The 72,089-nt window shown below is 34.7% G+C and overlaps 4 protein-coding genes across 18 annotated transcripts; 3 read left to right on the forward strand and 1 right to left on the reverse strand.

Annotated features, from left to right (window-relative positions):
- Positions 1–7,314: 7,314 nt before the first annotated feature.
- Positions 7,315–40,365, forward strand: LOC113708630 (ABC transporter C family member 12-like). 3 transcript variants are annotated; one of them, XR_011821176.1, is made up of 28 exons: positions 7,315–7,731; positions 8,103–8,548; positions 9,229–9,407; positions 10,154–10,193; positions 10,825–10,978; positions 11,413–11,527; positions 11,602–11,682; positions 11,910–11,934; positions 12,885–12,941; positions 14,017–14,082; positions 20,446–20,520; positions 22,091–22,198; positions 23,175–23,309; positions 24,136–24,242; positions 24,328–24,421; positions 24,994–25,161; positions 26,499–26,639; positions 27,332–27,532; positions 27,671–27,769; positions 27,852–28,004; positions 28,582–28,961; positions 29,919–30,099; positions 30,591–30,914; positions 35,940–36,696; positions 37,665–37,746; positions 38,537–38,782; positions 38,901–39,324; positions 39,934–40,365. XR_011821176.1 is itself a non-coding variant. In XM_072065248.1 (28 exons), exons 2-28 carry the CDS (start codon positions 8,216–8,218, stop codon positions 40,029–40,031), a joined length of 4,863 nt encoding a protein of 1,620 aa, XP_071921349.1. In that variant the 5' UTR covers positions 7,331–7,731; positions 8,103–8,215; the 3' UTR covers positions 40,032–40,365. The 3 variants fall into 3 exon arrangements, 2 of the variants coding, with proteins under 2 accessions (XP_071921349.1, XP_071921350.1); XM_072065248.1 differs by having other exon boundaries at positions 7,331–7,731; positions 37,625–37,746; XM_072065249.1 differs by lacking the exons at positions 7,315–7,731; positions 8,103–8,548; positions 9,229–9,407; positions 10,154–10,193 and having other exon boundaries at positions 10,945–10,970; positions 37,625–37,746.
- On the reverse strand, positions 40,307–47,199 carry LOC113708632 (protein ALTERED PHOSPHATE STARVATION RESPONSE 1). 4 transcript variants are annotated; one of them, XM_072065250.1, is made up of 6 exons: positions 46,458–47,199; positions 45,253–46,145; positions 43,974–44,158; positions 43,137–43,234; positions 42,088–42,418; positions 40,307–41,021 (listed from the first exon to the last, which is right to left on the reverse strand). In XM_072065250.1, the coding sequence occupies exons 2-6, from the start codon at positions 46,043–46,045 to the stop codon at positions 40,572–40,574; spliced, it is 1,857 nt and encodes a 618-aa protein (XP_071921351.1). In that variant the 5' UTR covers positions 46,046–46,145; positions 46,458–47,199; the 3' UTR covers positions 40,307–40,571. The 4 variants fall into 4 exon arrangements, with proteins under 4 accessions (XP_071921351.1, XP_027086964.1, XP_027086963.1 ...); XM_027231163.2 differs by having other exon boundaries at positions 43,011–43,234; positions 46,597–47,195; XM_027231162.2 differs by having other exon boundaries at positions 43,011–43,234; positions 46,458–47,195.
- A 2,487-nt stretch (positions 47,200–49,686) lies between these two features.
- Positions 49,687–53,416, forward strand: LOC113708633 (uncharacterized). 10 transcript variants are annotated; one of them, XM_072065242.1, is made up of 5 exons: positions 49,687–49,989; positions 51,895–51,964; positions 52,042–52,122; positions 52,218–52,569; positions 52,676–53,416. In XM_072065242.1, the coding sequence occupies exons 4-5, from the start codon at positions 52,240–52,242 to the stop codon at positions 53,108–53,110; spliced, it is 765 nt and encodes a 254-aa protein (XP_071921343.1). In that variant the 5' UTR covers positions 49,687–49,989; positions 51,895–51,964; positions 52,042–52,122; positions 52,218–52,239; the 3' UTR covers positions 53,111–53,416. The 10 variants fall into 10 exon arrangements, with proteins under 10 accessions (XP_071921343.1, XP_027086967.1, XP_071921342.1 ...); XM_027231166.2 differs by having other exon boundaries at positions 52,054–52,122; XM_027231168.2 differs by having other exon boundaries at positions 49,690–49,989; positions 52,054–52,122; positions 52,491–52,569.
- Positions 53,417–54,983: 1,567 nt separating this feature from the next.
- On the forward strand, positions 54,984–60,197 carry LOC113708266 (uncharacterized). The gene is made up of 4 exons (XM_027230729.2): positions 54,984–55,204; positions 58,236–58,535; positions 58,655–58,857; positions 59,119–60,197. The coding sequence occupies exons 1-4, from the start codon at positions 54,984–54,986 to the stop codon at positions 60,195–60,197; spliced, it is 1,803 nt and encodes a 600-aa protein (XP_027086530.2).
- The last annotated feature ends 11,892 nt before the right edge of the window (positions 60,198–72,089 follow it).

The raw sequence follows: 72,089 nt of genomic DNA on the forward strand, positions 1-72,089 counted from the left end.
TCATAATCGCTTTCTGTAGCTGGTATTCTTAGGTTGCAACCTTTATTGTAATTGTATCCTTGTCGAAATATTTAGTTTGTTTCAGGTGCCAGTCTTGCTTCTTCAATGTACCATATTGTCTTTGGGGCATGAACGCATGATATTTTATAATTCTCAAAGGCTGTGCTTCGACTAAGCTTTAGTCTTTAGAATCAAGTTTTTAGGAATATGTAAATGGTGTATGTTAGTTGTCAGAGGCTGTGCTTCAACTAAGCTTGTAGTCTTTAGAGTCAGGTCTGAAGAACATGTAAACGGTGTTTGTTAGTTATCAAAGGCTGTGCGTCAAGCCATGCTTTAGTCTTTAGAGTCTGGCTTAGTAATACAAGTGTTTTTAATTAGTTAGTTTTATTCAGGAAAAGATATCAAGATTGTATGCTGTCCATTGCATATATTCAAAACTCTAGGATGAGTTTTGAGGGGCTTCTGAATGTAAGATTTTTGTGGCAGATGAGTTATTTTTTCAGTTCTGACCTCAAGAAGAGAGAATTGCTAGAGCAATGTTCTGTAACTCTTCAGTGAAGGTGGCTGCGGATTCCTCAGAGTGTTGGAGAAAGCTCTTACATCTTCGACCAATTACACATGAGTTGCTGATTAGTGTGGTCTATTGGAGACGGATGTAACACATATTTCCGATATGATAATTGGCATAAAGAGGGCCCTTTATAGTCGAAGTACCCTGAGTCTTCACTCAAGAGACTAGGACTTCATCCATTATCCAAAGTTGCTGACTTTATAAAAAATGGAAGCTGGGCTTGGCCAACAGGTCGGAGACTTAATTCTCAGGTCCATGCTTTCAGCAAATTACTCCGGTAAGCATGTTAAATTAGCTGCATAGATCAGATCACGTCAAGTGGATTGCCTCATCTTCTGGTGAATTCTTTGTACAGTATGCCATGCAGAAAATATATCACCAAGGAAACAGAGTAAATTGGTTTAAGCTTGTGTGGGGAGATGGGAATATACCAAAATATGCTTTTATATATCATGCGGCAAGTGCTGCAGAGGAAGCTGATGACTAAGGATAGGCTGCTGAAATGGGGCATGACAATATCTCTTCCAGTTGTGTCTTCGGTGGCTTAGTAGGTGAGAACTTGGAACATTTGTTTTTTTATTGCGCCTTTTCCAGGTGTGTGTGGGATAAGGTGCAGGTTATGCTTGTTATATAGAGGTTCTTTACGTTGGATTCAGGAAATGGAATGGTGGTGTAAGAATTCTTATGGGAAATCTTTTGGTGCAAAACTTAAAAAGGTATGTGCTAGCTGTAAACAGGAGACTGCTTCAGCATCTTGAAGCAAACACTGGTAGAGTACTTCGTGATATGACCAAGGTTATTCAGTTTTCTGTTATATCTTGGCCAAAAGCTCCACGGAATCAGGAAAATTGGCAGCTAATATTGGAGTGAGGATTGACTCCGGATTGCTTACATGATTGAGCTAATTAAAGAACTGTATAGGGGATTCTTTTGTATTATTATATTTCAGAAGGTTTTGTGCAGTGTTTTTGAACAATACTGTTGCTTGTTAATGTAATAGGGTGCTATTCCCTTTGTAAAGCTCACTTTCGTGTCTTCTTGCTCTTTTCCTTAGTTTTGTGCAGAGCTAAGAATTCCTTGAGCAAGTTTGCCTTTCCAATCTTGGCACTAGTTTAGGGCTATATTTTCCATGATTCTCCAGATCAATTGATTACCTTGACGCTTACCATTTCAATTTGAAGAGAGATTTCATTGGACTGTGACGCAGTGTATAAGACGAGTTTATTAATGTCCTACAATCATCTGGTATGAGTAGGCCAGATTTTTCGTCCCTGTTTACAATCTCGAGTTCAACCACTTTAACATCATTCTCCCAAAACCCAGGGCAGCTATCTAGATTTGATCTGTCCATTTGCCTATGGCGGAGGAACTTAATGAAATTCTCGTCACAATGAGTAGATGAATAAAGAACCAACTACTTTCTGAGTAGTTGACCGCCAAGAGAGCTTTAAGCTCTACTTGAGTATAGATCATGGGATCGAATCCCTTAACCTGCATTCCAAAAATCTAGAGTTTTTAAAAAATTTCGCCAATGAGTGCGTAGCCATCCGCATAGACCGATAGTGGTTCAGTCCTCCGAGTTTTCCTTCTGGTCCCTTTGGGTCACCTCCTTCCCCTAGTATAGAGTAGGAGTAGGTGTAAATTAGAATCTATCGTGTCTGATTAAAAAAAAAAAAAAGAGTAGATGAATAAAGGCAGCTGGTCTCAGGTCGGCAAGTCCAAAAGAAATTATGGACAAGAGCTAATAATGATGGTTCTGATGAGGATACTCTTACAATGTTTACATTGAGATCCTCCACTTGAACTTGAATTTCAGGCTCAGTACCCAAGTCTAGACCACGGATATGTCTTAAATTTTTGCATCTCATGATGTATAGTGTAAAAGCTAACAGTATGTGAAATTTTGAACTTTTTGTCTAATTTCTTCAACATTTCCCTCAGCTGGATAAACAATGAACTTCTTACAGCAGGAACCCTGCTCCAGTTGATTTTGCTAATGTTCCAGTTGCCCAACTCACCACTTGAAGAATCAGTCTAAATAGATAAAGGAAAACCAGAAATTCCTACACAATTAGAACAAGAAAATAAGGGAAAACCAGAGCAACTCGATCTTGAGGCATGAAAGATCACTACACTAAAGTATTTACATTTGCTGAAAGGATTAGGCAATTTATTTCTAGGATACAACCAGATGAGAGAAAGTGGATAGCAAATGTCATATATATATATGTGTGTGTGTGTGTGTGTGTGAAAGTTGCTATTTCAATCAAATGTTTTCTTTTTCCTATTTGAAAGGGCAAATTGAAGAGAGTTATATATATATATATATGTGTGCGCGCGCGCGTGTGAAAGTTGCTGTTCTAGATTGAATCCTACTTGGATTATATTATATATCTAAAAATTATATCTAATTTTAAAATAATTTTCAAGAGCAACTAATATTATTTTAATGATATAGGTTTTCTATCAAATTATTACATAGAAATGCGGTAAAATCTTTTTCAATTCATAATTATTGAAATCTTACATATCCCATAAATTACTTTCTTTCACCACCATATTTTTTATTAGTATTTCAAACTTTTCATCATCTATTCCCTTATTGTTGTTATCTTATAAAACACAAAATTTTAAATTTCATCTCCATCAACTAAAATTTCTCATTGTTCCCTTTAAATATACTCAACAACAGGCCCTTTTCAGTTGAAATTTGACCCTAGTGAGAAGATATCAGCTTTCCTTCTTTGTATTATACGTTAACTCTAGAATTTGTACATGTACATATCATTGATGATTTGGTATTTCGTAATTATTACAAATTTGATTAAATAGCTATCATGGTGTACTTTAGAATTTATTTGTCATGACTCCACATATCTTGTGAAATTTTGAGATTGTTACATTGTCTTAACGCATCTAAATTTTTCCTTATTTTAGCACAAATGTTGGGGAACATAAAAAGAGGAAGTTTGAAGGAGGTTGAATTAGATCAAAAGTTTTCTATTGCATTTGATGACTTTGTTTGTTTTAATATTTTTTGGTGTTATGCTGGCAAATTTTCATTTGGTCGAGTGGTCATTTCCTAGATGGACCTTTTACAATTTAAGTTCATGTTCACGTAAGGAAACTAAAATTTGTATTCTTATAAATTTGTCTCATATTATTCTATGATGTAAAAAGTTGATCTTTGATTTTTTTTTCTTATATTCCTCTAATTTGCAGGAGCAGGAGTAGTTTATTGGAATCGTGAACTGTAGAGGACATAAAATTCCAAGATCATGAAGAGAGGTAGAGGTGGTTTATCGGAATCATGAATTGCAGAGGACATAAAATTCTAAAATCACGAAGTTCATCTTTGGCAGAGGAAATACAATTCCAACGATTCAAAGGACATGATCTTGCCATCTGCCAAATCTTCAACTAAACATCGATTCAAGAAGGGCCTCATCAAATATCATTTGCACCTTCATTTAGCGTTTTTTGGATCATAAGAACGATGTTGTTTGTTTTTATGCTCGTTCTCTCTTTTATTAACATCATTGTTATCCATATGAATTAACTTAATGTAAAAAAGAAAATTAATTGTCGTACCGATAGATTTACTATTATTGTTGGAAACTGAATATTTGTTGACGAAGAAAATGGATTGTGGGATCTTTTCCAATTAATTAAATATGAATATTTAGTTATAGGTTTACGGTCATTATAAAAATTTTAATTATCTAAAAGAATGTTCATAAAAAAAAGGAATATCTACCAAGTTTTTAATATGGGGTATATTATTTGATATATATTATCATATTATAGTGAAAGTCTGTAAGAAATTTTTAAAAATTAGTAAATAATTGAACATTTAAAATACATTAATTCTCTAGAGTTAATATGACTGAGCATATAGGATCGTTGTTAATTTTTATATTTAAATTATTCATATTTATATAAATTTACAATAAATTAAAAAAAAACTGTGCTAAGACACGGACAAATTTCTAGTTCTATAGTAAAAGACACAACAACTCAAAGGTCACAAGTTGATCAGCCACTTTCTCTTATTATTTTAACATTAAGAGTCCACTGGGCTTGCTAATCTTCACAGAATTTGCGGACAGATTCATTACTACCTAGAAACGGAGTCGTTTCACAGATTGTGACCAGAGAGTCGCAAACTCTCGAAACTCAATCCATCGCTAGAATCCGGCTCACCAAGCCACGATCCGTCGCTAGATCTGGATTTACGAACGGATCCACTCAGAATCTTTTGTCTAGCTTCATCTAGAAATTTCGAGTTTCTTTACCCTAACAGGTCACATTTTTATTTCATTTCACAAACTGTTCCAACAGATAAAACGTATTGCATAAAACAAGTGACATAATACTGTCATTAAATTTTATAATGAGAGTATTCTCTCCGTATTACTCAATTTATACTTTCTCGGAAGAATGCACTAGGAAAGCAAAATTCAGTAAAATGGCTTTTCTACTTGAATAATTTTTCAATAATCTGAGAACGATGTCTCTGCTCGTTATGCTTGCTTTAAAATTGAGATTTTGGGTGTTCAAGTAATGACTAAATAAACTAAAAATAGGATGATACAAAACGTTGAGCTATCTATTGGCATCAAATTTCGGGAAATGTCAATGGCATTTTTCTTGTATATATTAATGGCAATGTCTTGATCTTTTGTTCATGCAAATTAAGCAAAACTACCTCTACCATCCTTGCACTCATAACCATCTCCTTATTTTCAAGATGTAATCAAACATGGGAATACCAAGAAGAAATCATTTAATGTTACGAAACAACTAAAGATGTGGATGTCCATTTTGTATTCTCAAGAAAGTTGATTCATAATCATTCACTAGATTCATTGGTACATTGAATGAAGGAGATGCATCGGATGAATCCATCAATTCATTTATGGAACTATTTAATTGATGTATTTGAAGTACTAAATTCATATATGAGTGTTTAATAAGGTTCATATACTTTTGATCTTATATTACCTATATATAGACGTGTCCTGACCTCTTTTTGTAACAGATGAACACCTTTCATTAGTTGAAATAATAACAAGAATAGTTTTCTATTCTCTCTCTCTACTTCTTATTCTATCATTTCAATCTCTATTTTAGTAGTTTATTTTATTAGTTTCACAACATTTTTAAGTATTTGAGGTTGATAACTCATCTATTGCCCTTGCTTCTTGCCATTAATCAAATTGTATTCTCTTGAGGTGATAATTGTGTCTATTGGTAGGCATTAGTTTAGCTTTACTTTAAGGAGGCGATGCTTACAAATTGACCTTTTGTAGGGTACATTATTGATCCTCTTATAAAATTTAAAAAAAAAAAAGAGAAAAAAAGTAGTGAAGCAACTTTGGCTCCAAATAGACATCATCTATACACAAAGCACAAGCCTCATACTGAAAAATGGATTGTCACTTAATGTGTTACTATTAATTTTACATTACCACATTAGTGGCAGAGCCGAGATGTTTCTCCATTAAAGGCATAAAACAAAATGAATTTTTTCTATTTTTTACCAATAAAACAAGACAATAACATCCACATACCAAGCAATAGCAAGTACATATTTATGTACTTATTAAATAACATGAGATGATATAGAACTTTCACTAATATATTACACGTCCTCAAAGTTCGAATCATTGCCTCCTCAACCAAAAAAAAAAAATCGAAACATTACATAGTGGGAAACTCGATGGTGGACTAAACTCCTAATAAGTGCACACACAGTTTATGTACAAAGAGTTATCCACATATGTATATATGTAGTCATGGTAAAAGGATATTTTATACTTGTTTCTTTAAAAAGAGTTGCTACCAAAATCACTTATGGGTACATTCATATTCTTTAAAAAGAGTTGCTACCAATTTGAACCATACTCCAGGAATTAAAATAATTTCTTCTTTTTTAATTTTTCTTTCAATTTATCTAATTTTTAATATTCATTTTTAAGATTTAAAATAATTTTTGATTCAAAACTATTTATGGAAGCAAAGATATGATTTTTATAAAATAATAAGTAAAAATTTTTTTCTATTTTTTTGGATTGCTTCAGGGTTAATAAAATAAAAATATGTTCTTTTTTTAATGCAACATGGCCTCAATAAGGGTATTTTCGGCATTAAGGGGGTTTTTGTTAAATGTTTGATCATTCAAAGGATGAGACCGTTATTTGGACAAATTATAGGGATTGATTGGTAATATGGTCAAACCTTAGGGAAGGTAAATGTAATTAACCCTTATTAAAACCTTATTGAACCGTAATAAGAAAAAAAGGCTTCATAAAATAGCAAAAAACAAAAACAAGAACGTTGAACAAGTCGTTTCTAGGAAATAATCGCACACAATAAATAGTTTGAATTACAATAAAGACTAGGATTGCCTAAAGGATATGCTTTCCCTGATTCAATTTTACTTCTCTTACAAAATTAACATCTGCTACCCCTCTTCAATGATACCCTTTGGAAACTATTACATGAACCAAAAGAATGAAGAATACTAAATACTAAATAACAAAAACAAAAAAAAAAAATCAAACACACCCCAGTTGGCAACCATGATAGTTAAAGACCAAAACTATCTTTTTTACCTCAATTATTTCTTGATCTACCTATTCCTCGAGTTATTTTTTAATCTGTCTAAGTTATCTTGTAAACCAAAGAATTTATGGGACGTGATATGTCAATAATACAACCCAAGGAAACCAGAAGTCTTACATATCCATTCAATCAAGTCAACACAATCATTGGAGCCATTCTTCCCCTGAATAACTCCATCCCACAAAAAGCCAAATGTTCTATAGCTTAGAGCAGAATGATTTCCCCTTTTTTAACAAAACATCGATTGGTTCTTCGTAAGCCATGACGCTTGCAATCTCAGCAGTCTTATTCTTTTGTTTGGACCCTTTTTGTACTATCCCTTTTCAGTTCTTATAAATAAGGGACCTCCTATATTTACACGGCATAGGAGTAGTTACTTTAGATGCCCACTTCATCAGTCACTGTCTGTTTTTTGTATTTGTGGCTATAGTTCTAAATGTCTACTACTTGTGACCACTGGCCAGTTGTACTTGTAGTAGTGCTTTAGTCTTCAACATTTCATGCAAACACTTTTACGTGCAAAGAAACAAAGGGTAGCATTCTGGTCTAACTTTCAGTTTCTTGAAGTACTTGTAACTGCTGAACCAACCTTTGTCTATGAAGTGGCATTGATTGATGTTCATTTTGTTCTATATAGGGGAAATGGATTCATGGGGAATGGGGCTATATAACAATTGAACTCGTTTTAAGATGAGTAACAAAAGCCTGGCATTTCTTTCTAACCTGCTAAATTTGGATTCTCTTAAAGAAGTAGTGACATAGGGACTTCTTAGGCTGGTGATTAGTAAGAAAAGGAAAGGTTTCTTGAATAATTAGTTGTCTCATTTGGTTTATTGTGGTTATAACAAGCACTGAGTTTAATTGGCTTTCAATTGAAGCTAACTTAGTCTTGTTTGTGTTACAGGAATGCATTGATTAGGGAATCAAGCAGTTTCAGAAAACAGACAAGTTTGTAGTGAAATCCCAGTAATTTCTGCTGGAAATAGAGGCAGTGTGATCCAATCAGAGAATCCAAAAATGGGTTTCAAGCCATGGATTTGGTATTGCAGGCCAGTGGAGAATGGAGTTTGGGCAAATCAAACAGAGAGTGCTTTTGGATCATACACGCCCTGTGCCTTAGATTCTGTAGTGGGGTGTGTGTCCCATTTGGTTCTTCTGGGATTGTGTTTATATAGAATATGGTTGACTAAGATGGATTACAGGATCCAGAGATATCGATTGAGGTCAAATTTGTACAATTATTTTTTGGCATTGCTTGCTGGGTTTTGCGCTGCTGAGCCCATGTTCAGACTGATTATGGGCATTTCACTTTTCAATCTGGATGAACAGAGTGGTCTGGCTCCATTTGAGGTGTGCATTTCCACATTCGAGGTTTTGAACTTCCTCTATTTTAACTGTTTGATAGTCGTCCTTCTACTCTGTCCAGCTATTTGTGACAAATATGTGATATTACGGGAGTAGTTGCATACCAAGTCTGATTCATTAAGCGTTTGCAGTGTTTTAGCTTGGAATTGTTTCAAGTATTTGATTAATCGTTAAAGATATACCTATTTCAGTTTTCAAGTTAGCAGGATCACCTTGTAAACAAGGATATGATTTTGAGATCAGTACTTTTGTTGTTGTTAAGCCACTCGTTTATTACTCGACTAGAAAATCAGTTTGATATGCTGCCCAATGGACATGGTTCTTTACATGCAACTATCATTTTCACTACTGTTTGATGCTCAGGAGGAGGTTGAAGTTCCTTACAAAACAAAGACATGTAACTCTCTCTCAGAACTATGAGTAAAGAAACTTTGGTTTCTTTGTTTCTTGTCGACTTTGGCTAACTATCGATATACTGATATGGAAAAGAACTTGAAATCTCTTGCAGAAGAAATTATAAGTTTTGGGCTTGAGAAGATATCTAGTGTGTACGTTTGGTGGTGAAGAAGTGCTGATTTGAAGCCTTAATTAGTGGACCATATTTTCCTAAACTTACAGTGCTTCACTAGGTGTTTACAACTTTTAAGCACTTGTTTTCTGTGCAGATGCTATCATTGGGCATTGAGGCACTTGCTTGGTTCTCATTAGTGTTTATGCTGGGCTTGGAGACAAAAATTTACATTAGAGAGTTCCGGTGGTATGTCCGATTTGGACTAGTTTATGTTTTGGTAGCAGATGCTGTAATGTTCAATTTGATATTTTCACTGAGGGATTTTTATACAAGGTAAGTTGTTTATTGTCCACGATATTCCTATTCTTTATCTAAATTCTATATTTAGTGCAATCACAAGGTCTGGTCCAGTTTGCTATGCTAAATTCATACTGATAGCTCAATCTGCTAGCAGTTTGGATAAATTGAAGAATTAGGTTTCTGGTCTCCACATTATTAGAATTTGTATTTAAGTGCTAGAAGCTCTTCGACTTTAAAGATGAACGTTTATAGTTCATGCCATAAAAACAAGAAGTGCTGCAGGATGTATATATAAAGTAAAAACGTCAGTAGGAAAGTTACTGGGTTTCACACTTGGATCATCAGGGCGGGTGCCGGAAATCTATCTTATCAACATATGTAATCTCCAATGCTGTATGTCACAGATAGATAGAATGACTCCCTCTATGAGAAGAACCAGAGATGTGTCTTAATATTGAGAAGTTTTTAGAGCATACATAGAGATAATGAAAATGGAGAACAAGACATTGTTCAAAGGACTAGAACTGTTGTAGGTCAGTGGCAGATATTTCAAAATGGTGAATGTAACTTCACTAAAGAGTTGCAAATAGGTAGCAAAAGATGATAAAGTATACAGGTCAGTGGAACACATAAATTTGATTGCTAGGTAATGCCTAAAATCTTTAACAAAATAATTGGATGAATCTTTCTGACATAATTTTACCATTTTTGTAAGCCACAAGATGTCTCTACTGGATGATGTTTGGCAGCAGATTTTTACCAGTTCTGTAATTTTGCAGGTCGATACTGTATCTATATTGCTCTACACTCGTGTTCCAGGTACATTAGTTTTCTTTTATGATTTGGCAAATGAGAGTTCATTGTTTTGGCCACCAATACACAACTATAATCTGCAATTAAACACATTTATCCATTAAGATTTGGGGCAATGTAGGAAGTCTATAGTGCAACCATGCTCCATTTTCAAAAATTCTGGAAGGCATCTAATGTAGACTTGCTTTCTGTATGGAGTTACCAACTGTGTTTGCTTGGTTAGTTTTAAAATTTTATTGAAAGATAATTAAGTGATAAAGGCTGCAAAACTTCTTCCATTATTGCTGTTATTCTTGGTTTCTGGACACATGTTTCACATGCACATAGATGTAGATGAGCATTGCTAGATCTACAAGTCATCTCTCTTGTGGTGGTCAACTAATTCCTCTGTGTATAACTTTTGAGGTTCAACACATGAAGCTTTCAATTGCCAAATGCTTAATGTAAACTATCAAATCCAAAGCCAGCACATTTACACCAAGCAGTACGGGAGAACTTAATAGTACAACCAACAAATGCCAAGCTAGATGTCTGTGTCTAATATTAGAGCATGACTGTCAAGAAATATTGAGATTTGAACTTTCTGCCACAGAGTTCATCCAAAGTATAATGTGCTGCCTTAAATATTCTGCTGTAGGTTTTGTTAGGAGGGCTGCTTCTTGTTTATGTCCCTCATCTGGAATCCTACCCTGGCTACATCCCATTATCTGGTGAATCTGCTGATGAAAATAAACATGAAACTTTTCTTGGAGGAGATATTTGTCCAGAGAGACATGCCAAATGGTTAGACAGTAAGTAGCTTTATGTTAAAGTCCTTCATGTCAGGTATTTAAATTCCTAAGAATGTGAAAAACAGGGGAGGATCTTAGTTAGTATGGACATGAATCTGTAATAGCTTCGCATCAGTGCTCTTTATGCTTCCTTAATGAACTCTGATCATGGCTCTAATCAGATTTTACATCCTCTACATGGTTAAATTATTGATTCTGCTTAATTGACAATCAACCCATTTCTACTTTCCAGACCAAAACATCAATTTAAGTGGTATACAAGATATAGCAACGCAGGCAGTTTAATATAAGAGATCCATAAATGTGATAAATAGATTACTCTCATCTCTAGTGGCTGATGGTGGCCAAAGATTAAGTTCATGTCTTGATAGTGTCTGTTATACTTTTATGTTTACCCACAACACTAATTATAATTGAGTACTATCTTGTGATAGGAATATATTTTGGATGGATGACCCCCCTCATGCAGCAAGGTTACAAAAGACCAATAACTGATAAGGATGTTTGGAAGCTGGATTCCTGGGATCAGACTGAGACACTGATTAAAAAGTTAGTTTGCAGTTTTCTCCTGCCACTAGTATTAAACAGTTGCAGAACTAAATTTCATTTCTGTTATGACTTAGGTTCCACAAATGTTGGGCTGAAGAATCTCAAAGACCAAAACCATTGCTTCTACGTGCATTGAATTGTAGCCTTGGAGGCAGGTAGCTATTTGGTTGTTACGTTTATGAAAGACTTGTTTTATCCGGCTACAATAGCAAAGGATCCTATTCTTTTTTCTTTTCTTTTTGGGAGGGTGGGTTGGGGCTTGGGGGAGGAAGGGGACAAAGTACTTGTCTTGGTTTATGTTGTTGATATATCTTTAGCTGTATCTTCAAGAGATGGTGTTCTACCTTTTCACCCCCCTATGTAATTGTTTTTGTTTTTGCAGGTTTTGGTATGGTGGCTTCTTCAGGGTTAGACCATTAATTTTTCTTATAAATGTTACTCATTCTGTAGTTCATAAATGTATTTAGTTTTTGATACCATAATACAAGATAGAGCCATCTAGGCAGGTGCTTGCATGACTAGATTTTATGCTTTTTGGGAACTAATTATGCTTCACTTCTTTCAAGAAAAATTTTATACTGGACATTTTCTTAGATTTTGTTGCAAGAGGAGAGAATTTAAATCAAAGGTTCAGAAATGACACATCATTTGATGGTTTGTCTTGACTAACTTTTAGTTTTCAGTCAGTAACAAATTATAAGAGCCATGTACTGTCTCATCTTAAATAATGACATAAGCTACTTTGTAAAGTCATTTTGGCCATAAGTTCATGTTAGCTGAGAACTTGTTTTTTATTCCATCAATTCAATTGTCATTATCATTTAATATTTGTTCATATATACTGAAAAAAAAGTATATGTGGACTAGTATTTATCAGGCCTAATGTAGAATAAAGACTCAATTCAAGTTGATTAGTGCGAGGAGCATCACCAGAGTATTTGTTCTTTGTATATTCATTTTAGATATTTCAAATTTTACACTGCATCTAGGGCGAGAGAAATTGAAGTTGAAAGTATCTTATTCATGTGAATTTTTAAGTTAAAGAATCTTTCTGTCAAAGCAGCAGAATTATTGGAGTCCAGCTTCAGAATGAGCATCTCTTTGCAATCCAATATGTCTTTTTTCAGATTATTTTCTCTTAAGTTCATTTGAATGAGCTAGTATTACTTCCAACTGTAGTTAATATCATCCAAACGAGATAGTACTGCCTCCAACTCTAGTTCCTTTTGAAGTTAACAGGAGATCATATTTGCTCATGAAAGCATAATTCTGCATGTACACATACAGTGAAACATATAGAGCTATTGTTTCTGAATAATTTGACAGTTTCTTAAACTCAATTTTGACGGTCTTGCAGATTGGAAATGATATTTCCCAGTTCATAGGGCCCATGATACTAAATCATCTCTTAACGGTAATTTTGTTTTTTCTTTATATCCATAACGATGTTGAATGATGCAGATTGTTTCTTTTCCTTTTTATTACTGTATGTGAAGCGAAAAATGTTGTGATGCATGATACTTACATCCTACAAATCCAGTGTTCTAATAAGTGAATATTTTCCTGATCTAAGCTGAAATGAAGATGGCATTGGGATAATATTAACACTCAAGTCAATTTTCAGATATGACAAATATTCATGTTCTAGAAATACTTGTACATCCTATCAAGAAAAGTGACTTGGTTATGGATTCTGCCTCTATGCTGTGCAAAAGTTATCTTTCTTTGTCATTTTGACTATTGTTGACCATTGATTGTCTAATGACTGCATAATGTGAAAATTCAGTTGATATCATCTTATGTTAGTCTTTCTAAACCCATGAGGTTAATAATAAAGTTCTGGCTTCATAATTTTTTTTTTAACTTAATCCTAGCGTACACAATGTAACCCAATATCTTCATCCGCCTTTTAATCTTTTGAACAACTTTACCTTGTATGCTTTTGTTAACAGGTATTTTGGGAGGAAAACATCTAGTCACAGTATTATGAGTGACCAACTAGTATTTATAGGAGTACAAACCTAACAAACTATTTACAAGAATACCCCTACTAATTTATTATCTACAAGAATACTTATATACCATGTTAACAGCTTTCTGTTTTGGACCATAATTTTTTTAAAATTTAAAACATGGGCTCTAAATGTAGTCAAAAGCTTCAACAAAATACAATTGTAGAAATTAGGTTTTGGAAAATAGTAAGAAAATAACATAAAAGAAATGGTCAAATTAAGAAATGAAAGTCCAACTCACTTAGATGTTGAAGCTCTGGAGTTCTCAAGCTTAGTGCTATAGGTGAGCCAGTACAAGCTTTAAGCCGTATGAATGTGACAGGAAGTGATTTTTCTTGGGGCTTGGAGAATTGTCTTAATATTGTCTAATGCTTCTTTTTTTTTTTTCAGTTTGACTGCAAAATAATTTACTGTTTCATGAGTACGTTTTCCATTTGCAGTAGTCAGTTCTCTTCATTAATTTGATACATTTTGCAGTCATTGGAACGAGGAGATCCTGCTTGGGTTGGTTATGCCTATGCCTTTTCAATTTTTGTCGGAGTGGTACGATTCATACTTAGTATACTAAATGTTTCTTCTTTAAGTAGAGGACTGAATTAGATTTTACCTGCTTTTGATGAAGACTACTACTTAGAAAGAAGAGAGTACACTTGTGCAGTATAGTGGCTGTACTAGTTTTTTTATGCAAGGCAGCAAACATCTCTAACTATCTTTTGAAAAATAGTGGGTTTGACATTCATTCTAAATTTTAAGGGAGTTATCTGTGGAATGGACATGTCTACAATGCTAATATCTCCTATTCATTTTCTTCTGTTATTATGATTTGGGTATCTGTTTATCTTTACAACATATTTTGTGCTTACTTTATTTATCTTAATGCAGTCTATCATAATTTAAGTTTTTGGCTGTGTGTTTATGCTAGGGATTAAGTAACTGTAATTTGAAGATGCAAAATAGAATCAAAATCTCAATACATGTAGAGAGACTAAAATTGGGTAGTCTTGTCGAATTCAAGACCAGTAACCTTTCACCTCATTGCATGACTGCAATCAATTTGTTCTACTCGGATTAAATAAGTGTAATGTGAACATGCAAATCATAATCAAATCTCAATACATGGAGAGACTATAATTGGATATTCTTGTAGAATTCAAGTAAGCCATGTAACCTTTCATGTAGGTGTTGTGACTACAATTGGTTGTTTTCTAGTGGGGGCTTAAGTGCAGTTTAATTATATGAATTAGAGTCAAATCTCAATACATGGAGGCACTACAATTGGGCAGTCTTGTCAAATTCAAGTAAGCCAATTAACCTTTTTTGTAGGTGGTGTGACTACAATAAATATTGTCTCACTGGGATTAAGTAAGTGTAATTTGAAGATGCAAATTAGGATCATATCTGAATACATGGGGAGACTAGAGTTGGATAGTCTTATCTAATTCATGTAAGCCAAGTAATCTGTCATGTAGATATTGTGAATACATTCAATTGTTTTAATTCAAGCTTATAAATTTATTAACTATACATGGCATGTATGTGTTTGGATATATTGACGTTCATTCTGACCTCTTTCTCTTTCTTTCTCCTTTTCTAAGTAAAAGTGTGCATATGTTTGTGCAAATGTCCTCTCTTTCTTTCTTCATGTTGGAGGTAAATGCCTTAATCAATTGATAAAAGTTTTGTACTACCATTGGTTGTTTTGTTCATCATCTTTGAGATACAGAAACTTGCACCCGGTGATGAGACACAGTTATTGTATTTAGTCAATTTGACTCTATCTGCTCGTCCTTTTAGTTATTAATTATGCTAAAAGTATATTTTTCATATATTTCATTGATCTATTTATACAAGTAACTAGGTTAAATGGTCAGCCATGTACAGCTGTATATAGTCTGTAATTACAGACCTATCTTAGACTAATTGCTGTATTCTTAGACTAATTACAGCAGCTATCTTAGACTAATTACATAGCTGTATTCTTAGACTAATTACAGCTAATTCCTACCAACTCTCCCCCTCAAGTTGGGGCATAGATATCACAAATGCCCAACTTGGATAGAGATGCATTGAATAAGCTACTAGTAACAGCATGAGTCATAATATCAGCCAACTGATCTGAACTTCTAGTATAGGGAATTTCAATTGTCCCGGAATCAAGATTATCTTTGATGTAGTTCCTATCAATTTCAACATGCTTTGTCCGATCATGTTGAACAGGATTATTTGCAATCTTAATGGCTGCCATATTATCACAAAATAATACCATAGAACCTTTTGGACCAAACCCAATCTCCTTTAAGAGAATTTTCAGCCAAGAGAGTTCTGTGATAGCGATGCATAGCTCGATATTCAGCCGCTGCACTAGATAATGAAACCACGTTCTGTTTTTTACTTTTCCAAGACACCAAGTTGCCTCCAACAAAAGCCAAATATCCAGAAGTTGATTTTCTATCCAACTTGCTACCAGCAAAATCAGAGTCTGTATTTCCAACCACATCAAAATGTTCGTGTTTGGAGAATAAGACACCTTTTCCTGGAGCTGATTTCAAGTAAGCCAAGATTCGATTAACAGCATTCATGTGTTGATCACTTGGATTGTGCATAAACTGGCTAACAACACTGACTGCATATGCTAAATCTGGCCTGGTATGAGTTAAATAGATTAGTCTACCCACGATCCTTTGATATCTTTCCATGTTTGTTGGAATTTGATCAGAAAAGAAGGCTAGGCCATGATTCACTTCAATCGGAGTATCTATCGGCTCACAAGCAGACATACCAGTTTCAGCTAGGAGTTCCAATGTATACTTCCTTTGGGAAAGGAAGAGTCCTTGCTTGGACCGTGATACTTCAATGCCAAGAAAATATTTAAGAGTCCCAAAATCTTTAATCTCAAATTCTTTGGCCAAGTAGCTTCGAAGGTTCTCAATTTCTTCTTTGTTATTACCTGTTACAATCATATCATCAACATAGACAAGAAGCACGGTAATATCATTGTAGTTACGTTTATAGAACAGCGTGTGATCTGCTGAAGCTTGCTTGAATCCATACTCCTCCATGGCATGACTCAATCTTCCAAACCATGCCCTTGGTGATTGTTTTAATCCATACAATGCCTTTTTCAGTCTGCACACCTTTCCTTCTTCTAGTGTAAACCCCTGAGGAGGATCCATGAAAACTTCCTCAGTCAACTCACCATGAAGAAAGGCATTCTTCACATCAAATTGTCGTAGAGGCTAGTCTAAATTAACTGCAAGTGACAATATGACACGAACAGTGTTCATCTTGGCAACCGGTGCAAATGTCTCTTGATAGTCAATACCATAGGTTTGAGTGTAGCCTTTTGCAACCAGTCTAACTTTGTATCTTTCAACTGTCCCATCAGACTTGTATTTGACATTGAATACCCATTTACACCCTACGGTCTTCTTTCCCATTGGTAACTCAACCATTTCCCAAGTAGAATTCTTTTGGACAGCCATCATTTCTTCTACCATTGCATCTTTCCACTTAGGATCATCAAGGGTTTCCTGAAAATGACTAGGAACATATACAGAAGACAACTGAAGAGCAAATGTCAAGTTAGCCTTAGACAAACAGTGATAGGATATAAAATCAGAAATTGGATAAGAAACATTGGAAGCTTTTGAAAAACCAAGTCTATCAGGTTCTTTTCGTTCACGAAGAGGATATCTTCTATTCTGATCAATATTAGGATATGAGTCAAGACTTTCAGAAGAAGTACATACCTTAGTGTCAATCTTGGAAGATTCATTCGATAGCATGGTAGTATCATCAAGGGAGGTACAAGAATCAGGAGGCATAACAGTGGTATCTTTTGTTCTCCTAGAATATCCTTTCTCAAAGAGATGAGCTGGTCTCTCACTATTAGTTTCAATTTTATTTTCCTGACCATCATCTAAAACTAAGGATTCCCCATTTTCCTTTGCATTCTCTATACTTGAGATCCATATCCTTTTTTCTCCTAGCCATTGTTCTTCCTCTTCTCTACTTTTAATCTCCCCCTGAAGAGGAACCGCAGACATATGCCCAGAAAAATAAGACTCATTTTCACAAAATTGAACATCCATAGACATATAGTAGGTTCTTGTAGGAGGTTGAAAACATTTATATCCCTTTTGTCAATTAGAATAGCCATGGAAAACACATTTGATAGCACGAGGATCAAGTTTATCTCTATGATGAGAATGAACATGAATATAACATACACAACCAAAAACCTTTGGACAAATATTAAGAGCAGCAGGAATAGAATGAAATTTAGATAACATTCTCAAAAGGGTTTGGAAATCAATAACCTTAGCAAGCATTCGATTAATGAGGAAAACAGCAGCCATAATAGCTTGTCCAAAAATGTTTTGGAACATGCATAGTAAAACATAAGGCTCGTGCTACTTCAAGAAAGTGACGATTTTTCCATTCTGCTGTGCCATTCTGCTGGGGTGTGTAAACACAAGTGGTTTGATGAAGAATGCCATGTTGCATCGTAAAATCAGCAAGAGATCGATTCACAAATTCACGACCATTATCAGAATGAAAAACCTTAATTCTAGTGTTGAATTGAGTAAGAATCATGTTATAAAACTGAGGAATAATATGACAAATATCACTCCTAGATTTCATCAAATATACCCAACTGACTCTAGTACAGTCATCAATAAAAGATACAAAATTTTTATGTGCTGAAGTAGAAGTAGTTGAGAAAGGACCCCACACATCAGTATAAACACATGAAAAAGGAGTGACACTTTTATTAAAACTAACTTTGAAAGGAACACGATGGTTTTTTGCATAAACACATTGTTCACATCTTAAGCTAAGAACATAAACACATTGTTCATATTGTTCACACGAGGCCTTTTGGTGAGGTAGCCTGCGGGTGCCTGTTGTGTTGTCCAGCACCGCCAAGAACAAAATTCATGGCCCCACGGGGTGTCAAACTGTGGGATAATATCGCCGAGGGGCTGTTAGAGTTGGTATCAGAGTCGACTCCCGACCGCAGTGTGCCAGCGATGACGCTGGGTCCCCTAAGGGGGGTGGATTGTAACAATCCCACATCGGTTAGGGAGAGAGCCTGGGCTGCTTTGATAAGCCAGTTGTGGTATCACCCACCTCGACGAGGCCTTTTGGCAAGGTAACCTGTGGATGCCTGTTGTGTTGTCCAGCACCGCCAAAAACAAAACCCACGGCCCCACGGGGTGTCAAACTGTGGGACAATATCGCCAAGAGGCTGTTAGAGTTGAAATATTGGAAAATAACTTAGGAAACATATGCTCTAAATAAGAAAAAGATGGATGTCCTAGTCGACGATGCCAAAGGATTATTCTTTCCATGTCTGATGTCCCACTTTTTGTTTGAAAACCTCGACTAGATATTGTTATCCCTCAATTGTCTTCCCAGTAATATAAACCATCCCTCTCCTTACCAATGCCAATCGTCATCTTCGTAAGATTGTCCTAAAAAACACAATGAGTAGAGTGAAAAATGACAGAACAGTTAAGATGCTTTGTTATTTTACTAATGGAGTGGAGATTATTTGAGAGTTTAGGTGCAAGTAAAACAGAGGACATAGAAAATTTTGGGGAAAGAGACACATTTCCAGCGCCTATGATTGGCGTAAAATTTCCATTAGCAACCTGTACAGACTTCACAGGTGGAGATGTAAGAGAGTCAATGATAGAAGAGTTACTAGTCATGTGATCAGTAGCCCCTGAATCAATAATCCAAGTGCTAGGATGAGCAGAAATAACGGACAAACCAAAAATACCTTCTTGAGAAGATCCCCGAGACACATGAGAATGCAAAGGAAAATGGGGAATCCTTAGTTTTAGATGATGGTCAGGAAAATAAAATTGAAACTAATAGTGAGAGACCAGCTCATCTCTTTGAGAAAGGATATTCTAGGAGAACAAAAGATATCACTGCTATGCCTCCTGATTCTTGTACCTCCCTTAATGATAATACCTCCATTGATAATACTACCATGCTATCGAATGAATCTTCCAAGATTGACACTAAGGTATGTACTTCTTCTGAAAGTTCATAAACTTCAGAGGAATCTGATACATCAAGGTAACTTCTTTTTACAGCATCCCAAACTTCCTTTGCTGTGCCGCATTGTACAAAGTGAGATACCAGATTATCACTCATTGAATTAATAAGCCGAGATTTGACAAGAGAATCTTCAGCTTCCCATTCATCATAACTTGAATTATCTACTGCTGGTGCAGCCTTCTTTCCATTAATATAGCCCATTTTTTTTCTTCCAGCAATATGCATCTCCAAAATCTTGGACCAAACTCGATAATTAGTGCCATCCAATTTTATATGGATGGAAGAAGAAGCATCTTGTATGGTTAGAGTGGAGAGATTCTTGCTGTTAGGAGATTCAACATCAGGTTTGGTTGACATATTGTGATGTGATTAGTGTTTTAGAGAAGAAATTTTAGCAGTGTGGGCTATTGAAAGAATGGCTGGAATTTTCAGAGAAGAGGAGAGCAAGAAAAAACCCCAATGCTCTGATACCAAGTTATTAATTATGCTAAAAGTATATTTTTTCATATATTTCATTGATCTATTTATACAAGTAACTAGGTTAAATGGTCAGCCATGTACAGCTGTATATAGTCTGTAATTACAGACTATATACAGTTGTATTCTTAGACTAATTACAGCAGCTATCTTAGACTAATTACATAGCTGTATTCTTAGACTAATTACAGCTAATTCCTACCAACTCTTTTAATAACATAATTTCAATTTAAATTTCTTTCAACAATCATTCTGTATTTGCATTTTCCTTTTCTTCAAGATACAGTATGAATCCATGCTGCTCATTTTATATTTTTAGGTCCATAATAAACTAACTCTTTTCTATTTCTTCAGTCATTTGGAGTTCTTTGTGAAGCTCAGTACTATCAGAACGTCATGCGTGTTGGTTTCAGGCTAAGATCAACTTTGGTAATTGTGCTTCCTTCTCTAAATTGCGAGCACCAAATATTGCCTCTTCTGTATATTGATTTGTTCATTGTTCTTGTGATTACATGTTTTGTGCTTTGGATGTTGTGAAAATACATTTGTATGTGGATCTATCCAATCACAGGCTGAATGACTAAAAATGGCAGGAATGGTTGGACTCCAAAACTAGCTGCAACCCAGCCACAGGTTTCAAGAAAAGGAAAGACTGCATGAATTAGCAAGCCAGAATCACTAGCCTACTAGATAAAATGTATATCATAGTGTAATTGGCCTTCTAAGATACACAATCATGACTTTGTGATATGTCCAGTGGATATTTAGGAAATTGTTGAAATGGATTATAAGGCTTAAAATGTGCAATAGTTATAGCAAGTTGGGCATAATATTGGGTGGCCAATAATGTGCTGGGCTGATAAGCCACCTAGGTCATTAACAATTGATGTCAAAAGGCATGAGCATATTGTGAGAATGTCAGAGGGATTTCATGGAGAGATGGTGACTGGAATCTTTCATATTACCTGATTGGGATGAATTTGGATACTAAGAGGACTGGGCTGGCTACTTCTGATAAGATGTCAAGCTAGTGTGAGACTCCAGTAAGTTATCAGGCCGGTATTCCAGAGAAATTGATCCTTTAACAAGTAATGACTTTGAAGCTTGATTAGTGCAGCTCAGTAGAAACACTTCTGAGTCTTTATTTCATCGGCGCCGAGTTCCACTTCTATTCTAATTTAGTTTTCATCTACCAATGTTTAACAAGTACTTCATTTATTAATTGCCCCACTGTACATCTGCAAAAAAATTCTTTTAAACTTCAACACATTAATAGGAAAATACACAAACTAGTCCAACCCTGATGTTCATTGAATCTTTAGCTTTTCTGGGGTGTTTAGGTATTATATGGCTGTTATTTCTATTGACGTTGACATGGAAGTATTGAGAATATAGGATCATATTCCCAAATCCTTTATCCAATTTTCCCAAATGGTTTTTATGGCAAATAAATTGTCTGAAAGCATAGTGTCTTACAATTGGAACAGTTTTTTCTTTCCGCTGCAAAAGAAATTAGAAGACTTCAATTCTCTTCCTCTTCATGTCTAGGTTAATGACATGAATGTCAAGCTGAAAGAAATAATCTTGTGATTTGTGTAAGTTAATCAAGAAACAAGTTTCATTATTGTATGCAAATTCCTTAACATCCTTGTCAAACAAAGTATCAGTTTTTGTTCCATCCTCGACCATAGGTTCAAATTCTTCCCTTTTAGCTTAGCAGTTCATGTTAGTCTTTTCATGTTGTTCTTTCTTCTCTTGGTCTTTGATGCAAGGGCAGTTCCATCCCCATCTTATTTTTCTGTTTTTACGTAGTGATAGAAAGAGAATCTACGATTCTGCCTGGTATCAAAGAAGGCCACAAGCTCAGTTCACATATGATATCAGTTTCCACTGCCATTATCTTAGTTATTAGTTCTTTCAACTATTATTATTTAGTCACGTTTTCTGATGCTGAAGCAGTTTTCATCTGAGTTGGAATATATACTGTTGGCATTTGTAGGTAGCTGCTATTTTTCGGAAAACTTTGAGGCTAACACATGAGAGTCGCAAGAGCTTCCCATCCGGAAGAATAACAAATATGATAACAACTGATGCTAATGGACTTCAGGTACTGACCTGTGGATTTTTTGTTTTAATTATAACCGTATTTAAAGAACAAGAAGCTTGGTGCCAGAATCTGGTCTTCTTTTAGTTGGTTTTTTTTGTTCATTCTTTATGTTAGAGCTGTTATACTAAGTACTGCACCCAAACAACTGAGTTAAATTCCAGTAGGTTTTTGAACATTTGATCAACCTCTGTATCCGCTGAACAATAAATTAAGGAGAAATTTTTTCCATGAGATTGATCCGTATTTCCTAAACTATCATTATCTTCTACCTAGAATACACATCAACCTTTTCATATTACCTTCCATTGGCTTCAGAAATTTCTGGAATGGTCCTCCAGAGTAGCAGTAATATCTCATTCAATAGTGTTCGATACTCTATTTGGCTAATGATTGCAGCTATGGGCTAAAACATCAAAGTCTATATTAAGCTGGACTATGGAATGATTTTTTTTTTAAAAAGAATATATCTCAGTTGAATCTAACACCATTTCTGGTTGATTAGCACCCAAAAGAGCAGCGAGAGTTTTTCATATTTTCTTAGTGGCCGGAATAATTATTAAAACCAGTATACATAAGAAGAAAATGCTTTAGAATTACACCATTGGATATGCAAAGTTGTAAAACATCAAATCTTTGTTGATGTTAGAGTTGTATGATTGGGCTTAATGGGTGAAACCATTATCACTGGCTTAGAAACATATACCTTTCTATTGTGAATCTTGTAGCAAGGAAATCTAATCAGAATATCAGTCTCAAAACATCACTGGAACCAACATTATTGATTTGGTGAAGATGGGTTAAGCTAATCTTGAATGAGATGAATTACCAATAATTAAGGATTTTTATGGAATCATGCCTTTCAGCAAAGTCTCAAATTTCCATCATGTTTATACTTGTGTTTGTCTACATTCTGTGCAAGAATTCTCATATTTGTTATATCTGTGATGTTACCAACTGATTTCTGATTGATTTTTAGCAAATATGCCAACAACTTCATGGCTTATGGTCAGCTCCATTTCGAATTACGATAGCCATGGTTCTTCTATACCAGCAATTAGGGGTGGCATCACTTCTTGGTTCTCTTATGTTGGTTCTAATGTTTCCCATTCAGGTAAAAAGATTTTTGAGCCACAATTTACTTCTTGCAATAACTTTTGTGCATCAATGTATCTCTTGGGATCAGTAGAATATGGAGTACATTCCAAACCAAGTGTTTCAGTGGGTTAATTTGCAACTGCTCCTTTTTGAATTTAGAATAAGATTTCTAGTATGCACTATGTAAATGGAATTTAGGTTGCATTGTCCTGCAACTGGTTTACTGCTTTCATTTTGATTAGTGCATGCTTTCTGAACTTTTAGTAAGCAACGCATAATCAAGAACTATAACCCAAGCTATTATAATGTTTAGGAATATAAATCTAATCCAATATGATCTCTTCAAAGTTGTACTATACATGTTAACAAACAGAGTCTGTAATTTATACACTTGAAGTAAACATTCAGGAGCCTGGAAGGATATTACATGCTTGGGCAAGAGTGTGTGTAAATTTGGTTTGGTTAAAAGAAGATAATACTCGAAGTTTTCTTGTCTTGAGAAAATATCAGGAAAAATTCGAATTGCAAAATACAGAAAACATGTATTTTTTTTTAAGAATATTGAGTTTTTTACATCCGAGCACAGTCATTACCACCCATTATGTCAATATATTTGGTTAGCTTTACATACGTCTACCCTGAAGGTGTTCAACATTTTGGGCTGGTGAGCTCTCTTCACTTTTATTTTTCCTCTTTTTATACTCATGCACATGTTGCCATCCTGCACCATGTTTGGCATGTTGGCTTTTATTCGTGTACTGTGCATTATCCCTTGTTTCCTGTAGGATATAATCATTCTACCTTGTAAAAAGCTTGATGTTCTAATCTGGTTTTTGATACAGACTTTTATTATAATCAAGATGCGAAAACTATCCAAAGAAGGACTTCAGCGTACTGACAAAAGAGTTGGTCTAACCAATGAAATTTTAATGGCCATGGATGCGATTAAGTAAGTTGCAAAATGGATAAGGTTGTTTATAATTTTAATTAGTTCTGTTAAACAATTTTGACCATGTTGTGGTTATTTATATCAGATGTTATGCATGGGAGAAGAGTTTTCAGTCTAAGATCCTGAGCATGAGGAATGATGAACTGTCATGGTTCAAGAAAGCACAGTTTCTAGCAGCGGTAATTCATAATCTATACTCTATATAAAAGTGTGTTAAATGATTTACATTTGGGTATTTCTTACTTTTTTGAACTACATATATTACCCTTAACTTAAACACTGGTTTAAAGGCAACGTATTGATACACTAATCTATTAGTATGATCGGATATATAAAAGATTAGCTGAATCAGGAAATCTCAGTTAGCCTATTGAAGCATTTTGACACTGAAAAACTTTGGTCTGTTTCTGACTACTAGAATATTGTTCAGTTGTTAGTTTATAAGTTGCTCTTACATATGTAGCTTATGTTTTCTGATGATTGTAATTGCATCTAAGTAATTAGACCTAAAATTGTCTGATCACGGTTTCTAAATACTGACTGGGTAAGCTAAGTTTGGCTGAATAGTGCTTTTCTTTGAATTTGGACCCTTTTGATGTGTGAACTAGATCATCTTACATGCTCCAGATATTTAGTAGGAGTGGGATCTATTAGGCAGTTATTTGATTTCTTAAAGCATCATGTTTTACAAATTTTTGAGTGCTTAATTGTTGTCCACACCCTCATTATCTCTATGTTCCGTTATTTGCAGTGTAACACTTTCATACTAAACAGCATCCCGGTTCTTGTAACTGTGGTTTCGTTTGGAATGTTTACTTTTCTTGGTGGAGATTTGACACCTGCCCGGGCATTTACCTCTCTTTCTCTGTTTTCGGTTCTGCGTTTTCCCTTGAACATGCTTCCCAACTTGATAACTCAGGTATCTCTTCATTGGCATGTTGCTAACTCATCTGTTCACATTTTATTAGCACCTTGTGCTGCAATTCATTACTTTGGCTAAAATGGTATAAGCATAGATTTGCGGAGTTGGAGTTTCTTTTCTTTTTGTGTTCATAACGTATTGGAGTTACACATATCAAATTTTCATTTACAGACAGGCATGCAGGCAAGTCAATATTGGCCTAACGTTTTAGTTCTTTGAAATTCAAGCATCCATATTATTATGAAAAAGTGTGCTTGGAGCAGTAAATTATTATGTGGAAAACATTGAGACTTGAGCATGACCAGTTATGTACAGAGAATAATCATGGAGATTCAAGTTAATGCTAAATGCTTGAATACCATCCGCGATGGTTTCTAGTCGCATGAATTTTGAAGAAAGGTGCAACCAGAAACACCCAGCAAAGAACTTATGACATCATGAAGTTGAGTTTCCAGAAGGATGAGAGCTGATACTAGTTGTCAGGAATTTACTGATGGAGATATCCCAATCTGAATTACCAGACTTTGTCTTACAGTTTTACTAGGAAAATACATGCCATAGACATCCTAAAACAGAATGCTTCCAGGAAAAGACAAATGAAACTTAAAGTAGCTAAATTTTCAAATCTCAAGGATATGGCTATTTTTCGGAAGGTATTCCAGCCATGAGAATCAAATCATTAGAAAGCACTGAAGCTTTTGTCCATGACTGGTTTACAATCTTAGTCACCCACATGAAAAACAAGTAGCTTGTGCTTGAGTGCTTGAAAGGAAATTCACAAGGTTTGTGTTCCACATATAAATATAACCAAGTGTACTGAAATTACTGTATGCTTAAACATGGGCATATTATTCTTTGCACATTGCATAGGCAAAGAGGCGAATTATGTTCAAGATATGAAAAAAATAAAAATAATGGCTGGTCATTTTGGATAATAAACTTTCTCCTTATTAAATCTTGAATTAAGTAGACTGATATCTGAGGTTTCCTTGGTAAAAGTAAAACATGGTTTTACATTACATGTTTCCTGGAGGCCATAAAATACCTGACAATCTGTTTCAATTTTGAATCTGCTTTTCCCCTCTTATGTTTTTCTGTGCATTATGATGCTTCCAGACGCCATTTTGACATTTTTCCAAGGGATATTTCCCCTTTTCTTGCTATTTGCTCGCTTCTTTTCTCTTTGTTATAGTTTTCTGTAGCTACTTTTGCAGACTGCCATTTTGAGCCAACTTATTATAATCTGTTGAATAATCAAAGCTCCTTAAATAATATAAGAACATTATTTATTGCATCATCTATTCAAATTTAATTTTCTTACCCTACTTTGGAAGGTGGTAAATGTAAATGTATCACTACAACGGCTGGAGGAATTGTTCCTAGCTGAAGAAAGAATCCTTTCATCAAATCCACCTGGTGAACCAGGGCTTCCTGCCATTTCAATCAAGGATGGATACTTTTCATGGGATTCTAAGGTCGTGCTTTCCTCCTTATATCTCTGTGCACTGTCCATATCTCTAATGTGTTTGATTTTTAAACTGTTAATACACATGGAGAAATCAGATTTTTATGAAACTTTTATAGTGTTCATAATTGAAATTCTTATTTGATCCTTTACTCTTGATTTAACAATCAGAGGATCAATAATGCAGCGTAAAAGAATTTGAATGCATGAAACAACCTTCTTTGTGTTTGTGGAGTTTCTATAGCATACATCAATTAACTTGCATCACAAATCTTTCACTCTGAAGAAAAATCTCTGGTTAAAATTTAATTGACGAGCAAATCTTTATAGTTGGTAGTCTCAAAAGCTTAGTGACTATTACTTATGTGTTGCTCTTAGTCTTTCTTCTAGTGCATTATCAATTATTTTGAATGCCAAATACTCTTCCTAAGTTACTGCATTTAGTTTTTAGAGGACAAGGGAAGCGAATGAGCTGCTCTGCAAATGTCATGTTTATATCATGCAAATTCAAAAGTTACTGATTTTTCAATTTTACTTTAGGCAAACGAATGTGCTGGCAATGTACTTTAAAAATCCAACTAAAATACTGTCTGCTTGAACTTTTATTTGAGATAGAATATTATAAATTTAGACTTTGAATATGTTATTGAACTAAAAAAAATTGCTTCTATTAAATTTCATGTTTCATTACTCCCTGTACAGGCTGAAAGGCCCACCTTGTCAAATATAAATCTGGATATACCAGTGGGCAGCCTTGTAGCAGTTGTTGGCAGCACTGGAGAAGGAAAGACATCTCTAATATCAGCAATGCTTGGGGAACTTCCTGCTTCAGGAGATACAAATGTTGTCATTAGAGGAACTGTTGCTTATGTTCCTCAAATTTCTTGGATATTCAATGCCACAGTAAGACTCAGGATGCCCATATTAGACTTATTTATCAATTTCTACCAAAAATATTAAGTAAAACAACTATTAAGAAGCTTAACATTCTACTAGTTTGTTGTAGAGATTCAAATTATTCATCTTCAAATCATTTTGCAGGTGCGAGAAAACATACTGTTTGGGTCTAGCTTTCAACCTTCCCAATATTGGAAAGCTATAGATGTTACAGCATTGCAGCATGATCTTGATTCACTTCCAGTTAAGCCTCCCAGTTCATGTAGCTGACTTAGTTTCATCATTGACCTTGCATTTAGAGCATGATAATTAATTGCCTTCTCAGGGTCATGACCTTACAGAGATAGGTGAAAGAGGAGTTAATATCAGTGGAGGACAAAAGCAGAGAGTCTCTATGGCAAGGGCTGTGTACTCTAACTCTGATGTATACATATTTGATGACCCCTTGAGTGCTCTAGATGCACATGTTGGACGACAGGTGATTCTTATTTTCTGCAAGTATATTCTGCTAGAAGAGAAAATAGAAAAAAGGCGAAATGGTGTGACTGCTTCAGTATAAGAAATGTCTACAGTCATTCTTGTTCTCCATTCTTATCCAACTACATTTAGCTAGAAACTTATATTGTATTTAATGCCTATACTTTACTCCTTGAACCTGACTTATCCAATAGCAAGGTTCTTTAGCTGCAATTTCTTGCTTAAAATCTGGGTCTTATGAGGATTGGAAACTCTTTTATTTAATCAGTTTCCTTTCACATCAATTGAGTTCTCCATAAATTAGATCATTATTGCATTACTAGTTGATCCATAAACTATATATATCTATGCAGAACAGACAACTTCCTAAATTTTGGTTCAAATGTTCACAGAATCTGAAATTATGCACGCATTATATCTATGGCATTTTGCAGCTCAAGTAAATTTGGACGTGACAACATGATAGTTATCTTTTGGATTTACAACCATCAGTATACTACCCTGTTATCTTCCATCAAAAACTTGTGTTTGCAGCAAGACATTTTCCTGATCTGATCGACTAGATTGCCTATTTCCAGGTTTTCAACAAATGTATTAAGGAGCAATTGCAAGGAAAAACAAGGGTGCTTGTGACAAACCAGCTACATTTTCTTCCACAGGTGGATAGAATTATTTTGATATCTGAAGGTACAGTGAAAGAGCAGGGCACCTTTGAGGAGCTTTCCAGAGATGGGACGCTTTTCCAAAAGCTAATGGAGAATGCAGGAAAAATGGAAGAACACATTGAAGAAAATGGAGATGTGACAATTACTAGCTGTGAATCTTCACAATCTTTTGGCATACTGCATGAGCAGCAAAAGGACACAGACTCAATGAGTAAAAGGAAAGAAGGTAAATCCGTTCTAATCAAGCAAGAAGAGCGAGAGACAGGTATTGTCAGCTGGAAAGTCATAACAAGGTACCTTACAACTCTTAGGTTAAAGTCCATGGTTTCCAGTATCTCAAATTGCACTTTCTCGTTTCTTTCAACACTTTATCATCTCAAACTAATTCATTAATGACATTGGATTTCTTTGAAAATTTTAATTAAAATAGCTCCAAAGAAAATGTAAAATGTCTATGAATGTGCAGTGCTCACATTTTGAGAGGTCAAGCAACTGCCTAGTTTAAGCCAAGTTATATATACAATATACATCTGCCCTCATATAATATGCTAATTTTCTTAGAAAAGATTAGAAAGTACATCCTATATTGAAACAAAAGTAACGACCTCAACAACAATGAGAAAAGAACGGAAAGCAACTAAACATGGTGGGCATAACTTCAACACCAAAGATGCATAATGTCCTTATCCTGTAAGCAACACCCGCAAATCTATGGGAATTATATTTTCTTACATTAGCTCTGGCAAGAAAGAAGTTGAGTGAGAAAGGAAGATTAAGCACACATTCCTGTGCAATTTCAGTGAGTTCTCTACCAGTCTTCTAGGTCAAGACTAAAAGGGTAGTTTCTGTTGTTTTTGCATGAACGTTTTATGTGTTTGATATACTCGTACTACTAAAAGACATGTATGTACATGCTATACACGGTTCACCATCAATGAATTAGATGTTTTTTACTGTAAAAGGACTGCAAACAATACTCATACGTGTGTCTTGTTAGAAAGATCCGAACCAAATTAAGACATAAATTTAGAACTGTTAGGAAGAAATCTTACTTTAAGGTGTGGATACCAGTTCACAGAATAAACACAGCCATTTGTCCTTAATTGGTTCCCCTGTTGCAGTGGCATTTATGCCATTTGAATAGGTCCACTCAGCTTCCTTTATTTCAATTCTGCACAGAGATCTAGTGATGCTTTAGGAATCATGATCATTTCGGTGAATTTTATGTTGGCATTTTATTTAATAAACAGGTATGAAAAAGCTTTAGGTGGCATATGGGTTGTCATGGTGCTGTTCATGTGCTATACGCTGACTGAAGTTCTTCGAGTTCTAGGTAGCACATGGTTAAGCAAGTGGACAAAGGAAAGTGCTGCAAAGAACTATGGAGTGGGTTTCTATGTTCTGGTTTATGCATTTTTATCTTCTGGTCAGGTATGTATGGAGTAGATTAGTTAATTAATGCATACCACATTTTTGAATTAGAGTATCAGCCTTCAGATGTTCTTTCTGCTTTTCTTTATGATATTAACACCCATGTGTTTCTTTTGTTTCTCTTACATGGTAGAGAAGTGTTCTTTCAACCATCCAAAAGGTTTTTTAATTGTTTTGGTCATCTTTTCTGGTAGTGATTTGAATGCAATAATCTCTACTAGCTAAAGGGGCTACTGATGTATAGTTTTATATCTCTGTGTCAAATCTGTAACTTCCTATCTACATGAAGTGCCTTTTACTCTCCTTTCCAAGAAAGATGGAATGGAATATTTTAAAGTTGCAATGTTGTTCCTTATTTTTCCCCTTGATCACTCTTTTTATCATTTGTCTGTTTGGTTTGTTTGTGGCTTCAGAGTCTTTGGGATGCATCAAAGGCTTTGAAACATCACAGAAATTACAACAGAGGCTTATTCTGTTATTACTAAATGCAGGTGCTGGTGGCATTGGCAAACTCATTTTGGTTGATAAAATCAAGTCTCAATGCAGCTAAAAGACTCCATGATTCTATGTTACATTCAATACTTAAGGCTCCAATGGTTTTCTTCCACACTAATCCAACCGGACGAATTATAAACAGATTCTCGAAGGACATTGGCGATATCGATCGTAATGTTGCCAATTTTGTAAATATGTTTCTTAATCAACTATGGCAGCTTCTGTCAACGTTTGTGCTCATTGGTGTTGTAAGCACTGTATCCCTCTGGGCCATCATGCCACTTCTGATTGTATTTTATGCAGCCTACTTGTATTATCAGGTTGGTGTTTCTCTATCCCTTTGTATGTATGCTATTTTCTCATAGGTCTATATGCTTTCTTCCGTGCTGTGTTCTTGTTGACCTAGGTCAATTGTCTTGCTGCATAGAACATCTCGATCTTCCGAACAACATTTTCAGGAGTCAACTAAAGATAGACTATCCAAAACTTTTAATAACAAGTTATCAATGGTATTCAGAATCTCATACACTATATTGGCCCTAGCCAAATTTAATGTGGAATGTCCAGGGACCATTAAAAACTTATGATAACAATTAAGAAAAACTTCAAACTAAATTTGCAATATCGTTAAGGATAAACAAGTTGAGAAGGTTCATAAGAATTTATGATATTAATATACTTGGAGTTAAAGTTAGTTTAGAGGCTATGATATATTCGGAGAGTATCTCAAACTAGGTTCAACTAATTTTCAGATTTTCAAGAATTAGTTTAAGAAATAGCTCTTGAAACTGTCATTAATATGAACTGCTGGCAGCAAGAATCCTATATATGCCAGACAAAGAAAACCACTACATCTTATTGAGAAAGTTATGTGGTAAAGAGGATATTTAATGTCACAGGGTATACTCACCAGATTATAGAACTTGCACCAACATTTGGAAAATTGTGAGCAAACAAAACATTTACTCAGTCAAACCTTCCTGTAATTCAAGCTCCTCTGTCACACTAAGCAGTTACTAGAACTGTCAGATTCATTTTGAAACCTTTGATGTGCAAGCATTTTGAGGTATACTTTGCTAAGAAATGTTCAGAATTGGCAGATATAAAGGCATAAGATACATCATAATAATAATAATAATAATGAATTAAAGAAGCTGTTGAATGATATATCTTGCCGAAGCCTCATGTTGTGAATATGGTTTTGCTTCTTCTATTTATCCATTTTCAAATATCAAAGTACTTAATTTTATAGATATTGGAAACTTAAGGATGCTGAACAAGGTATATCAGGGACCTCAACTTCATTGAGGCTGAAACCAGATCTTAGTATTATATGGTGTCCCATTGCCATTTCTTAACCAGATAAAAGACATAATTGCTTGATCCCTACAACTATCTGGCCGATAATATCTTAGGAAACAAAAGGACATGTTCAGTTGCATTCTTGAAATGGCAAAGAGGAATTCCAGAAGCTACAGGGAACTGAATAAAAGGCCGTTGAGCTTATACATCCAGTGCTGAAAAGTTGCCTTGAGATTTGGGATAACTATATTTTTCTGAGATGCTTTGGTGATAAAAATTGACAAGTATTTCTGTGTCTCCTTAAGAAATGTGTTCCTTCATATAAGTTTAATTTTGTATACTTTGTCACTCCTGTCCAACTGCATCGCACAGATGATAGAATTTGACTACACTTCTGTGATTTATTGCATTTTGAATCTGGTTATTCATCCATTTTTATCAATTTTATTGTCCATTTTAGTCTTGCTAGTAATAGATCACGTGCTTTGCACGTGAAAGCACGTAATTGTACTATCTTAAAATATATTATTTTTCAGATACTAAAAATTTTTTATGAAATTTTGATTGTCAATATCATAATATAGTATTTTTATGTTATTTATTTTTTTAAGCTAGTTACTTTTAAAAATTTTATTAAATAAAAAGAGACACAAAACATTCTAATGTAGTTGACATATTCCTTAGGATTGAATTTGAAATCATGAATGAAACACTTTTTGATTTATAGCTTGAACTCTAATATATCAAATATTGATAATATCATGTGTTACCAAAATTATTGTATATTCATGACTCTATTACATATAAACAACAATCATCACAATTTTTTATAAACGAAGAATATAATTAAGATAGAAAAATAAACACACATGTAATTTAAATTCTTTGTATTATGTTAATTCTATTTTGTCAATAATGGAGTATAAATGATCCACCACGTAAAGTTTTTCTGGCTTATATATTCTAACAATTGAAATTTTATAGATAGAGATAGTTGGAGTTTTTCTATTTTCCTTTTCTTTTATTCATGTTTTTTGCACAATCCAATGCGAAGCAAGAGCAACAAGTCTACATTTTTAATATGAGGACAATATTTTTGGTTTTAATATTGATTTTTTTGATGATCATGAAATTGGAATGAGAATTGTGGCTAATTAATAATTTTAATATTAATTTTTTGTATATTGCAGTGTTTTAGTTTTTAATTGCCAACTTTTAATCCATAACCGCTACCATTATTATCAATTATTGGAATGCATTAAGGTGGCGTTTGGTTCATACATCGGAATCGGATTTGGATTCGGAATCGAATATCCTGGGTTTGGAATGAGGTCATTCATTCCAATATATTTGTTTGGTTCAAGTACCTGGAATGTGTATCATTACTATAGTTGATGTTTGGTTCGTCGACTCTTTCGGAATGGAATATAATAAATATATTATAAACCACATCGTAAATGATAGTTATTGGCTCTTTGTAAATGAGATATAAGAAATTTTCACTAATTAAATATATTAGTATAAATATATTAGTAAATTTAGTCTAACTAATTAATAATTTCTATTAGTAAACATGTATAATTATTAGTATAATTGATAATATTAATTATATTACATAAATTAATGTACATTATATAATACATATAACTAATAATATCATTATTATAAGTTTGTAACTAATTAAATTAAATATTATATATAATTAAATATAAATATACAAATGTCATAATATAAATATAATTATATAATATATATACAAATATTAATTATACAAATATTTTATATAAATATAATATATATTACATATTAAATATAGTTATTATTATATATTATTATATTTAAAATAATAATTATAATTATATAACTTATTAATATTACATACATGTGTATATTATAATTATATGCACATATAATATACATTTATAAATATACATATATATTATAAATAGAATATTATATAATATTAATAAACTTATAATATATATTATATAAGTATAATTATATTTAACTAAATAATTATAATCTATAATTATATAATATAATAATATCATCATTATTAGTTTGTAACTAATTAAATTAAATATTATATATAATTAATTATAATTATACAAATGTTATAATATAAATATATAATTATAAATATATAATATATAAATATTAATTGTACTAATATTTTATATAAATATAATGCATATTAATATTAGATATAGTAATTATTATATATTATTATATTTAAAATAATAAATATAATTATCATTATATAATTTATTAATATTATATACATGTTTATATTATAATTATATGCACATATAATATGCATTTATAAATATACATATATATTATAGATATATTATTATATAATATTAATAAATTTATAATATATATTATATAAATATAATTATATTTAACTAAATAATTATAATATATATTTATATAATATACTAATATTATAATAATATATTATAATTATTTATATATTATAATATTTCTAATATATATAATATGTATAAATATTAATTATACTAAATATTATGTAATCGGTAAAGATTTTGGAATCACACTTGGGTTTTGGACAAAACCCACCCTTTTACTAAGGAATGGGGGGATGCCAAGTTTTTAGAAATCATTCCAAGATTTCAATTCCCATTCCAGTAAACCAAACACCAACTATGAAGTTTATTCCATTCATTCATTCCGATACCCTTTTACCAAACGCCCCCTAAATGTGTCTAATTACAATTGTCACCATAAATGGAATTTACTTCATTTTAAAGGTTTTCATTTGATAATCGCTTCCATTATTCACTAATATTGCAATACAATAAATATATGTAATCATTAGAAAAATAAGGGTATTTTGGATATCACCAAAAACAATTTGGATATCATTTTCATTTTATCATTCTTCATTTTATATCTACTCTTATTATAATCCTTATTTTATCATTGGAGATGGTTTCTGACTTGATGGATGGATTTGGTTTGCTCAAACCAAAACAAATGAAGCATTACTATATTATTGTTAATAACAATAATGTTTGTCTTCCCCTGGATATCAGTGATTTGGATGTTGTCTTTGGTATTATTTGAATTGTATTCTAGCTTTTTAATTCATTTGCTATTTACTTTATGTCATTTTATAAATAGTTTTCAATTTTATTTCAGTTTTTCTTGTTTTGATCAGTTGCTATTAATGATAATAGTAGTTTGTATGGTGCTATTTTAGATTTCTTTTTTCTAGTTTAATATTGCTATTTCAGTTATAAAGGTGTCATTATTTTTTATATATTGAAATTTCATTGGGTGCAACATGAAAAATTCTTCATATTGGTAAAAGTGCATAATTGTAAAATTTACTTGTGATATTTGTGTGAAGATATACAGATGAATAAGGGTTTTCTTGTCATTGTATGTTTCTCCATTTCTAGAGAGTATCTATTTTTTGAATTTGATTTTTTTAATAATCTCAACTAATGACTAATGAGAAATTTTTCATGCTTCAATTAAGAAATTTTGATACGTACAATAATAGGAGATGGAGTCCAAGGGTAAGTAAATAGTTTTTAATGAGGAATTTTTAATTATAATTACCAATACCATTAAAATGTAATCAATTGGAGTGTTTTATTTCTTTTAATTAATATCACATTAAAATGCAATAATTCTAATTAAAAGACATGAGGGTAATTTAGGAATAACAAAAACTAAAATAAAAAAGTGCTTACACTTGCACTACCCAATACCAACATTCATACTTTTTATATAGTAATGATAATTGTCTGCACCACTTTTATTGCATTTGCACATGAGGACTATGTTCAGAACTGAAGTCCTCATAAAATTTAGTATTTCACTTTTGTTTTATGGTATCTATGATTTTGCAAATGTGTAAAACCAATCCACATGTCCACAATCTGGCAAGTAGTTATATCATTCTTCGCTCAAAAACATGTATCACCTTGTATCTCTACTATTTTCTGCTATTACCTTCTCCCAGTACTATGTTTTTAGAACCTTTACAAATGATGTCTGATGTTCCACAGAGTACGTCTCGGGAAGTGAAACGTCTAGATTCCATTACCAGGTCTCCTGTGTATGCACAGTTTGGAGAAGCTTTAAATGGTTTATCAACCATTCGTGCATATAAAGCATATGACCGGTTGGCAAACATCAGTGGAAAAATTATGGACAATAATCTCAGGTTCACTCTTGTGAATATAAGTTCCAATCGCTGGCTCACCATAAGGCTGGAAAGCCTTGGAGGTATTATGATCTGGTTGACAGCAACCTTTGCAGTATTGCAGAACGGAAGAGCAGAAAACCAGCTTGCATTTGCATCTACAATGGGTCTGCTGCTTAGTTATTCTTTAAACATTACAAATTTGTTGGGTACTGTTTTAAGACAAGCAAGTAGGGCTGAAAATAGTTTGAATGCTGTTGAGCGTGTGGGAACATATATTGATTTACCAGCTGAGGCTCCGGATATTATCGAAAGCAATCGGCCTCCACCTGGATGGCCTTCAGCAGGACTAATCAAATTTGAAGATGTTGTCCTCCGCTACAGGCCTGGGCTCCCTGCTGTCCTACGTGGCTTGTCTTTCACAATCTCCCCAACTCAGAAGGTCGGCATAGTTGGAAGAACTGGTGCAGGAAAATCCAGCATGCTCAATGCTTTATTCCGGATTGTAGAACTTGAAAGAGGGAGAATCTTGATTGATGGTTGTGACATTTTGAAGTTTGGATTGACCGACCTACGTAGAGTTCTTAGCATTATACCACAATCACCAGTTCTTTTCTCTGGTAAAACCTACTACGTTACCTAGTCTCTTGCTTTCTTTTGAGATCTTGTGTTTCTTCTATTCTGTCAAATGATTTTAGTTAATTCAATAGTCTTCGCAATTGAAGGTCTCTCTGTAAATAAAAGGTTATATTTTTTTGAAGCTCTGGTAAAAAGAAGGATTGTGATTGTTCATTTATTCTTATTGACTGGGGACTGGGGACTGGGATGTGGATTGTTGGTATTAGAATGTTAGATTGGGGTGAGAGCTATGCAGAGATTTTCATAATGTGTTCTCATTATTTTATTCTTGATGATACTTTTCCATCCCAAGAACATGTTTATGCATCATAAGAAAATAAGATTCTGCATATCTCTGCTTATGGTAGTAAAGTTCACATGCATAACTGCAATCTATGCAGCCAAGCACAACTGAATACTCTTGCCCTGCTTGTGTAGATGTTGCTTTAGGTTAGTGGGGTTTCAAAAAACAGCCATTTTGATTTCAAATGATGCCTTGATTAGGCCAAGCCTATTAAACCTGAAATTCTTCTTACTTCAACATATAAATATGAGAAACTGATTTTCCACTTAGATGTATACATGTCCTATGAGGTCTGTCTCATACTCAGTTTTATTTACATATGCCTTCTTCAAAGATTCCCTTCTTTGAAGATTCTCTTAAATGCCTGCTGCTGAGTTCTCACTCAAAAAACATTGCATTAACTTTGGCCCACTGCTGCAATGAAGTTTGGCTAAAATGCATGCATGCGTATGAGAACATATATACGTAAATCCTTGACAGTGAAGTTATGTTTAGCTCTTTCTTCAGTTTTAGTAAATCTAAAATCTTTGGACTTAGATTCCACTTTTGCATTCAAGTATTCTTTAGACTATTTAATTTCAGTCAAGTTTTTAAAGATTTTGAATCACAGTTCATTGTTTGTCCAGGAACTGTGCGATTTAATCTTGATCCCTTCAATGAACACAGTGATCTTGATCTCTGGGAGGCATTAGAGCGGGCACACCTAAAGGATGTCATTCGGAAAAGTGTGTTTGGTCTGGATGCTGAGGTACACATTGAATACTGTTATTCCAATATCATACATGTTACTGGAGATAATAACTATTTTGGTCTTCCCATGCATTGATAAACAGAATGGTAATGGTCCTCATCTTCCTTTCTTCAATCATTGGCTTAGTATCCAGTTTTTGATCAGTACAAGCTCTATGGTTGATGTAGTTGACCACTAATTTCGCTTCAACTTCAAAGACTGCATCTTCCATTGGCATTGTCTTGCCCTTTTATGCTTTCAACTTAAACTTTGTCACAGAAGTACCATTTGTTCCTCATTTGCCCATGTATGCTATAACACGTACATAGTGAATTCAGTACTTCTTTAAACAATTTGATTCAGAAGCTAAAGATCTGTTTTCACTAGTCCCCAGAATTGAACTGCTGCTTAAATTTTATCTCTACTTGCACTCGAGAGATCCAGATTCTTGGATACTCCTGCGTTAGAATAACCAATACTCTAATGATTCAACTTCCTGACAGGAGAGAGAGAGAGAGAGAGAGAGAGAGAGAGAGAGAGGGAAAAAGAAAAAGAAAAAGAAATGAGTTCAATGTCCTTTAAAGTATGCTGGAATTTTTTCTTTAACAGGTAGAATCTAATCAAATAGTTTTCGGGGAAAAAAAATCAGCTTTTGTTTCACGTTGATACCCGACAAGATTTTCGGGTAATTTGCATGCAAGGGAGCCAATAGATAACACATTGTGTATGCAGACTTCCAAGTTCTTCTACATAGTTCATGCTGCATGCAAGTTAAATGGAAACTTATATGTATTGGGGTTGAATTTAGGTTTCAGAAGGAGGCGAGAACTTCAGTGTTGGACAGAGGCAGTTACTCAGTCTTGCTCGATCACTACTTCGGAGATCAAAGATTCTCGTCCTTGATGAAGCAACTGCAGCTGTTGATGTTAGAACTGATGCGATAATCCAGAAAACTATTCGAGAAGAATTTAAGTCATGCACAATGCTCATTATTGCTCACAGGCTAAATACTATCATTGACAGTGACGGGATCCTGGTGCTTGATGCTGGTCAGGTATACCAAGGATCAGATATATTCCAACTGATTTTGTATGGTTTAAATACAACCAACTTCAGTCAAGGGTGCATACTTTCTGTAGTTGCCATGAGGGACTTAAAGAATCCATTTGCAGGTAGTGGAATATGATGCACCTGAGAAGCTGCTTCTCAATGAAGGAAGTGCTTTCTCAAAGATGGTTCAAAGCACTGGAGCTGCAAATGCTGAGTACTTACGCAGCTTAGTACTGAGAGATGAACAAGAGAACAAATTGAAAAGAGAGTCCAGGCACATTATCGGACAGGGGAATTGGCTGGTATCTTCCCACTGGACAGCTGCAGCCAAACATGCTGTTGCTATTAATCTTGTTTCCGCTTTGAAGGATCTCCGGGTAGCAGAATTTGATGAGTCAAACAACATTGTACATGAAACTAGGGATGCAATTGTAACTCTGCAAGGAGTCTTGGAAGGGAAGCATGACGAACAAATTGAAGAGACACTAAATAATTATGCAGTTCCTAGAGATAGATGGTGGTCTGCCCTCTACAGAGTTATAGAAGGTAATGTCTCAATTTTCCTGTCTCCTCTACTTCAATAGCTCAAATCGTCCATACCCACAAATTTTGGGCTATGCGCGAGGAAAAACTGATGTCCTTGATGTGTTGTCAAAGCACATGCTTGCAGAAGAAGTGTTTCTTTTTAGTTTTTTCCTCCATTACGAGACATTCTAATCTTCACTTACTATTCAGTACGCTAAATTTGCCTGAACTTCAGAGGCCAACCTCATTAGTTATGGCAGCTTACGGAGTTGGATTATTATGTTTTAACCATTTCTAGGTCATAGATTGCTTTTTCAACCATTGAATATTTTTCTGCCTCTTGATTTTGGCTACTCAAAAAATGTTCTGTACAGCTGAATAATCTTCATACAGAAAATAGTGACCTTATGATTCCATTCATCACATGCACATCTGTGGTTACAAATCTTTAGGCCTGATTCTCCTATCTGTGTTAATTACTAATATCCAATCACCTTTAATGCTGCACATGATATCCTCTCGGTGGAGAGGAAAAGCGATCTATTTATACTATCTCAAAAAGAACAAAAGAGAACTTGATTATGTATGCTACTGCTAATTATTTCTGTGGTTTTTTTTTTTTTGGTCTAGCACTTGCTGTAATGAGCAGGTTGGCACGTAATGGAATTCAGCATTTTGAGAATGCTTTTGAAGCCACATCTGCAAATTGGGACCAAGTTGAAATGTAGAGACCATAGTTCTGGAATTTGCATATTGAGATGGGATTGGCACAAAAGAGGTGCCAAAATTGCATAGTCAAGAAAAGGGTAAACAGTTCTGGTGAATACTGAATATTTAACCACTTACTAAGCAGTTTCCTTATGCAATTGCTACCTGTGTGTTTGTCATAGTTGAGAATAGAGATCAAACACCAGCACCCATCTAGCTTTAGAAGCCAACCATCAAGAGCTCTGCTCTTTCTTTCTTTTTTCTTTTTTTTGTTTTGGGGTAAATTCAGGAGCTCTGTATCAAATAGAACCCACATTTTGTCTACATTGAGAAAAAACTGTTCATTTTGCTCTACTGGTTTCTACATGGAATTGTTGAATAATTCTGGAGCTTCGCAACCAAGCTTGTCTAACCAGAGACGATGTTCCTTGTGTTGCATTTCTCCATGTTTATAGTCCCATAGAGCTTTCTTTGAAACTGAATTTACATATAAATACTCTTCCATCCTGAAGCACTCTCAATCTGAAACACTGCCAAGAACTTTACAATTTCACTAAGTTTTAACATGCAGGATTTGGAAAAGCTTCGTCATTTTCTGCTTGTCTTCCATAGCTAAGCACCATGTCAAAGCTTTCAGTGTATGAATTTGAGAATGCCATTAACGCTTGAAACACATTAGGGAGGCTTGTTTGTAAGTTGTTCAATATCATGGCTCGCGTGTTTTGAATAGAGTTTATATACTTAGACTTCTCATCATCCACACGTTTCTTCAATACCTCAATTTTAGCTCGCTTGACTGAAAAAGGATGCTTTGGGCCCAGAACAGTCTGCATCTCTTCATTCGTGAAGCTACCCTCAAACTTCATCTCCATTTCAGATAGCAAGTTCAGCTCACGTTCTAGCCTCCTCTCAAGCTTATCAGATCTCTTATACAGGTTCACTTCTTCTTCCTGTTGCAAAACTATGGAGCGGACAGCTGATAAAAGGCTGTTAATGGCCTCCAGAGCCCTCTGCATCAAAAAACCAGTGTCCATTTATCTAGTGTTAAAAACATCCACAAGATAATTCAATATGTTGAATCTCCAAGACTATGTTTTTATGATGACAAAACCATGTACAATGGAAAGCATTATCTGTTTGCTAAATGGAATATGAAGCAAAAATCATTAAAACAGAAGACGCTGATAAACCAAACAAATTATTGTTACTCCCGTCTCCTTTCCAAAAATAATTGCAGAAGGCAATCATCATGAAAATCATGGAAAAGTTGAAATTATCATATAATTCAAAGTGACAGCACCAATCTTTATAACCAAATGGAAACAAATTTGTCACCAAAAAAAACACAGCTTTACTTTAGGTTGACAATCGCAAAATTCTACCAGACAATCAACACATTGCTGTCACTATTTTCTTGAACACTGTCAACCTCTATGTTACCAATTTCCTACTCTGCTAATCCACAGATAAATTGACATCCACAAACTTAAGGATATTATGCCTAGCAAATTTCTCCCAATTTCAACTGTATTTCTCACAAAAGCAAATGAAATCAGTTATGAAGGCTATGGACCAGAAAAAGGCATCTTTTAATATGCTAATGTGATCACAAAATTACATTCGCATGTGGTAAGTTAACCTATAAGTCAAGCAAAATGGATAATACAAGCCTAGAACCATCCTCCATCCTCCAGTCTATTTTCTTTTTTTTCTTTTTTTTTTTTTACACATTATAGAAAGTTTTCAATAAATTTGTCTCGAGCCCTTTTTCCAGCAGGAACTTTCAAGTATAAATACCTCACAAGAATTAAAAGAAGATCCAATTATTCTAATCATGCATTCTAAATATTTTCTCTGTACTTCTTGCAAGAAAAAGTTAATTGATGCACTGCATACAGAGAATCACAGCATCAATTCATCACACTACATTGAGCCCTCATCTATTTAGGCAGAAGGAATTATGAAGACCCCTCCAACCAACACCAAAGTGATAAAGAAAGAAAAAGAAAGATGGGCAAAGGGTAAAAAAGTAAAATGACTTTCTAAGCCGAACCAAAAGTAGAAATAAAAGGCAACCTTATCCGGTAGCTTGTCAAGTGCAACGAGCCATTGCTTAGAAAGTGTACACACTGCAGATGAGCTAACACTACCCTGACCATTGTCTACAAGGCAGTTGGTGAGTTGAACCCACCTGCAGAGGGCACTCACATATTCTCTCTGAGATTTGACAAGTTTGCACAAGCTGTTATACCAGGAATTAACTTCAGTTTTAAGCTGGGCTGCAGCCTGCCGATCGTATTCACTAGTAGGTTCCATATTCTGCTGATTCACAAGATGATTCAGCTGCTGAGCGATATGGTTCTGCACTTGATGACACTCGTACATCCTTCGCCACATGCACATCAGCCTGAGAGAGAAAGATCTCAAGCAAATTAGATTTAGAAAGATTCGAATGAGCAATCATAAGTGAACATGAATAGTAATCTGTTGGGCCAATGGCCTTTTGATGTGACTTGCTAAGGTAGCTTCCACTCATTGCCCAACTTGAGGCAAGTTTCCCTTGACAAGGACTACATTATTCCTAAAGCATTATAGTTCTCATGACAATGGGAAGCAGTTTTAATAAGCAAGATGATCCAGTACTTCATTGAGATATAATAATGTATTCCAAAAGAATTTTTTTCCTACTTTCTCCCAAACAATGGCTTAAGAATTCCTCTCTACCAGGAAACTGGTATGCTCTTATCAGCTCTCTGAAGAATTTAACTAATCTATATAAATCTGACTAAGAACACAATCCTGGAAATGTTTTCCGCTACCACTAAACGGGAAAGAATTCTTTACTTAAGCAGTCTCAACTTCAAGGTATGGCACAATTAATCATGGAATGAAGATAATTTTCCATCTTACCCTAGAGTTTAGAAATGTCTGGATTCCTGGAAGATTATATAAAACCAAAAATCTCTAAAGTAGAAAGCACTTGGTTGCTTGAGCTTTACCCAGAAATTAATACAATCAGCTGAGGATGCAGCTCCTCATCTATGAGCTTTAATATGGTTGAGCAAGTCGAACTATTTGATTGTTGCAGAGATAAAATATCAGACTGCAAACTTTCAACCACTGACCGAGCTTTGTCTGTCTTTGACCAGTCATGATCTTCTTCCTCTAGCTTTTGCAGCATCAATGATTTCCTTTCATGTTCCAACTTGGTAAGCTCTTCTTCCTACAATGTTTGTGTGATAAAGGTAGCACCAAGACCTTCCCAAAAAGCACAGAAGTATATAGCAAAATAATGTCCATACAGAAAGCAAAGTACAATGTTTAATCTTTATAACAATTCCAGCTTATTCCTTAACAACGTAGTTAATAGGTATCAGAGTAAAGTTGCATTCTAACAATAACATCCTGCCATTTAAGTACTAAACCATGTTCAACCAAATAACAATCTTCAAACTAAATGAGCAACTTCAACAGTCTGTGCATTACAGATTGCAAAAATACTTCCAGACAAGTTTCAAAACTAAAAAGAAAAGTCTATAGGAAAGCACAAGATTCACATTTAGCTAAATAGAGAAAACAAATATGTGGCCCTTATTATTTTTCTTTTTCACAATAAAAGCATTACATGCAAATATTTTCTTAGGCTCTATATCATACAAAAGTACCAGAAGCCACATGTGAGTATTCTGATAATATCACCAAGCCTCCAAAACAATATGCCTAATTCTGCTCATAGCAACATCAAGTATCACTGTCAAGCTGTTAAAGTGCAACATTTCCCCCACCACTTAACAGTCAACAGAGGAAAATCCAAAATGAAAATCAGTACAAGGAAACAAAAGATTAACAGGAAAACAAACTTGCATTTCCATGTAGAACCCATGAAACAAAGCTCAAACAATCAGTGTTTTTTGTAGTTGACGCAGAGATGCTGTTCAGTTTAATTAAAACATAGGAATTACCTTTACTTCCCGGTGGAGCTTCCGTTCTGCATCATAAAGTTTGGCAAGAGTAACACAATGAGCTCCAGGCTTGCAGGGGTCACTAGGGCCGCAGGTATCTCCAGCATCCCTAGTAGACTGAAGTGACTTTGAGGACCAACTCCATGTCAATGCATTAAAGACCTTTGCGGAGTTGCTTCTCTTCCCTGTACATAATAAAGCAGCAATTACTCAGAAGAAGTCTACATTGAAAGAAACTCCCTCAATCACAAGTCTAACAAGAATAGTCAGATCAGGACTTAACTACAGGGATGTGACTTTAAGTGTGTGAATAAAGAACTTAACTCTGATCAGCAACAATTTTCGCCATGAAGAAAATGTTGAGAGAGATCAAGATGGATAACCTAGTGTCCTGATGTGACAGGAGGCAACCAGCCTATCTTCAACCACTTTTATATCGTCTCTGAATTTATTTTTAGTTACTCTTCCAGACTTCCAATGGTGCTTTGATTTCCAATGTAATTTCATTATCAAATGATAAAAAAATTTCTTCCAGATAAAGACCAGATTATGATGTTACATCTAAAACCTCTGCCAGAGTTTCCCCTAATGTGAAAATTAAAATACAGAGAAACAACTACTACATACATACATACATATATATATATATATATATACTATATATATATATACATGTGTGTGTATACCCACTTGTAACAAAAATTTAGAGATAAATAATATAAGCTCAGAAGGGAGATGTATGTCTATAATTTTATATTCACTAGTAATAAGGACTAACTCTCAAAGAATTTCAGAAAGAAATCAACCAATTTTTTAAGCATTTAAGATTTGGTATTACTTAGAGAACTTTTTTAAGATTTACGATGCACTCTGAGTGTCCCCGAAAGTTCCTTCTCAAAATAAGATGCAAAAAGGACGAAAATAAGTCCATTATATTAGGTGAATCATCAACAGTGCAATATATATGAGAGACTACATAATGTGTCAAAGAAGTACAATAGATGCTATGTTTCAGAGAAAGCGAATCGAACAATACCCATTTATTTCACTTCAGAAGGCCAAGTAAAGGCTCCAAAGCATATGTACCAAAAGACGTAATAAACACTATATGTCAGAGTTTGTATTTGCTTAGATGATAGGCAATTGCAAGCACAAGACCAATGAGCAGCGAAGACCCACAGGGATTACTCTGACACAGTTTAATCTTCGAAAATTTAGTATCAGTACAAAGGGACAAAAACAAATGTATGTATGATGGTCACTAAAGGAGAGGAATTACTCTTGTTTTCATTAATACTCTGGTAGAGAGGAGAGTCAGCCACGTTGAAGTCCAGGAAAACAGCTACATCCTTCCCACCAGCCGATGCTTTCACAAAATAATCATCTATATCCCTAATAATACCACTCAAAGTCTTTTTTCTTCTCCAGATTACCATGGACAAGTCTGCAGTATCCTTGGTGTGCCAGCTCATCACTGAAGAATTTTCGTCAACAACACTGGCAGTTTGTTTCTTGACAGGAGTAATATCAACAGTATTATTTACAGCAACTACATCCACCTGATCTTCTTCCTCAAACTCAGTATTCGCCTCTGCCCAGTTCTCCTCCTCAATTTGCTCCTCCTCTATCTTACTCTTCTGTTGACAGTTTGGTGATGTTGAACCAAAAGGGTCCCAGTATTCCCACGACGTACTCAGAACTGGAGGTGGTGGAGTGTGACTATTGTCCTCATCAATGTCTATGATTTCCTCTTCAGAAGTCTTCATGTGGTGATTGTTATGAGAGTTTCTCAAATCAGGGCTAAAAGACGGTGGGGGAGGAGGGGAAGGCGGCAAAGGGGGGGGAGGTGAGGGTGGCAGTGCATGACCCAAAGCACCATCCTCAATTTCCAATGACTCTGACTCAGTGAATTGGCGAAGGGTCACTCCAGTATTTCTCAATGCCCTTAAATATTCTAATTGGGAATCAGCATACTGTTTCCTCAATACCAACAACCGTTTCAATATTCTCTTCCTCTCCTTGCAAATTCTCACCCTTTCTTCTTTATCAATGCTTGATACAACACAACCCATTCCTTCAACGTTGACAAGTCCAAGTTTACCCAGCTATAACTCAAACCAGTACCCTATAAAGCCCCCAAATTACCAAATGCTGGTCAAAATTTTTAGGAATCTGCAGAGAAAATGAAGCGGAAACTTTTAGTATCAAGCTGAAAATCGTAATCATTCTACAGAATTAACCTTGCCAATGCAGTTTTGCCTCAATGTTATACATTGAACTCCTTAACAAGTTTCAATTGAAGAATGAAATGATTAGAAGCATGTCATCTGCAAACCAAATAAAGCTGCAGGAAACATGTTTCGAAGCTGTTTGTGCATTTTGTTACCTCAATTTCTAAGAATTTCAGAGCACCAAAAGAAGTGATAATTCAAATCAATTGTAACAAATTAAAGTCATGGAAGACTCGCCCTAAACTACACTTACAGCTTTCTAAAACACTTTGATAGATGATCAAGATTCTGCAACCAGGAAGAAGACAAAACAGATTGCATGTATTCTTTCCATCATGTACCCTGTAAAACTATGTCAGCTCACAAACCAAAGATAAAGCTGTCAAAGTTACCTTAAAAAAGGGTGTCAGTTAGCTAACAAAATAAAAATCGTGGCAATGCCTCCAACCCAGAAACTCCTATTTCTTGAAATCCCTTTACACTCCAGATCCACAGCATATATGAACCTGCATTGCCATTTCTACTTTAAAAAAAATTTACTTGGAAAATAAAAGAACAGTTCAAAGGGAGTCCTAAATTCCCTGTATTTCTTGAAAATGAAACAACAAATCAACAAAAAAAAAAGTGACTTTTTTTAATATATTTTTGCAGGCCTGATAGAAGACAAGAAAACAACGGGGAGTACTGACAGAAAAGTTGTCAGAGGTATGGAGAACAGCAGCAAAGTGCTACAAGTAAAATGACTAACTAGTCAAGGATTTGAAAACGTTAAAATAAAAAGGCGAAAGAGAAATGAAAAGGTATAAAAGCAGAGAAAGAAGATTCTTTTTTTTCTTTGTCGAAAGAGAAAGAAGATTCTGGCTGAAGAGATTTTAGAGACAGTCTAGTCTTCATAGTTCACATGAAGGAGAGAGAGCATTCATTGGAGGAGAACAACGCAGAGGAAAAAAGGCTTCCGAAAAGTGGAAAGCGAGCACGAAACTCGAGATCATGAGAAGCATCCAAGGCTCCAAGATGGGCAGGGTGCGTGCTAACTAGGGGTGGCAATTTCTGACACAATTCAAAAATATGACACGAACCTAATACGAAATTAATAGATTTGGGTTGAGGTTTCGAGAGTTCGGGTCAGAATCGGGTCGAATCCGATGAATCCGAAAAGAAAACATGTCACTTTCGGGTCAACCTGTGGTGACCTGATATGACCTGATGTGACCCGTTTATAAATTAAAACTAATTTAATAAACATAAAAATTATTTTATCTAACTAAACTAAATCATTTTTTTCCAAAGGCATTAATTACTTAATTCTAAATGAATTTATTTAACTTGTGTGAAGTTAAAATTATTATATTTGGACAAATAATATATTATGTTATTTTTTACTTTTATACTGTTTTAATTTATTTTATATTTGGTTTGAGATAAAACACTTTTATGGTGTTTAATTTATTTTAGATTTGGTTTGAAATTATTTATTTAAAAATTTATTACTTGATGATGTAATTAATTTTGTGAAAAATTGATTTTATTAGAAATTACAGTGATAAATTAATAAATTAAAATTAAGTTTCGGGTCATTTCGGGTCGACCCGCCAACCCGAAATTTTCGGGTTCGTGTTAGGTACCCTGACCCGTTTCAGGGTTGGGGGGTCGGGTTCGGGTCAACAGGTTCTTTGTTATACTTAAGTCTCAACCCGACCCGACAACCCGAACCCGACCCGATTGCCACCCATAATGCTAACCTGGCACAACAAAGTAGCAGTACACTAGTACTAGCGTACTAGAATGGGATAATCTGAGATATTAGCTCGTAGTCTCACCTCAAGAGTTGCCGGCTTTTGAGGTTTCCTGTGGATTTAGGTTTGTCAAATGCAAAAGTCTTCAACGGCTTTGAAAAAAAGACAACTGGCTGTCCGGGTTGAGTGAGCCCTCTTTAGGACTTAGTAGCAGCTCGCCTGGTTAGGTTAGTTATCCCACATCGATGAGTTGGGGGAGGGGTTTGAGTAGTTGATAAGTCTCCTCAGAAACCTCAAGAGTTGCCGACTTTTGAGGTTTCCTGTGGATTTAGGTTTGTCAAATGCAAAAGTCTTCAACGGCTTTGAAAAAAAGACAACTGGCTGTCCGGATTGAGTGAGCCCTCTTTAGGACTTAGTAGCAGCTCGCTTGCTTAGGCTAGTTATCCCACATCGATGAGTTGGGGGGGTTTGGGTAGTTGATAAGTCTCCTCAGGAACCTCAAGAGTTGCCGGCTTTTGAGGTTTCCTGTGGATTTAAGTTTGTCAAATGCAAAAGTCTTGAACGGCTTTGAAAAAAAAAGTCTCACTTCCGTCCTCTTCTGAAGTTTTCAAAATATCATAGGCTCCGTTTGAATTTGCAATTGTTTTCAAAAACTGTTTTTGTCAATGTTTTGAAAACCGGACCGGACTGGCCGATTTGACCGGTTGAACCGCCAACCGGCGATGACACCGATCCGGTTCAATGCCATAGTTGACTTTGTCAGAAAACCGGTCAAGAACCGATCGAACCGTAAAAACCGCGGTCGAACCACTATTGAACTGGTTTTCAACCTTCCTCTTTTTTTTTTTTTTTTCCTTTTTGCAAAATGTAGCTATCAAAATTCAAACTCAAAACCTTTGTAAAAGAAGACCAATGTATTAACCGTTGCACCATCACATCCTATTAGTTTTTTTTTTGATAACTTATTTATATAAAGCAAACACTCATATTTCTTTTTTCCATTTTTCTTACAAAATCTCATGGCTCTTTCTTTTTAATTTTCAACTCTCTCTCTCTCTCTCTATTCTCTTTTTTTTTTGTCACTCCCTTTTTAATCAAATCTCTTTATTTTTAATTTACTGATGTTTTCTTCCATCTTTTAATTTTGTTTTTGTCCATTAAATTGAAAAAAGTTCAAAAAGAATTATTTTTTTAACCCAAATTATTTAATGTTACAACCACTCACTTTTATCTCATTTTTTGTTTCTTATCAAGTTTACATTTTTATTTTCGATTTTCTTGACTTCCTTCGAACTCCAAACTTCCTTTTTTAAATTGCAATCTCTAAAACGTAAATTAAAATTTAAGTTCACAATATCTAAATTCTCATAGACGTGAATTTTGTATAATTTCAAAATATTGTGATATCTTTGGGTTGGATTTAGATATAATTGAAATTGAGATGAAATTTATTTGTTTTAACTTATAATTTAAAAAATTTATTTTTAAAAAATCCAAGTTATTAAAAAATAGTAAATCTTTCATCATATAAAGTATTAAATTAATCCATTACATGTCTTATTTTGTACATATATATATTTATATAAATAATTTTTTAAAAAATTCATTGAACCGAGGTTGAACCGGTCCGACCGGTTGAACCTCGACCCTTTCACTTCACCGGTTCAATGAACGGTCCGGTTTTTAAAACATTGGTTTTTGTCTTTCAACGACACAAATGTTGTGATCCAATAATAATTAAGTGTACAGTGAAACTAACACAAACCTATCATTTTTGTGAAAAGCCCCAATTATGTTGTATTCAGCTATTCTTTGACTACTCAACCCTAAAACACTTTCCCATTCGCAATTGAGTGTGAACGTCGCTACAATCCAAACTCGAACTAAATCTCTACTTTTGGAAATGCTGCTCTAAAGAAAGCTCGCCGACTGAGTTTGCTTTTCTGCCGCTTCTCACACGTTTTCAAACATTCGGTGCAAAGACTCATTGCCAGAGTTCGTCTGGCATCAAGGAACTCTGACTCCCTCTTCGCTCTGCATCGAAATTTGGTATTTTTTTCCCTTGCTTTCAAATGCTTTTTAGCTGATTATTGTCTAGAATAATGAGTGGATTTTTTGTGTCTTGCGGTCTTTTTGGTTAAAAATGTCAAATTGATGTGGCAAGTGACAAATATATGTGATACACTTGGGATCTGGTTTCTAGATGAGGTTCGATTTCATCTGGGTTGGACTTCATTTGAGGAGATTTTTGCTGTTTCCGGAGAATTTTGAAATGCTTTGGTAGAAAATTGGTGGCTTTATATTTTGTATTGTTTTATGGCTGCATGTCAGAACTATTTTTTTCTGATGATTGTTTGAATGCGAACATATTTTCCTGAATTTATTTGGCTGGATAAAAGGGAAAAAACTAATTGTAACCATTTAAGTGTTTGTTTATATTATGGAAATAAGAGGGGCACATTATTTTTGGTATGTAAGTAAAAAGGAAACAATTATTTTGAGTGCTGAAATAATTACTATACTTAATAATTGTTTGGTAAGAAGATATAGGAAAAGATTTCATGGAAGTGTGGGACAGTTTGATATGTTAATTATTAGATAGAGTTTAATAGAAAGCATTAATCTGTTGTCGTGCATTGAAGCCATATATTCACGACCTCAGCTCTTGAAAAGACAGTGAAGTTGCTTGTAGGATGCTATTGTGAATTTGAGATTTTGGTTATTCCAGTGATTTCAAAAGCCACCAAAAAAAATATAAGAGCTGCTTGCTTCATTGTTTTATTTTAGTTATGAGTGTTTGGACAGTTTTGACAACCTGTTGAAAAGATGTGTAAAATGGGTTTTGGATGAATAGTTCTTACTTTAGTATGTTAATTTTTTGTTTTTGGAAAATGATTTGTAGTCTAACTTGAAATAGTTAAATGCTTGTCTACCATTTTTTACTTCGGAGATGCTGTTGGTGAAATTATATGTGCACATCTAAACCATGCTGGCAGCTTCAGGAAAGCTTAAATTCTATCTGAGAAAAGTAGCAAGTGTAGCCTATGTTGCTGCCATGACTTAGAGTGAAGCTTTTGGAAATATTAAAGTGGAAGTTTTTATGTAATTGGGAAGGTCAGAGGAAGTTGTTAATGCATATCCTCCCCTCCTTAGCACATTAACTTCCTGGACACAGGGGCGGAGCCAGAAAAAAATTTTAGTGGGGGCAAAAATAACACCAAAATTTTTTATCTACTCTTTTTTTAATTTTTTAAGCAAAAAAATAATAAATTCATCAACAAGTACAAATGGGGGAAGAAAGAAGAGCCGTCGGTTGTGAAGGGAAAATGGGGACCAAAGGAGGAAAGGGAATTGGGGAGTGGGGACCAAAAGGAAAGACTGATATAATTGGTACATGGCTATGTTGGGGAAAAAATGGGAGACCAGGGGAGGAAAGTGAATGATATAAATTTTGTGACTTATTTTTCACATTTGTTCTAAAAAAACTCTGGGAGCACCTTTACAATTATATCAAAATTGTAGAACTATTATACAAATTTGAGGGAAGGCAGTGGGGGCCCATGCCCCCAGTGCCCCCACCTTAAATCCGCCCCTGCCTGGACACCATCCACTTTCAAGTGTGTTTACTGTGAAGCCACCCATGTGAAATCTGATATGAGAAAAAACAGTCTGTGGTGGAATAAGTTTTTACTTGTTATATTGCTAGCCTCAATGGAAATTAGTGTAGAGTAGTTTTTTCATGGTGTTTTTCCATATTGTGCACTGTCCTCTATGTGTCTTGCCTTGTCTAATATAAAACTGAACTCATGTTGCCATATTATTCTTGCTACTACTGTGTTTTTTCCGCAATGAACTACCTGATGCTATTTAAGGCTTGTAATTTTTTTTCGAAACCTCGAAAACACTTGATGTCTGCTATCTAAATTCATACTGCTGTTCGGTGCTAAAAAACAGGGTAGTCTGACTTGTATGGTTGCCGCTATCTAAGGCTACATGCCCTCTATTACCTGTAGTGTTGCCAAAGGTATATTTGTTTGTTTCCCCTTTGTTCATTGCCTTGCGAATAGACTTTTTTCCTATGTCAACCCAGCATTGAAGCAGAATTGCATCCAGAATACTCGTTCATCCAGCTCAACTTGGGGGGAAAACGATTTAAGGCGGTGCATTTTTAACTACTACAAGGTAATTCTTGCTCCTCCTTCAGTTTGATTATTATTATGTCCTCTTTGTATCTTGAATAATCATGCATGTCACTTTATTTCTTTGTTTGTTTCTAGATTTATTTATAGTTAATTAAAGATGAGAAAACAAAGGCGCAGAGGTTCGGAGCGTTTGCATTTCTCTAAGCAGCATGAAATTGCTTTTGCCCACCACCTTTTAAACATGTATAGAGCTAGTGAAATTAAGGACAATAACATTTCTAGCTTTGTGGTTCCCGAAATACAACGGCAGTTGAACTGCCAATCCCGTACCTTCTTCACTTTCGATAGTATAAGAGCCAAATACTATGCATTGCGAGAGCTAACTAAACTATACATTGCCTTCAAAAGGCGGGGAACGGGATTGGATTGGGATAGCCAGAAGTTTACCTTCCTTATGGACGATAACAAGTGGGTCAAGATGGAGCAGGTATTACTATTCAATAATTGAGTTTTTATATCTGCCATGGCTGTGTTTTTACTCCTTATATGTGCTGGTTTTGTTAACTCCCTTTTGGCTGTCATTTTTGTATCAGGTGAACCCAAAATTTGTAAAATTTCAAAATGACTGCTCAGTCTATCATTTACTTGAGGAGGTATTTGTCAACCAAGGCGCAGCAGGAGACTTCAGCTCTAACTTCGAGAACGACCACCGTACTTCAGCCGAGGAGCAAGACATGGAGACTGCTGCACGATGTGCACGGGGAAAGGGAAGGTCGAACTATGTGGATGACAATGCTGATGTTGAGGTAATAGGGGCGAAAGAAGAGAAAGGGAAGAAGGGTAAAGGAAAACGGAAGTCGGGTGATTGCTCAAGCAGTAGTCCTATGTCCACCACCTCTGGTTCAGTAACTGATAGATACCTTAGGGCTCTTGACACCATTGAGTCGCTGGTTAGTCGAAAGAAGAGCAGTAGCATGAGTGTGTCAGTCAGCTCTCCGACCAAGTATCGTTCTGGCCGAGATGGATAGAAGAAATTGGACTACAACCCCGCCTGACTATTTGGCTATTTGGAATTTAGTTGGATCAGACGCCGACCGCATCACCTTTACGAAGTTAAAAGGCTATCTCCCGCCTGACCATGGCACTCAGGAGCCCCTTCCCCCAACCCCGTTATAGTCGTTTGTGCATTTGGAGCACTTTTTTAAAACTCGAGTTGCTGCCTTTGTTTGTTTATGCTTGAGACCATTAGTTATAGTATTTGCTACTGGAACTTTGAGTGTTTTTTTTACTATGCTTGTCATTTGTTTATTCAAATTCAGGATGCTTTATGGCCATGACTTTGTTGAATATTCGTTAATTCTTATAATTCTGACAAGTAAACAATGAGTTGTCAGGTTTTATTCATAATGTTTGTGGCCAAATCAGCAGTTACTCTAGTATTTTCGGATATTGCCGGCCAATACATTAAAGCATCATTCTAACTCCATTTCACTTATATGATACTATTTTGTTAAGACATGCTTGTTCATAATTGTGTCTTGAAAAGGCAAGTAATGACTTGTCTTTGTAAGAACATATAATTTCGATTATTAACTATTGCAGGTGTAGAGCATTTTTTTAAGTCATTTATGATTAATTGGGAGCCTATTGGTCTTGATTTTGATCATTACTGCTGCCATAAACCTTGCAAATTCACCTTTGACGAAGTTGCACCAATAACACGTGATGGAAAATGATCATTATGCGCATGGTGGGAAAACTTCTGATGAATCGGACGAGGAGGAGCTCCTTTTGACCTTCACTATGTTTTGTTCTTCTTGGATTGGCCTTATTCGACCCGTACCTACACCCTTTGCAGCGGCGACGAATCCAAAATGGTACACAGTCGGGTGCTCAATGGGTTCTAGAGCTAATAAACGGCCATCGAGACAGAATATTCGACAACCTTCGCATGGAAGCTCCCATTTTCCTGCAATTATGTGACTTATTGCTTGAGCGGGGCTATTGGGAGCCGCACCCTACACAACGGGTGGGAATTCATAAGTCTGTCGCCATTTGTCTTCTGTGCTTGAGTCATAATGAGCGACATAAGGTGCTAGCCGAGAGATTCCAACATTCTTCTGAGACAGTGGACCGCCATCTACGACGCTGCCTTCGATCTCTCGTTCGATTAGGACGCGACTTGATCAGACCAATAGATTATCACACAATTCATCCAAGAATACAGAACAATGCGCTATTCTAGCCATGATTTAAGGTTAAGGATTTAATGTTTAGTTAGTCATTATAAAAACCTGTTAAATATGTAACACTGGGCCATGTGATTAGGATTGCGTTATAACTATTGATGGAACACACGTTTCACTTTGGTGTAGAGCCGAAGATAGGGATCGTTATCGGAACAGGCATGGCGGCTTATCACAAAACATTCTAGCCGTGTGTGACCATAATATAAGATTCACTTATGTCAGGATAGGGTGGGAGAGTAGCACCCATGATTCTAAGATCTTACGAGATATTTTACTTAATCCTAATTGTGCCTTTCAAATACCACCAGCAGGTGCATGAAAATTAAATCAAAAAATGCCTTGCCTAATTGAGTTTTCTTATTGTTTAAATTTGAGTTGCCATAATGAACTTAACTATCTGTATATGATATGCAGGCAAGTATTATGCGGTGGACGCGGCATACACATGTAGAACTATTGAGGGGTGCACGACATACACAAATATGCCAAGATTTATTACTCCCTTTAGGAGTGCACGGGGAACCCCACAAGAGCGAGCAACAAAAGCACTTTTCAACAGACGCCATGCATCGTTAAGGGGAATTATAGAACGCATGTTTGGTGTCTTAAAAAAGTGATTTCCGATACTTAAGCCGCCCATGTAGACTATTTGATGGCAATGCAAAATAACATTGTCCTTGCTTGTTGTGCCTTGCACAACTTCATGCACAATCATGTTCCCAATGACGCATATTTTGTTGAAGAAGAAGTTGATGCAGCATTGGCAGATAATTTAGACCAGGACAACCAAATGGCCGGACCACAACCATTGGATATGTCGGCACAAGAAATTGCTAGCTGGAATGAAGATAGGAGAACAACAGTCGATCACATGTACTATCACCAATATCAGTAGAACATGGTAATGTCTCTCTCATGGGGCTTTCTAACTATAAGGCGGATTGTCAATACCTTTATAATAATTAATGTTTCCACGGACATATTATATCTGGCATGTAATCTTATGAAACCTATGTATCTTGCCTATTACTTTTAATTGTACCACTACAACGACATTAAGTATTTTAGAAAGTAGAGTCGAAGACAATGATCATTACCGGAACAGGCATGGCGGCTTATAACAAAACATTCTAGTCGTGTGTGATCATAATATAAGATTCACTTATGTCAGGGTAGGGTGGGAGGGGTAGCGCCCATGATTCTAAGATCTTACAAGATGTTTTACTTGATCCTAATTGTGCCTTTCCAATACCACCAACAGGTGTGTAAAAATTAAATAAAAAAATGCCTTGCCTAATTGAGTTTTCTTATTGTTTAAATTTGAGTTGCTATAATGAACTTAACTATCTATACATGATATGCAGGCAAGTATTATGCGATGGACGCGGCATACACAAATATGCCAGGATTTATTACTCCCTTTAGGGGTGCATGGGGAACCCCATAAGAGCGGGCAACAAAAGCACTTTTCAACAGACGCCATGCATCGTTAAGGGAAATTATAAAACGCACGTTTAGTGTCTTGAAAAAGTGATTTTCGATACTTAAGCAACCCATGTAAAACTATTTGATGGCAACGTAAAATAACATTGTCCTTGCTTTCATGCGCGATCATGTTACCAATGATGCATATTTTGTTGAAGAAGAAGCTGATGCAGCATTGATAGATAATTTAGACCAAGGCAACCAAATGACCGGACCACAACCACTGGATATGTCGGTACAAGGGATTGCTGGCTAGAATGAAGATAGGAGAACAATAACCAATCACATGTGCTATCACCAATATTAGTAGAACATGATGATCTCTCTCTCGTGGGACTTTCTAACTATAAGGTGGATTGTCAATGCCTTTGTAATAATTAATGGGAGTGTTTGGATACAAAACTTATCTTAAATAATATTTCGCTTACATCATAAACACATTTTTCAACCCACCTCTTTATATTCTCAATCACCTTTTTATCTCACATACATCACATCACATCACAAAAAGTACTACAGTAATTATTCCAAATAATATTTCAAATAATACCCTATCCAAACAAACCCAATGTTTCTATGGATATATTATATCTGGTATGTAGTCTTATGAAACTTGTGTATCTTGCCTATTGCTTTTAATTGTACCACTACAAACGGCATTAAGTATTTTAGGAAGGATATTTATTGTTTAAAAATTTAACTGCTGTTTTTCAAAAACAGTGAATCCAAACAGTTTGTTTTTCAAAAACAATCTGTTTGTGAACGACAGCAATCCAAACAACATTTACTGTTTTCCAAAAAAATTAACAGTAAATTTTTTTGAAAAACACCCCAATAAATAGCTAATCCAAACGGAGCCTATAGATCTCCCCTAGAAGTAAGTAGCTAGTATCAAATTCAATCCAATTCAAAAGGACAAATAATAGAGAATTGGGAGTTGGAGAGATAAAATAACCTAATACCACAAATGCCCTCAAGCCTGGCATTAGTGAGATAATTTCATACAAACATTACCTAGGCAATTTAACAAAAATGAAATTTTATAGGAGGATTCTGAGGCAGAAAATCAGCCAAATATAATCTGTCATACACAAACAACAACTATATCAACATAAGTTATCAAAGAATAAAAATTTTTCAATACAAATTCTTATAAACTAACCTGAAAATGTAAAGAACTTTTGAATCTTCTACAATAAAGGTGAGAATCTTCACATATGATTTAAAAACCTCTGCTTCTCTTACTCTAATTGAAGTGACTTCTTGTTCTTGCAGTTTTCTATGCCATACATCAACCAGAGCTGAATTTGGTGCCCTTTCTCTCATGACATTTTAGATATTATTTGCACTTCTAAATTATCATTAATTCAGTTAACCATATTTATAACTAATTTAAGTAAATTTGTCCAAATAATTGTTCAATATCTCATAAGTTGTGTGAGTATGCAAGTCATTTTGCCCATGATGATGTAAGAAGTGAGATCCAATATTTTATCAAGGGAGATTCCTGATATTTTGTAAACCTCAAGGGAAGAGAGTGAGACTGTCAGAAACCTCAGGAAGGTTTCTGAAAGAGCAAGGCAAGATTGGTTATCACTCATCAGTTGTGTAAATTAAGTGACATTTGAAATTTAAATTTGAATTCATATTCTGTCATATGATATAAATATATTAATATATAAAAATTTACAAATATACACTAGTATATTAAAAAAAAACTTACTTAAAAGTTAATCCATAAATAGTACAGCTCATATAAATGTCTTTGTTATTTCAAAAATCATATTTGTTCATTGAGTCTATAATAACAATTTCAAAAATAATTTCACAAACACACAATCTCAAATACAATTTATAATAATTTTAAAAAATTCTACCATATTTTCCTTTTTCATTCACTATCACTGTACACCATCACTCATCATCGCCGCAACCTCACCCGTCTCCCCCTTTATCACCACCGCACCCCCTCCTCTCTCCGTCCTTTTCCTTCTCCCTCTTTCTCCCTCTCCATCTTTTTGCTCCCCATTCCCCTCTTCTCCCCTTCGCTTCCCTTTCTCGCAACCTCTTTCCCCTAGTTTGGTCACAGGCTGTAAAGGGTAGGAAGGGGAAGAGGAGAGGAAAAGGAAGAGGGAATTAGAGGAATTAGACAAGATGATCCCTTATCACCGTATCTATTCATTATTTGTGCTCAAAGACTCTCTAGTCTAATTAACAAAGCAGTGGCAGTAAAGGAGCTCACATGCATCAAAATATGTAAGGACAGCCCAACCATTTCTCACCTATTTTTTGCAGATGATTCTTTACTCTGCTGCCAAGCAAACAAGCAAGAGGCAGGGAAGATCAAAATCATTCTTGAACGGTATGGCAATGCATCGGGACAGGTGGTTAACTTTGACAAATCAGCTATTTTCTACAGCAAAAATACTCCTGCCCGAAGAAAGAAAGAGGTGCAAGCCAAACTGGAAAATATGAAAGAGGCACGGAATGGCACATATTTGGGGCTCCCAATGGCAATTGGAAGATCAAAGACACAGGTTTTTAGTTTTGTGATGAACAAAATCAGTAACAAGCTTCAAGGCTGGAAACAAAAGCTGCTGAGTCAAGGGGGAAAGGAAATACTCATCAAAGCAGTCATTATGGCGATGCCAACATATGTGATGGCTTGTTTTAGAATCCCTCGAGGCTTATATAGACAAATCACAGCTAAGATTGCAAGGTTCTGGTGGGGCAAAGGAGAACAAGAAACCTGTGTACATTGAGCAAGCTGGAAGAAGCTGTCGGAAGTGAAGGGAAGAGGGGGAATAGGTTTTAGTGATTTAGAATATTTCAACACAGCTTTGCTTACAAAGCAAATTTGGGGATTTCTAACAACTCCAAATTTGCTAGTAAGCAAGGTAATGAAGGCAAAATATATGAAAGATCCAAATTGGATGGAAAAGACTCCACCCAATTTAGCCTCCTGGTGTTGGAAGAGCTTACACAGTGCAAAATCTCTTTTGCTAGCTGGCTTGTGGAAAAGAATAGGGGACGGCAGATCGGTGAGCATATGGAATGACAGATGGATAACTGGAACTGAAAAAGGCATGGTATCTAGCACAAGACCTGAGGAGTGCACGTTAGAGTGGGTAAATGAATTGTTAGTAGATGGAAAATGGAAATCTGACCAACTCTAGAAATGGTTCAGTAAAAGGATGCTGAACTAATAAAGAACATCCCAACCAGCATTGGAAGAAGAAAAGATAAACTGGTCTGGGGATACTCAAAATCTGGACAATACACTGTAAAGACATGATATGCAGTAGCAAGACAGCTTGATTCAAAACTCAGGGAACCGAGAGGACAAGATGCTGAAACAAGTCGGGAAATAAGAAAGCACAATGTATGGAAGAAACTTTGGCATATGAATGTGAAGGCAAAGCTCAAGCACTTTATATGGAAATGTTTACAGCAGTGCTTACCCGTCAATGAGATACTGTCAAAACGGCTAAGAAAGGGAGAAGGAAGATGTGGCTACTGTGGAGAAGCTGAGGAAATGATGGAACATTTGTTCTTCGAATGTGAAAATGCAACGCAGGTATGGAAAATGGCTCCAGTCAGATGGGAGGGGTTGCAAGACAAGGAACATAATCTATGGCTGTGGTGGGAACAAGTGACTCAAGCATTAAAAATGGAACAAGGACAGAACAGAGTCAACCTTACCATAAACATTTTGTGGCAAATCTGGAAATCCAGAAATAAAAAAGTTTTTGAAGGTGCAAATCAGAATCCTCTCAAAACTATACGGAAAGCACAAGCTGAGTGGCTAGAGTTTGAGCAAGAGAGGGAGACACAAAGGAAGTGGAACGTGAGACGGACAAGTTGCGAACCCAAGCAAAGAAGGGAGAAGCCAAGGGAGGGAGTGATAAGGATGTACACGGATGCGGCCATATCAGCCAAAGGGATCAGGACCGGGCAAGGAATAATAGCAAGAAACTGGAAAGGAATACTATTGAAAGCTAAAGGTGTAGTCACACAGGGAAGGGGAATAGCAAGCAAAGAAGAAGCACTTGCCATACGGAACGCATTACTGATGGCTAAACAACAGGGATGGACACAAATTATAGTCCCATTAGATTGCAAATCAGTAGTTGAGCAAATTAACAGGAGCAGGGAGTATGATTTCACCATTGCAACAATTTTAGAAGATGTACAGGACCTAAGCACAGGTTTCGAGAGATGCTCTTTTGTTTTTATTCCTAGAACAGAAAATGTAATCAGCCATGTATTAGCACGTTTTGCAGTAAAGCTAGTACATGATATTGAGTGGGAAAATGATTTCCCAATCTGGCTGGTTTATTTAGTCAAGAAGGACTGCAGGGTAGTACCCCCTTTTTTGTAAGTAATACTTGTAAAATCAAGTGTTTTTAACAATATATAAAATGTTACCGTTTGTTGGAAAAAATTAGAGGAATAGAGAGGAGATACGGGGAAGGAGGGGGAGCAGAAAGAAGGAGGGAGGAAGAAAAGAGATGGTGGTGGTGACAGTGGCACTAGGTGGTTGGTGGTGTTATTTTCAATTTTAAAGAAAAAAACTCCAAAAAATTTTCAATTCTAAAAATGCCTTAAAATACATCCCTAAAAACACGTATAAAAATTCAAAAATACCTAACTATCTATAGTAAAAATTTTTCACATACATTGCTATAGTACAATTTTTTTAAAAACACTCTCAAAAATACCTAATTCATACGAAGTCTAAGTTTTTAACTCTGAGCAAATGGAAAAAAAATGTCACCAAACTATTACCGTTTACATGTTTAATGTCACTAAACTTTTTTGTTGCCCAAAAATGTCATTGAATTATTAAATTTTACTCTTTTCTACCATTTCGTCTAATTTTGGTATTAACGTAGATGGAAGGCTCAGCAACCAAGCTAGATGCCTTATTTTTTAAGGGGTAAATTGGTCTCATCACCTTTGGCACAATATGAAAAGGAAGAAGGGTAAAGCCGCAGGTATTCATATCATGTGAAATTCTTCCCCAAAGATTTGAAGATTTGCCATGGCAAGACACAACAGGCCTCCTCCGATCTACAAATGTGGCACAATAACCATCTTGAGGACATGATGGACTGATAGGAACCTAGCATGGAGGTATGTTGAGTGTGCTCATGATGAGTTAAGTGTATGAAAATCTATGAAATTAGTTAGATCTACTAGAAGATGAAGTTAAAAAACCTTTTTTTGTTGCAGATTGGATAATATGGATACTGGGATTGATACGATGATAAAGTATGTAAACGTACCAAGCAAGTAATACCTGGCATTTTAGGAAAAGCGAATAGCTTAGAAAATGAGAATGAAATATTGAGAGAAAAAGCTCTAAAGATGCAAAAAAGATAGAAAAAATGGAGGTTGAAGTCAAAAAATTGAAGCAACAACTAGGGACATATAACCTGATGAAAAAAGGCATAATTGTTGTGCTGGTGATTTGGACACTTGTGAATTTTGTAATGTAGATGTGGAGGCCTAGAAAGGACATTTTTCTAAAAAATTACAAATTGATGAATCCTAAAATGTCGCTTGATATTGCTGGAAAAGTGAGACAATAAGTAGTTTTAGTTTTAATCTTATTCTAAATTGTTGTATCATCTTTTGTCTGTTGTACTGTGATTGTTTTTTAAGTAACTTTGGTTGTATAAATCTTGCAAAATGTCCAGAGTATTAGTAAATGTTCACTATTTTTCAGCAATTTCAATTTGCAAGTCAAATTTCCAAATGTTTCAATGGCAAAACAAAATAGGATACATTGAACTAAGAAACATGTCCATTGGCTACAAAACAGGATAATGTGGTTCTTAACTTATGCCACAACGAACTTACAAAAGACTATGTGTCATATTTAACACCCCTACCAAAAAAATACCAGTTCGCATGAAGCTACCAATCCCTAAATAAATACACATAAACAACATAAGACAACAACAAATTTGGTTATTCTGTTCCAACCCATAAACTTTTCAGATACATAAGACCGAAACATAAGACATATAAACTTTTCTAATAGGCTATTTTTACGTAGCAGCAGTTGTTTCAGGCACAAGAGTTTCAAACAAATCTAATCTCACACTTTCAACATATGAAGCACCCCTCCCCCCTCCCCCAATTCTTCTTATTGTTAGTTTGATGGTCCCTTCGAGTGTGCATTAGAATGAGGCTACACAAAAAATTTTGATTCTGCAGTAGCTTGATCTCTATTGATATTGCCAGCACCCTCTACATCATTGACCATCTCTCCAGATCTGCTGCATGTTGTCCTCTTTGATGCAGTAATTGATTGAGTTGATATCTTAGTCCCTTTGGCTGGTCTCCTAGTTCCTGAAATGCACCTTCTAGATTCTTTAATAGGTTTAGCAAAATTTTTTCAGCATCTATAGTAGTAGCTGCACATTGGTTCGAGTCTTCTAGGGGTGTGCATCGAATTCGAAATCGGTAATTCAGAAGTTTGAATTCGGAATTTTTTGAAATTTTGGTATCTGATAATTCAACCGAATTCGATTTCGAATTTACCAATTCCGAATTCAAATTCGTACCGAATTCAATTTGAAATTCGGTAAATTCCGATTTCACCGAATTCGGAAAAAATTATATATTATTATATAATATAAAATTTATAATATAATATTATATTATATAAAATTTATAATATTATATTATATTATATTATATAAATTTTATATAATATTATATAATATAAATTTTATATTACATGTATAAAAAATATATTTATATATTAAAAACAAATTTGAAATCGAAATCGAAATTCAAATTCCGATTTCGAATTGTGAATTCGAAATCGAAAATTTCGATTTGAAAAACTCCATTACCGAATTCAAACAAAATTCGAAATATATGAATTTGGAACACCCGAATTTGATTCCGATTTTCGATTTACAGATTTCGAAAATTCCCGATAAATAGAAATTTTTCGATTTTGCACACTCTTAAAGTCTCATTTCAGCTGCCCTTGTCTCCTTGCATGTGGTCCTATTGTGCCCCGGCTGATCACATTTGATACAATACATGATCGCATGTTTTTTCAACATATGAATAGTGTTCTTGCCATTATGAGTACCAATGTCTTTCTCAGTGCTATCCTTTTCTTAGCTATCGTGGATCTACCAAACTGTACACATGGTATAGGAAGGTCCAAAATAGGCTTATCAATGGTTGGCAACAAAGCCTTTCCACTGATAGGAAAAAGAACATTTTTAGTAAATTTGTAAGAATAAATTCTTACTATAATTCTCATGAGTATATTTCTGTGGATCCTTACTAGTTTTGAAAATAGTAAAAATTGCATGATAGCAAGGCAACCTACTGATATGTCATAAATTGCATGTGCAGATCCTTTTTTCTAAGTAAACGATATATTTTTCCCTCCGTGGTTCCTTAACTTGATAACCCCCTTGGCCATTAGTTGTTGGCCTCCACTTCCTAGAGTGGATTTCCCTTTCAACTAGCAATTCTTGTATTCCTAGTCTTACTGTTCCCAATACATTTCTTCATCTAAGCAGCCCTATTTGATATCTTTCCCATTAAATACTCCCTAATCCCCTCAACTATTCCAATTATAGGCATATCTCTTGCACTTAAAATGTGTGAATTAAATGTTTCAGATAAATTGTTGACAAACATATCAGATTTTACATGGTGGGAGAAGAAAGTCTTACACCAGTGTTGAGGGGGTGTTGTTTTCTTTATCCAAGTATGTGCAAGATGAACATATTGTCCCATTCTTCCATTTGTAACTCGTATTGCTCAACAGTACTTGTTGTTGCAAAACATATGGCAAAAACTCTAATAGTGCACTGTCAAGACTCTATTAATAAATAAATATTAGAATGTTAGTAATGGGCAGGTAATGCATAAAGTAATAAGAAACTGAGTTCACTTGACCTTTTGTTGGTCTAATGTGAAAGTGATTTTCCTATTAGCAGCTGCTAATTCTAGATTCGCAATCAATGCTATTGCTCTCTTGCCTCCTTTTCAACCACTCCCCAAACTAGTGGCTACCACCAATTATTGGAATCTACCCCAATAACAGTCAATAATTGACCAGGGTATTGTTCCTTTGTGTGACATCCATCAAGTGCACCTATGGATCTACAACCCTCCCTAAAGTTTTTTTTTTTTAATGGTTCAAAACAACAATAGAATCTCATGAACTTTGGAACACTATTAGGAGTACACAATATTAGTGGTGGTATCCGGATGAGTTTTTTTTAAACTCTTCAGCATACTCCCAAATATATACATATTGCTCACTTGTAGACTCCTTTATCATCTTTCGGGTTAAGGTCCAACCTTTGTAAGTCTTGCTTATTGTAATCTCACACTTGTACTACTTATTAATATTCTGTATAAGCTTCTTCATAACTTTTAGCAACCCATGAAATACTCATGTTCTTATTTCTCTAGGCATGATTGCAATCATTGTGCTTTTCATTCAAACTCTTTAAAACGAAATCATTTGTCCCAAAAGCTAGTACCTTGGATGCATACACAAATCATTTGCAAGAATCTCTACGTTTTGCTCTCATTCTTGTCTTATCACTATCATATAAATACACAGGTCTTCATGTCATTATTAAGTAGTTTTTGATAGCTTGTTTAAATTCTTTTTTCGTTCTAAACTTTTGCCCAACAAAAAACTTTGGACATCTCATATCCTTTGCTGCATTGAAGACTGTGTATGTCATTGAATCATGTTTATCCGATTAGTTTGGATCACTGTTAAGTCCCACATATATGCTATCATCCAGTAATGGATTGTGATCACCTTCAGTTTCAACTCCACCAGTAGGCTCACAAGCCTAACTTTTTCTTCTTGTTGCTTTCCTTTTGCTATTTTTGGAGGGTTCAGCTTCTCCTGCCTCAGGTTGTGCTCCATCATTTACATGTTCACCTATTAGAGTTGGCTCGTCATTAACTTGGCTCTCCAAATTTTTACTATTTTCAGTTTGGGTCTCCAAATTGGGTTAAGACTCATGTTGCATCATGCTCTCATCTCTACAATACTCTGAATAGGCATCAAAATTCCTATGATGATCAGAGCATGAATCATCAATATCGTGATTTTCTTGCCATTTTTCCGCTTCACCATTACCTTCACACTAGATATTTTGTGAATGATTATCACCTCCATCAATACAATCCTGCTTCCATCCCAAAGCAGCAATTGGTTCAGCACAAAATGTAGTGCTAAAAGCATCCTGTCTATTGCCTCTTTCTCTAATAAGATAGGGCATCTTTTGTTTTATTGTAACTATTTGAACATCATCCTTGATCTCCTCTATTACAATAGATGACTTATTGTTTAGGGTTTTCTCCTCCAACTGCCTTTTTTTTTGCTGAAGCATGCATATTTCTTCAAGTGTCATGTGGTCACAATATACTTCCATCAACTTATACGTCCACCTATAGAATTCTTTAATGTTTTCTTCAGTTTGAAGTTCCATTAGACTATGGGTCAAATCACTTCTGGGATCAATATAGTAATACAACATGATGTCGGAGTGCCTATAGCTCTCTACCATTCGATTTATTTCATGCACTAACATTGACTCGGCATCACAAATATCAAAATAATCAATCTCGCCTCCAATGTAACTTTTGTATTTGTCTCCTTAAATCCTACTATTATGGTGTAGTTTAATTAAAAAAAAAGAACTCTCAGGCATTGTACCAATTGAAAATGACAGAAATTAAATTACATTATTGAAGTTCACACAAAGTTTTTTAAAATTTAAAAACAAATTCTCTTAATGCAATAGCCCCAATCAAACACATATCCAAAAAAAATTGAATTTTTTACACACAATTTATCAAAAAATTAAGCTATTGTAGAATCCTTTATTACCCATTCGAATGACAAAAACAGGATGACATTTTCTCCTATCCTTTTCATCCCCACCATAGACAAATAACAACACTCCTAAACCCAATAATTGATGTTCAAATACTTTAAATTGTTTCACTTTATACTTGTTGCTTTAGATATTACACATCTTCAAGATACATGTAAATTAAAATTAAGTGGGTTTTCTATTTCTTACCACATAGAAGGTATGGATCGATGACATCGTCCCTGTTTTGCTTAATCCACTGCATTGCTATCAAATAATTGTTGATTTGCTTTCTTGCTCGCTCAACTTCGCCTTTGATCTTGCATTCGAAACCCAATAATTTGGTAGTTCGATAAAAGGGAGAAATTTTTTGCTACAGTTTGTGAACTTAGAAGTCAAAGACTCACCATTGTTTTGTCATCGAGGAGCTATGGACTCGTATAGACAACTTTGCCCCTAAGAACCTTATGCATGCACGTCGCATATAGATTTTCTGTCTATCTTAACATCAAAATTAGACGGAATGATAAAAAAGAGTAGAATTTAAGAGTTCAGTGACACTTTTGACCAAAAAAATTTAGTAACATAAACATATAAATAGTAATAGTTTGGTGACATTTATTCCCATTTATTGTTTAACTTTTTATGTTCATATGGAGTCTAAGTTTTTAACTTTTTATGCATTAACAGTATAGTGATTGTTTTTAATATTAATAATTATGGGTATATGGTACGTGTGCATGATTTGAATTTTGAATTTAAATTCATATTGTGTGAGATAATCTATACCTACTAGTTCAAAAACAATTGTGCATTGATATTGTATAAAAATTTTACTCATAAATTATACAATTTTGTTGTATGGATGTACAAAATTTTCAACTAGTTGCATAAATAATGCATGTTAGTGGGCGCAAATTGAGGTGGTGTTATCAAAAAATTTTAATGACTTCCAATTTTAAGATGGCACAATCCATTAAAAGTTTGGAATGTTCAGAAATCCAACTAGGCGTCTAAAATATATTTGCACCATTAGCGGTTGAACCGTTTTAACTAGGAAATCTGGACACGAGATTGAAATAGTAATTAAAATTTGTGATTGACGAATTTCTACAAGCACAATGGGTCGATCGTAGTATAAAATATAAGGATCGAATACAACCTAAGAGGAGGGTGAATTAGGTTGATTAAAACTAATCAAGTTATGGGCATTTTTTTGGTCAATATGAAATTTACCATCTTTTCTAAGCGATCACACAATGAATCAATCAATCAATCAATAAAATCACTTTAGAGAAGTAGAAGATATAAACAATTTAAAGTTCACAAGATAATAATAAGTAAATAAGAAGGGAAAAATTGCAAACCAATTGACTACCAAACTCCTCTTGAGCTTATAGATCAATTTATAGAACAAGCTTCTTCAAATTGATAAAATACAACCAATTTTGTGTACAAAGGAAGGCTTGTTTCCTCCTTACCCCAAGCTCCACTCGGTCAACTTAGGAAGTTTTACTATCCTTCAGGACAACTCTCACAGAACTACATTATTGAAGTATTTACTCACAAATGAAAAACTTACAACAAATTTCACACCACCAAGGCTACAAATTTTCATTGAAGAGTGTTTTTCACTAAAATTACTCTATATCTTTTGTATCTTCAATGTGCAAAAGTTACTTGAAGTTTCTGATTATGCACTATTTATACAAGATCAAAAAAGTGTTTCATTAATACTTCCAAGGGATAGACAGTAGCTGAACAGTCAACTAGCCGTTGGGAGTATCGGACGTCCGGTGCTACCGTTGTTCGATAGCAGATAGAGAGTTTGAGAGATCTTATCGGACGTCCAATGCTTGTGTCCGATAGCAGACAGAGAGTTTGAAGAATTATCTCAACTCTATCGGACGTTCGGTATTATCTTTGTGAGCGTCCGACAACTTTCGTCAATTTTAAATGATCCTATCGGACGTCCGGTACTTCTATCCGACAGTAGACAAAGATTTGAAGGATTCTATCGGACGTCCGATGCTTGCGTCCAATAGCTTTCATCTTCCTTTTTCTTCTTTCAAATGCTCTTGTCTTTGAATCAAATTGCTTCAAGGCTGAAAAGATTTCTTGAAAAGATATTAGCATCATCCATTATTTTGTAAACATCAAAAGTTAGGGATCAAGGTCAACATTCTCCCCCTTTTTGATGATGATAAAACAATGGATGGAAAAAAGAAAAAAGATTGAGCAAATGAGCATAAGCTCCCCCTCACTTATAGCATCCGACAAAACAATGGATGAAAAGAAGGAAAATGAGCAGAAACTCCTCCTTACTCATAGCATTCAAAACCATTAAGTACCATCATATAATATCATCAAATGAACTCCCCCTTACTCATAGCAACCCAAACCAGCATCCATTTTATAATTTCTCCCCCTTTTTGTCATCATAAAAGTAGAGAGTAATTACCATAAAAAAATAACAGTAGTGGCAACCATCATCAGCCAATAACAAAAGAATAACATCAAAAGATACCAAAAATAACAATGAACATTAATGAGACCAACATTCATATCAACCAACATTTATTAGTCATTCAAAAATCATCAAAGGAAACTTAGTTCAAAACATCAGAAATATAAAAAATATTACAAAATATTTCTAACAATCATACCTCTATATTTCTTCTCATCAATTTTCATACCTTCTTAAGTTTGAACCACTTGGAACCCAAGGAAGAAATTTAACTCTCCCATCATACTCATCTCAAACTCATTTTGTAAAATAGTGAAAAAATCATTGCACAAACACTTATTAGAAGTACAAAAGATAATATCATCCACATATATTTGTACAAAAAGAAAATCATTTGAATTTTGTTTAGTGAAAAGAGTGGTATCCACAATGCCCCTTTTGAAAATATTTTCAACTAAAAAACTATCAACTTTTTAAAACCATTCTCAATCAAGAGATTTGGGTCTTTAAGAGTTAGCATCATTTCTAACTATCCACATGTATTTTATGCCTCTTCTCATGTTCTTTCTCAAATAACAATCACTTTTCATGTGACCTTTTTTACAACAAAAATTACACATAATCAAAGAGTTATTTGCATAAACATATTTAATATATTTTACTTGTCTTCTCTTATAGACAACAAAATCATTTGCACTAAAATTTAACTTCTTCTCATGAGTGCCAAGATGTGTCTTTGATTCATTCCCTTGAGAACAATCTTGTTTTTTATGTTGAAGCAATTTATTTAAATTATCCATTCTTCTTTTCAAATTACTTTGTTTCTTTTTTAACATTTCACAAAATCTTATTTGTCTATCAAATTCATTTTGTAGATCAATCTCGCTTTCTTTCAAGTAATCATTTTCAGTTTTCAACATTTTATTTTTTTGAAAAAGACGTGCATTGTCCTGAAGAAGAAAACTAAACTTGTGTTTTAATTTCTTATTTTTAGCATAAGATTCTTTCAAACTATCATGCAATTTTCAATGAAAGATTTAAAATCATCATCAATTTCATCATCACTATCAAGTTGAGAGCTACATATTGTTACCTCATCATCTCCAACGGTTATAAAAGTCAATTGAGCAAATTCTTCTTCCTCTTCAATTTCACCATCGGAGTTGCACTCATTCCATGTGAATTGAAAGTTGTTGAATTTTGGTTTTCTTTCTGCTCTCCCTATGTTTTTCTTCTTCATTGGACACTCACTAATGTAATATCCAAGTTGGCCACATTCATAGTATTTGTCACCTTATTTTTTGTTGGCCTCTTGCTTTCTTGTATTGTTGAATTGATTGGAATTTCGAATTGCTAAATTCTCCATTTTTTAATCTCCTTTTATTGAGGATTCTCTTGAAACTTTGTGTAATAAGAGCTATTTATTGTCATCCATATCTTCATCATCCAGTGAAACAGAGTCATCATCATCTTGAGATGCTTTTAGAGCGATGCTTCTTTTTGCTTTTGCATCTTTTTCTTCTTTTACCTTGGTCTCTAGCTTCAATTCATAAGATGTTAGAGAGTTTATAAGAGATTCAATAGGCATTGAATTTTAAATCTTTTGTCTTTTCAATAGCAGTCACTTTACTCTCCCAATTTTTAGACAAGACATTCAAGATTTTTCTATTTTTCTCTCCTAAGGAGTATTTCCTTTTCAAAATCTCTAAATCCTTAATAAGATTATTGAATTTACAATACATTTTATCAATATTTTTATGATGTTCCATCTTAAATGACTCATTTTAGTAATCAAGATAGATATTTTTTGTTCTTTAACATTCTCACTGTGTTCATGAATTTCTCTCAATTTATCCCAAATTTTTTTAGTTGACTTACAACCCTTGACTCTAATAGATTCATTTGAATCTAAAGTACTATATAATACATTCATAACTTTTGCATTTAAGGTGAGATACTTTCTATCGTCTGCAGTCAATTCATTTCTTATTTTTTGTCTAAATTCATGAGTGTTTGCATCTACTATAGAGGCATCATATGGACCTTCACTTACAATAAATCACAATTCAATATCAATCGATTACAAGAACATAATCATTCTTTCTTTTCAACTCATGTAATTTAATCCATTAAATATAAGAGGTCTAATCACAGATTGTTCTTAAAAAAATATAGCATTGTTAGTTGTCATTTTTACTCCTAAGCCGCTTGAATTTAATCTCTAGAAAACCAAGTTCTGTTACCAATTGTAAGGATCGAAAACAACCAGAGAGGGGGTGAATTAGGTTGATTAAAATCTAATCTAGTTGTGGGCACTTTTTTATTCAATATGAAATTTACCCTCTTTTTTAAGTGATTACACAATGAATGAATCAATCAATGAACAAAATCACTTTAGAGAAGTAGAAGATATAAGCAATTTAAAGATCATAAGATAATAATAAGTAAATAAGAAAGGAAGAATTGCAAACCAATTGACTACCAAACTCCTCTTGAGCTGTAGATCAATTTATAGAACAAGTTTTCTTCAAGTTGATGAAATTCAACCAATCTTGTGGATAAAGGAAGGCTCACTTCCTCCTTACCCTAAGGTCCACTCGGTCAAATTAGGAAGTTTTACTATCGCTTAAAACAACTCTCACAAAGCTACACTATTGAATTATTTACTCACAAATGAAAAGTTTACAATAAATTTCACACCACCAAGACTATAAATCTTCCTTGGAGAGTGTTTTCTCACTAAAACTACTCTATATTTTTTGTATCTTCACTGTACAAAAGTTACTTAAAGTTTCTAACCATGTACTATTTATAAAAGATCAAGAAAGTGTTTCATTAATGCTTTCAACGGATAGAAAGTAGTTGAATAGTTAACTAGCCGTTGGGAGTATCGGATGTCCGTTACTACTGTTGTTTGCACCCAATAGCAGATAGAGAGTTTGAAAGATCCTATCGGACGTCTGGTACTTTCGTCCGATTGCAGACAAAGAGTTTGAAAGATTCTATCGGACGTTCGATGCTTGCATCCGTTAGCAAACAGAGAGTTTGAAAGATTATTTCAATTCTATCGGACGGCCGGTATCGTCTTTGTGAGCATCCGACAGTTTTCGTCGATTTTTAAGGATCCTATCGGACGTCCGGTACTTCCGTTCGATAGCAGACAAAGATTTTGAAAGATTCTATCGGACGTCCGATGCTTGCGTCCTATAGCTTTTACATCTTCCTTTTTCTTCTTTCAAATGCTCGTCTTTGAATCAAATTGCTTCAAGGCTGAAAGGATTTCTTAAAAGATATTAGTATCATCCATTATTTTGCAAACATAAAAAATTAGGGACCAAGATCAACATAAAATTATCTGAAAAGTTTCAGGGGTCGTACTCACAGAAACGAGTTAAATCTCTACTTTAATTATTTTGATACAAAAGAATCAAACCACAAAAATTTTGAATTGTTGATGAAGATCTAGTAGTTAAATAAAATTTTCAATTATTTTCTTACCGAGTTATGAACATTTCATATAATTGTATTTTAGATTACCTCTCAATGCATTTAAAGTATGCCTTATTAAATCTTGTGTCTTTCTCAAGATCACAAAAGTTTAATAAAACCTATTAAGAACTTAGGTGATATAAGTCATTACACAAATTCTAATTTATTCTCGTGATTAGACTAAGTACGTTTATCTATCTAGTGCCTGGTTGTATCTTCTTTCTCAATTCAATACAAGCTCAAAAATCATGCTCGTGGTGATCAAGCATAAACATGTAATAAAGAACAAAATAAATAAATCATAGTAACTGATAAGACCTTAATCAGAAGAAATAATCAAGTCTCCTTCATAAAACCCTAACACTAGAAATAATTTCGTTCAACATGATGAAAGATTTAAAAACACAATTCCGAGAAGTAATACAAG

Source organism: Coffea arabica, chromosome 9c (assembly GCF_036785885.1).
Source record: "Coffea arabica cultivar ET-39 chromosome 9c, Coffea Arabica ET-39 HiFi, whole genome shotgun sequence".
In the NCBI taxonomy this organism is placed as follows: domain Eukaryota; kingdom Viridiplantae; phylum Streptophyta; class Magnoliopsida; order Gentianales; family Rubiaceae; genus Coffea; species Coffea arabica.

Bases quoted from the DNA above. Each gene is read 5' to 3' on its own strand.
- LOC113708630 (XM_072065248.1), top strand. From the start codon at position 8,216: ATGGGTTTCAAGCCATGGATTTGGTATTGCAGGCCAGTGGAGAATGGA. The intron at 24,422-24,993 runs GTAATTCATAAT...CGTTATTTGCAG, and splicing joins AAGCACAGTTTCTAGCAGCG to TGTAACACTTTCATACTAAA. The intron at 28,962-29,918 runs GTACCTTACAAC...TTTAATAAACAG, and splicing joins AGCTGGAAAGTCATAACAAG to GTATGAAAAAGCTTTAGGTG.
- LOC113708632 (XM_027231163.2), bottom strand. From the start codon at position 46,045: ATGGGTTGTGTTGTATCAAGCATTGATAAAGAAGAAAGGGTGAGAATT. The intron at 44,159-45,252 runs GTAATTCCTCTC...TATTATGTACAG, and splicing joins GAGTATTAATGAAAACAAGA to GGAAGAGAAGCAACTCCGCA. The intron at 41,022-42,087 runs GTTGCCTTTTAT...TTTTTGATGCAG, and splicing joins TTGACAAGCTACCGGATAAG to AGGGCTCTGGAGGCCATTAA.
- LOC113708633 (XM_072065242.1), top strand. From the start codon at position 52,240: ATGAGAAAACAAAGGCGCAGAGGTTCGGAGCGTTTGCATTTCTCTAAG. The intron at 52,570-52,675 runs GTATTACTATTC...TTTTTGTATCAG, and splicing joins AGTGGGTCAAGATGGAGCAG to GTGAACCCAAAATTTGTAAA.
- LOC113708266 (XM_027230729.2), top strand. From the start codon at position 54,984: ATGGCAATGCAAAATAACATTGTCCTTGCTTGTTGTGCCTTGCACAAC. The intron at 58,536-58,654 runs GTTCTGGTGGGG...ATTTCAACACAG, and splicing joins ATCACAGCTAAGATTGCAAG to CTTTGCTTACAAAGCAAATT. The intron at 58,858-59,118 runs GTGAGCATATGG...CATGATATGCAG, and splicing joins GAATAGGGGACGGCAGATCG to TAGCAAGACAGCTTGATTCA.